The following is a 60,910-nucleotide window of genomic DNA, read 5'->3' on the forward strand; positions in this document are numbered from 1 at the left end:
GCTTCCACTGCAGGGGGCACTGGTTCAATCCCTGGTCAGGAAACTAAGATCCCACATGCCATGTGGTGGGCCAAAAATAAATAAATAAATAAATAAATAAAATTTTAAAAAATCCCCATGCATACAAAGATATGTACACATTTATATAATCCCATGTGCTACTTCCAGATCCTTACCTGGCACTACAGAACTAACTGCTGCTGACTCTTCAAGATTGCTTTTGGGACTTCCCTGGTGGCCCAGTGGTAAAGAATCCACCTTCCAATGCAGGGGACGCGGGTTCGATCCCTGGTCGGGGAACTAAGATCCCACAGGCCGTGGGGCAACTAAGCCTGCGTGTGGGTTCACTACAGAACCCACAGACTACTGAGCCTGCGCACCTCAACTAGAGAGAAGCCTGAGTGCCGCAACTAAGATCTGACACAGCCATAAATAAAATATATATATAAATAAATAAATTTAATTTTTAAAAAAAGATTGCTTTCACTTGTACTTTCCTTTGAAAATAAAATCCTCTAAAAAACAAAACAAAACAAAAACAGTTGTTTCAAATTAGACTTTTTGCCTTATAATTTCCCAATGTTTCAAGGGGAACCATTCTTTCTAGGATTCACTGTCTAGTGCCATAATTTCCCTGGATCTTAATTATGGGATTTCATCATTTATCCATTCAAAAAACACCAGAATGGCAGGTAACAGTCTTTGTTTACTGAAATGGCAGGCAACATTCTTTGTCCACATACATCTCAAGCAGTGATGATAATGTGATGTCTGCAGCATCTTGCTATTTGGGGTAATGCCTTTTGGTTTTGAAAACAAAAAGGAACTCCCAGAAGAGAAAGCAGCTAAGTGGTGACAAATTGAGGGTACTGCTTAAAGCTCTCAGGTACATTTGTAGTCAGCACAAAGTTTTTCAGTCCTAAATATAAGCCTCACTGATGATCTAGCAGTCCCCAAATCTAGCTACAACCTGAAATCATTTAGGGAGCTTATTTCCAAGTGCAAAAGAGATTGAACACTTTTGTACACATCCTACAGGTAATTATTGAATTATATACTCTTGGACTTCCAGGCACCAGTTTATAACAGGCTGCTGCCAAACTACAACTGAAAAGGCCAAAGGAACTTAAAAACAAGGAAAAAAGCTGCATCAATAAGTAGATAGGATCCAAATGCTCCAAACTTAAAAAAAAAAATTCTGGGTGTTGAACAAGACCAGATTGAAGAAAAACACGCCAGAGATGACATTCAACTTCTCTTCCAAAAACAAAAAACAAAAACAAAAACAAAAACAAAAGGATGGTGGTATGGTAAGTAAATAAAGGAGATCTTGGTAGAATCCAACTATCAACCTCTAATTCAGTGGAATAAAGAGTGGCAGAAAGGGAGTTCCCTGGTGGTCCAGTATTTAGGACTTGGCACTTTCACTGCCATGGCCCCGGGTTCAATCCCTGGTCGTCGGTGAACTGGGATCCTGCAAGCCAAGTGACGTGGCCAAAGAGGGGGGGGAGTGGCAGAAAGAATAAGGTCACAAGACTTTAGGGGAGCAGTCCAACTGAAGGCCACATTTAAAAGGCCTTTGAAAGCCACAGCAGTTGGAAGTCCTCAGGGTAAGCACGCCCACACCAAACATAAGCCCGCAGGTGATGTGGTATTTCCCCACATAGGAAGAAATTGCAATAGGAAAGACACAGAATACAGTCACACAATCTATGTGGAATGGGAGCTGGACCAAATAAAAAGTTAGGAAGCTGACCCTTGTACAGATATTTCACCAAACACAAAAAAGAAACTCTCAGGATGTTGGATTATGGACCTAGTCATGCACATTTACAACAAGGAGCTCTCCCACTTAAAGACTGGAGAGGACATATTCAACCACACAACAGTGTGTAATGTGGCGATCCAAGGAGGAGCTCCTTCTTTTGTTTTTAAGCAAACGTTAGACTTAAATAGACCTCTTTTCTTTCAAGAATGAAAAAATACTGAAAAAACTCAAAATGGAACCTATGCGACAATTCTGCAATGTAAATAAGAGAACTTACTAGCAAGGTGGAGTCTATTTTTTATTCTTTAATTCACCAAATATTCATTGAATGCCTATTGTGTGCCAAGCACTGTTCTAGGTACTTGGGATATGTTGATGAATCTTAACCACATGGAGATTACACTGGGGGAGAGGGAAGAAACAGACACTAAACATAGATTTTTAGAAGTTAGTACATGCATTAGAAAAGGATAAGAAATTTGGAAAAGAGAAAAAGACCAAGATAAGGAGGGTCTGGATTGCTGAGGGATACGTATGAGAGATGAGGTCATGACGGCAGTATTTGAATAGGACTGTTAAGGAAGTCCTCATCGAGTAGGCGACGTTTGAACCAAAACTTGAATACAGGAGAGTTAGCTGTGGGTTTATTTGGGAAAAGAGCATTGCAGGCAAAGTGAACAACTGTACAGAGACCCCTAAGGTAGGAATGTGACTGATGTGTTAACAGAACAGGTAGAAACTAGTGTGGCTGGAATGGAATGATGGGTAGCCTTTGCAGAGGTTTAATCTGTGGCATGATCTTACTTATGGTTTAAGGACTATTCTAGCTGCTCTGTTAAAAGAGACTGAAAAGGGTGGGGCAAAGAGAAAAGCAAGAAGACCAATTAGGAACCTACTGTAGTAACCCAGGTAAGAGGTGATAGCGATTCAGGCCAGAGTAGTAGGAATGGAGGTATTGGGACATGGTCATATTCTGGACATATTTTGAAAATAGACCAACAGATTTCCTCATGGATTGGGTGGGTGTATAGTGAGAGAAAAGGAGTTAAGGATGACTCCAAGATATTTGGCCTGAGCTACTACAGAGCTGGAGTTGCTATTAACTTAGCTGGAGAAATTTGTGTGGAAGAGATTTTGAGGGGAAAGATCAGGAGTTTGGTTTTGGACATGTTAAGTTTGGGATGCCTAACGGACATCCAAGTGGAGATGTAGACCTGGCAGTCAGATAAATGAGGCTGCAGTTCTAATGAAGTGTTTACAGTAGAGATATGATTTGGGGAGCCTTCAAATGATTTTTTAAAACACGAGGTTGGCTGAAGGAGTGAATGATTGATAGAGAAGAGGACAAAGACTGAGCTCTGGGACACCTGAACATTATTAGTAGCACGGAGAAGAGGAGGAATCAGAGGAAGGGAGATGGAGGAATAACAACCAGCGAGACAGGGGAAATACTCAGTGTCATGGGCTGGAAACCAAGTATCAGCTTTATAAATTGTGTACCAGATCTTTTCTAGAAAACAGGTTTCAATTCCTTTCTGTTTTTGGTGGCCTCCTCCTCATTTCCCCAACCACTTGGCCACTGAAAACAGGAGTGAATATGAGATGGATACCTTTCCTAAAACACAAATAGTCCACTACAGCAATTTTGGGGAGGGTGAGTCTTGGTTAAGATATGAGCGTGAAGTTTGATTTAGCCAAAATTTGAGGTGAAAATTTAAAAATTACACTTTCCATGTTTTAATAGTGAAAAAAATGGCACAAATTGCTACCTTAATAACAAAGTTTTTTCAAAAACTCCAGAAGATTTTTATTCATCATTTTTTTACACTTCTAGATTTACATTTCTAGTTTCCACTGCTAGAGAAAATGGTAGTGCTGGTTGTTTGTTTGGGGGTGATTTAGTGTGTGTGTGTGTGTGTGTGTGTGTGTGTGTGTGTGTGTGTGTGTGCAGGATTGCACCAGAACAGTTCTGTCTCCTGCCTCTTAACTGGCTTAGACAAGTTAGACCAAGCGAAGTTTTCCCATATGCTAAACATAATATTGACTTGACACACTTGTTTGAGAAATAATCAATAAAAATGATTTTAAAGCACTCTGTTAAGAAAAAAAAACTGTGCAAAAATTACCTAGTTGCACGCTGTTTTATAGTAGTTTTATAGAACAGAAAGAAAGAAAGAGGCTGCAGGCTGTGCAGCAGTGCACTAGATTCATCCAGAAAGGGATGGATGAAACTTCCTTTCATGTCATAAACTGATTGTGACACTTCTAGATATGAAAGAGATTTTTAATGTTTTTTTAACTAGAGGCTCCTAAACATTAAATTTGGGGAATTCCCTGGTGGTCCAGTGGTTAGGACTCCACGCTTTCACTGCTGAGGGCGTGGGTTCAATACCTGGTCGAGGAACTAAGATCCTGCAAGCCCCATGGCGTGGCCAAAACAAAAACAAACAAACAACAACAAAACTAAATTTTTAAAAGCATGAAGCTGATATTTTTAAAAGCTCTGTATTTTAATGAGAATAATCATTACTATATAAGACATCTACTATGTGCCCAACACGACAGATACTGAAAGAAATCTGAGAGGTTAAGATATTCTCCCTGCCCTGAACAGTTTTCCAACTTTGCTAGGCAATCAAGACGTGTGTGCTGAAATAATTAGGTAGTATCAGTACGATGGGGCCATAAAACAGTAATGTATTTGATAAATGTCATGGGTCTGTAGAGAAGGAATATATCAGTGTAATCTGGAAAAAATCTGTCCAGCAAAGAAGGTGGGATTTGAATTAGGCCTCCAAGATACATAGAATGCAGACAAGTAAAAGAGAGCATTCACCAGGTAAGATAGACAAAGATAGCACAGGCTGGTAAAAATTCTTTGAAATGTTATATAAATCATCAAAATAGTCACTGAGGTCACCTGCCTTTTTCAAAAGACCCAATATTAGTGTTTGTCAAGATTTGTTTTCAGAAATAAGATGAGCTTTTTTTTACCCAGGTAGTGGGGATGGACTTGTATGTTCATTCAGTTACACAGCATGGGGTAGACTAAAGTTAATTGGTCTACTGAGTACCTGAAACCCATCCTAAATTGTATCTTATCTCTGAGATACAGTAATCAACTGAGAAATGACAAAGGAAATTCCTTGAACAGAGGTGCGGTTGGGTTTTACTACCACCAGGGGGAGAGAGCGCATAAAAAAAGGACAATACTGGCAACCGTTTCTAAATCTTAGGAGCAGCAATGGCCCACGTCTAACCCACTAAACTGGGGTCCCTAGGGTCGCAATTTCTTGGTATGTGTTCTTTGAAATAACCACATGTTTGTATTCTTCTTAGCATTTTGAAGCAACTACGTGTAGGAGCTTCCTCCAATAAGCTAAGTAATGAACTCCCATTTAAAAACCATTCTGAGGCTTCCCTGGTGGCACAGTGGTTAAGAATCCGCCTGCCAATGCAGGGGACACGGGTTCGAGCCCTGGTCCAGGAAGATCCCACATGCCATGGAGCAACTAAGCTCATGCGCCACAGCTACTCAGCCTGTGCTCCAGAGCCTGCACGCCACAGTTACTGAGCCCTTGCACCACAACTATAGAAGCCCACACACCTAGAGCCTGTGCTCCACAACAAGAGAAGCCACCGCAATGAGAAGCCTGCACACCATAACAAAGAGTAACCCCCGCTCACGACAACTAGAGAAAGCCAACGTGCAGCAATTAAGACCCAATGCAGCCAAAAGTAAAAAAAACAAAAAACAAAAAACCATTCGGTTTATAACCTGATCACACAGGCATCCTCCTTCTAAGAAGACATTTATTGTAGGTACCAAAGGTTTAACATGATTGCAAAATCCCCAAATTTGGAAAAAAAGGGGGGGGCGGGGTTTAAGTATCTGGCAATTGAATTATCGGTCTCTTACACCACTCATCTTTTCAGAGGTACCCCAGCGCTGGATCCCTGGATTCCCTGTTTTCAACTTCCCCTTAACAGCCCCTTCCCTTCTTTCTTAACTCTGTCCCTACCCACCTGACCCAGAGTTACTTTGGAGGAGGCACCGATTTCCTTGGCAGCCAGCCCCAAGGCCAGCCAGCTGCCCTCCTGACTGTGACCTCTAGACATTGCTCTCCTGAAACAGATAAAGATTTGTTCTTTACAGGTGGGGATGCGTGAAAACCTCGAGGCACTTATCACCATGACATAATTTTAAGCACTTATGTTCCAGACTCAACAACTAAAATACATGAATTGGTTCGTGTAATCTTCATTAAAAAAATTCCGCGAAGCGGATACTAATACTGCCCTCGCGTCACAGGTGAGAACACAGAAGGCCAAGACAGTTAAACAGCTGGCCGAGCCCCAGAACTAATCCAGGGCGAGACGCGGCACCCTACTGGTCTGAGCCTGCCGCGCGCATACCTCTGCCTGCACGTGGGCTGTGCTGACGGCGGGGGCGGGATGCGGGCCGCGTGCGGCCGGCGCGGACTCGCAGGGCGCAGCACCCCGAAATACTTCCCACCTGGCTGCCTCGAGGGCGGGATCCGCACCTTTTCCTCGCCCGCGGGGCCTCAGGTTACAGTCGGCCCCGGCCTGCACGTGACCGGCGGCGTGCGGCGCGCAGCGCGCAACGGCAGATCACCGGGCGGGGGCGGGGCCTGGCGGGAGCTCCGCCCCATCCCGGGCCAGTTAACTGGCGGCCGCGGTGCTGGCGCCCACTTCGCAGTGCGGCGGTCTGGGGCGGCGGTGTCCGCGCGGCTGCGGCCATGGCCACGGTGCGGGAGAAGGCGGCGGCGCTCAACCTGTCGGCTCTCCAGAGTCCCGCGCAGAGGCCTCCCGGTAGGTGCCGAGGACCCGGTCCGGGGACGGTGGGGGTCACGGGGTGGGCGGGGGGCGCAGGCTGAGGTTCTCGCGCGGGCGGGGGATCCCGCCAGGTACAGCCAGGTCCGCGGCCGCCTCCGCGAGCTCCGCACAGCTGTGGCCGCTCGGGCCGGCGCCCCCGCCGGTGAGCTGCTGTGCCGGACCCTGGTGCCCTCGCAGCCAGCTTTCTCCTAAGTTACCCAGACTTTAACTTCACCGCGCGCTAGTCTGTGCGCCAGTTGCGTGCCGGGCGCTTGCAGTAGGTCTCCAGACGTGCTCCACATCATTACTGGTTACTGTCTCAGCCACAAACCTTGACTCCACAATATGACCAGGGGCCCAGTGCCTCTGTTGCCCAGTTTGTTGCCCAGACTCTTCCTGGGAGTGGTGAGAGGTTTCTGTTATATTAAGTTCTACCGGCAGGAACTTGGCATAAAAGGTATTTATTAGTTACACTTTCTGGATAAGCAGTATTTCAGTGAATAGAAGTTTTTGCTTTTCCTTTTCAATGGTTGCATGAGATAAGGAGAGACACTGGTGAATTTTGCCAGCTAAATCATGTCCTGGGGGGCAGGTTACTTAGGATGTTAGTATGCTAACATCTTGGTTTCTTTAAATGTCCAAACAATTGAACAGAATCGGATGATCGGTTCTAAAATTCCGATTTTAGCATACCCTACGTCTCAGTTAATAGAGTTAAGGGGTACAGATAATACTTGGCTTTTTTGTTTTCCTTTTAGAGAAGTTACAACTTTCCCCCCTTTCTGTAGCTACAATGTGGGTTGCTGTAGGAATTAGTTCCCTTATTATTAAGCCTTTCATTTGTAAAAGCAAACCAGTGAAACTGTGACTCCTTCCTTAAGGCGACAGTGGTCAGTGGATTGACGTAGGACAAATTGGGTGCATCTCAGTGGCCTCAGTTTTCTGTTTAACTTACAATTAGTAATGCTTTTAATCTTCAAAATGCTGATGATAAATTGTGATAGAGAACCACTTTTCATTTGTACTTTTCTAAGAACGATCTTAACATTAATCTTACTCTCCAATTAACAGGATTCAAATAAGCACATGATGGCTACATTCAGAATTTCTCCAGTGTTTACAGTGTGAAGAGAAGGGAAATACTTCATCATTTAGGAATATAAAATCAAATAATATTGGAAACAGTCTTGAGAAGTCTTTAGGCTTACTTTCTGAGTGAAAGAAATTGCCAAATTTTATGTGATTAAAAGTCCTGTCTTCTCTAACAGCTGAAATACCTGTTCTGAGCTTTGGTCATTAGTGAACAGGTTCTTCATATAAGGGAATATGTATTCAAAATTAGGCAGATGACTCTCAGAGGGAAGAGTTGAAGTGCTGGTCATCGAATTTGAACCCAAGGAAAGGACCACTGTCTTCTGCACACCAGGTGCAGTGGGCAGAGAAGGGCCCACTGCATTTTCTCATCTGTTTTGGTTGCTACAGTTGGAACCCTACCTGTTATCCTATGTTCATCCCCCTTCCCACTCTTTAGTTGCCTTGTCACAGTCCTAGCGAGCATGGTAATGGGAGCCTGTGTTCTTGGTTCCCTGCCATTCTCTTTCTGTGTGCTCTGGCAAGCAGCTTTGTATTTTTGTTTCTCTACCTATTAGTAATTCTTCCATAGTTTAAAGGGGCTGTAACAACCAGGGACCTGATTTATGTAGAAGAAATAAAGTCTGTATGCTAACCTTTAGTAAGTAGTTTGAAGAAATTTGTCTTTTAATATAGACAAGCAAGAAAGTGGTATGTTATCCTGTTATCCCTTTATACTGTAACCTAATTCTTTGAATTCACCTGGTATCACTTTTCCAGGGAGCTCAAAGTACTTCCCATATGCTATCTCATTAATCTGTATGAATTAAAGCAGGGGTCAGTGCCTACTTTTGTTAATAGTTCCCTAAACATATTCTAAAATTGTTCTTTATTTATTTTACATAGTTTACCTGCAACCTTCTTTTCAGAGGCAGTGTCAGTCTTCAGCATGACACCTCTAATGCTGTGTAAGAGGAAAACAAACTTTGGATTACCAAAACCAATATGCAGTAAAAGTGTTGCAGTATTGATATTGGCATATAGGAAGTTTTCCGCACTCAGTCACATCTGCCTAGTTTTAACACTCAAAGCACAGCTCTCTACATTTATCTATTTTCATGAAATTTTGGTTAATGTCCAATAAATGTAGTCCTTTTCCTTTGTCTTAACAATTCTGTAATGTTTTAAAACCTCTTTTGAAAAAAAATAATTCTTAAGTAAAATTCTCTCAAATCCTAAATGATTTAGGATTTTATATACTTGTTATCTTCTGATGAGGAGTTAAATCTTCTGGTATGTGTCACATTTGTCATCTCACCTGCTAGTGGTCTTTATTTGACTGACTACTGTTCAGAGCTTGACATCATCATCCAAGTGGTATGAATAGGTAAAAGGTAAACTCTTTGAGGGTGGGGACTGTGTCTTCTTAGTTCAAAGAAAGGAAGAGAAAGAAAGAGGCCTTCCTTTTTTTTTTTTTTTTTTTTTTTTTACTTTTTAAATAAACATTTTTAGGATAGATTTAGATTTACAAAAAGTCACTAAGTTAGTGCTTAGAGTTCCCATATGCCCTTCACTCAGTTTCCCTTATGATTAACATCTTACATTAGTGTAATACATTTGTCACAATTAGTGAACCGATATTGATAGTCCATGGTTTTACTCAGATTTCCTTAGTTTTTGCCTAATATCCTTTTTCTGTTCCAGGGTCCCATCCAGGATATTACATTACAGTGAATCCACATGTCCTTCGGCTCTTCTAGATTGAGACAATTTCCCCTTTCGTTTTTATACATCTGTTAATTGCTGGGTACGTGCCAGCCACTTTACATATATATCGCAGATGACCTTCACAATAACTGAGGGAAGTGGAATTAACTCTGTTTTGCACCAGAAAAGTTAGGCAGTTTGCCCAAGATTGCATTATTAGTAATGATGGAGCCAAGAATAGAGAACCAAGTTCTCTGGGACTCCAGAACCCACACTCTTGTGTTTTTCTATTCACAGAACCTAGCACTGTGCCTGCTGCATTACCACAAGTTTCCATGTCTAAACAGTATTCAATTAACCTAGGGTTTCTGAACCTTGGCTCTGCTGACGTTTTCTTTGCTGTTGCGGGAGCTGGCCTGTCACTGTGGAATGTTAAGCAGTGTCCCTGGCCCCTCTACCCACTAAACATCAGTAGCATTTCTCCCTCCTCAGCTTATAACAACCAAAAATGGCTCCAGACATTGCCAAATGTCCGGGGGGAGTAAAATCACCTACTAAGAACCACTGTGTTAACCCTTCTTTAAAATATTTTAATAGTTGGCAATAATCTACAACTAACAAGTATTGAATAATTTGAACCTCTGTGAAGTATAAGGAAATTTGAATGAAATAAGGCAGTAGCTCACAATTTCTTTAAGTTTTGTGCAAAACTGCCTAACATGAGCTATCTGAATTCTTTTCTTTTGTGTGTGTTGGGGGTGGGGGCAGTGTAATATCCAAAAATGAAAATAAAATTGTTACATATTCATTTAGAAGTAGCATGTTTTAGTAACTCTGTGTGTATGTTTACCTTACATTGGGATCCAGTTTTATAATGTGTCTATTGATCTAAGGAGTTAATATAATCTCACTGATTGGCATGATTATAGAATTGTTTTCACCCTTAAATTGGTTTTCACAGCAGGGCCATAGTTGATGCTGACTGCACAGATCATGGTTGATGCTGATTATCCCCTTGTGACTTAATGAGTAAATGTAATTTCTTGACCTATCTGCCTTATGACTTGATTTTTAAGGAATTATTATTATAATGACTTGATTATTTAGTGTGCCTTTTTAGAAGTAAAGATGATTATTAGTAGTGTTACAAATACACATAAGTTCAATATTAGAAGTTTAACTTTTTTATGGCTGGTAAACTTTTTTGGGTAGATTTCAAATACATGCAGAGGATGGGTCTTTGCTTTGGAAAAATAGCTATTGTTTTCACACAGATAAAGATAAGCCTGCTTGAAAACTGAATGTTAACTAGCCTAGGTTTATATAGGGCTCATGAGCATGTGTAGTATGTTATAGATCTAGTTTAAAACAGTTTCTGAGCCTCTTGATAGCTTCTCAAAGCTTTTTATCCGACAGGTCAAATTTGTTCCTATGCTTCATTTCTTACATATTTTGTTTGGTGTTCAATGACCATGTCTAAATGGAGAGAGATATAATTTTAGTCTCTAAAGTCCTACAAATCAGCAGTTTAGACCTGAAACATACCTTAAACATAGTGTTTAATTCTTGTATCAGTAAATGAAGAAAACAAATTATAAAAGTTAAGTCTCTTATTCAGGGTTATCGCAGCTGGTCTCTAGACTTTGATCGTTAGGTCATGATGCTTTTGGAACATGCTTAACCAAATGTAAACAAAGAAGCATCAAGATGTAGATAGTGATGAATTTTAAAGAATTGTCCAGCTCATATGCAAGTGAAGTTTGAGGACAAGCTGAAGCTTAAATTCTGATTGCTAGACTTACAAAACATTCATTGTATACTTCGGGTCTCTCGAATCCTGTTTAGAAGTCACAATAATTCATCTTACTGGGCCATGGTCAGCGATACCAATGTTCATTTCAGCTCTTAGATGATGATAAATAAGAAGTTTCAAACCAGCATGTGGGGGATCTGTGTTCAACTGGTGAAGTCAGCGTTAAAAAAACAGGTTATCCTGGTGTGAGTTTTGGCACATTTAGTCGTCAAGTCCAGGGTAGATTATGTATTAAAATATCTGTATGAACATGAGTTTGGGTCTGTGGGTGGTGATGCTTAAGGGGAAATACTCCAGGATATTTGCAACCAGGATGCAATGGTTGGGAATTAATGGTCAGTGAGAACAGAGGGGACCTGAAAGGGCTGAATTGTATTATGCCTGGAGAACTCTGGAAACATTGTATGGCTCACAGGTGCCTACTATCCTGCTCTAACCTGTTCTTTAATCTTTTATACTGTGTTATCCAACCTGCAAGACTTCCTGATTTTCCATATTTAAACAGCAAGTTAATATGGAGAAATATATTCTTTATTTCTTAATTCCCCTGTGAAGATTAGCCTTTTTCACGTCATTGAGGCTCTCACCCCCATCAGTTGTCTTACTGATCTCAAATTAATAAGTGAGTCAGCCTTATCTTTTAGAGTTTTTATGCTTACTTACTTGTAGCTCAACTGTTATGATTTATGTGTTTCATCTTTAGTATTATTACTAGCCCAGAAGTCTGTTTTGTTGGTACTTAATAGGCAATCTGAGCTCTACAAGTTTGAACCTTGCTTATTTTCCTTTCCTGTGTACTATGGATAGTATATATCATAGAATTTATGATACCTATCTTATTTGAGGAGTAATGACTACTAAGTGTTTTTAAATAGCTTGGTTAAGGATTCACAAATCTTAAAGTTGTTTTTTTGTTTGTTTCTTTAATCTCATTGGCTCACTTAAAGCTCTTTCAGTTAATCCAAGTCTTCAATGAAAGGTTAATGCTAAAACTATCTGCTAACTTTTTTTTTTTTTACAAAGCTTCTTTTTTTAAAAAATTTATTTATCTAATTTATTTATTTTGGGCTGCACTGTGTGTTCTTGGCTTCGCGTGGACTTTTTCTAGTTGCGGCGAGCGGGGGCTACTCTTCGTTGCAGTGCACGGGCTTTCTCATTGCGGTGGCTTCTCTTGTTGTGGAGCACGGGCTCTAGGCACAAGGGCTTCAGTAGTTGTGGTGCATGGGCTTAGTTGCTCCGCGGCATGTGGGATCTTCCCAGACCAGGGCTCGAACCCATGTCCTCTGCATTGGCAGGGGGATTCTTAACTACTGCACCACCAGGGAAGCCCTGCTGACTTACTTTTAATATATTTATATTTAAGTACTAAGAAAAGCTAGTATATATTTACTACCTGTAAAACTGAGGGTAAGTTTGTTTAATTCCCTGAGCCTCAATTTCTTCAAACTAGGATTATTAATAACTATTTTAGAGAAGTTTATCAGGATTAAATGAGAGAAGGCAGAGCTTGTCATATTGTAAGTCCTCAAATGTTAGCTACTATTAATAATATAATGAAGATTTGAAAAAAGACTAAAGAACAGACATTAAGTTCATTTAAATCTCAACTATAATCTCTGGTATGTTAGGAAGTTAAGAATATTAAGTGCTGGGCTTCCCTGGTGGCGCAGTGGTTGAGAATCTGCCTGCCAATGCAGGGGACACGGGTTCGAGCCCTGGTCTGGGAAGATGCCACATGCCGTGGAGCGGCTGGGCCCGTGAGCCACAATTGCTGAGCCTGCGCGTCTGGAGCCTGTGCTCCGCAACAAGAGAGGCCGCGATAGTGAGAGGCCCGTGCACCGCGATGAAGAGTGGCCCCCGCTTGCCGCAACTGGAGAAAGCCCTCGCACAGAAACGAAGACCCAACGCAGCCAAAAATATGTAAATAAATTAATTTAAAAAAAAAATACTTGACCCTTAAAGACTGCATTTATCTGAGTGATTTCAGTATAAGGAAAGATAAATTATAAAAAATAGAATATTAAGTGCTAATCCTCCTTTGCTGGAACCAGTACAGCTACTCCTAGTTCTGGATACCAGGGGAACGACCTGGACATATTTTGAGATTCCATCCAGTGCATGATTCTGGCTCTACTCAGTAGAGACTAAATACAGTACCAGTAGTAAGTCTAGTTTCAGCTTGATTTATCTAGTTGAGTCTCCATAATTCAGTTCTTAAAACTGCTCACATATTTGGAAAACTAGCATCAATTACTTCTTTGTTTAGTAATGGATTATGAAGTATCTGGAATTTTAAAATATAATTTTGATAATTAAAAACAATCTTGCTGGGACTTCCCTGGTAGCGCAGTGGTTAAGAATCCGCCTGCCGATGCAGGGGACACGGGTTCGAGCCCTGGTCCGGGAAGATCCCACATGCCACGGAGCAACTAAGCCCGTGTGCCACAACTACTGAGGCTGTGCTCTAGAGCTCGCGAGCCACAACTGCTGAGCCCATGTGTCACAACTGCTGAAGTCCACCCGCATATAGCCCGTGCCCTGCAACAAGAGAAGCCACCGCAGTAAGCCCGCACACCGCAACGAAGAGTAGCCCCTGCTCGCCACAACTAGAGAAAGCCTGCGCACAGTGATGAAGACCCACTGCAGCCAAAAATAAAAATTAATTAATTAATTAATTTAAAAAACCCATAATCTTGCTGATTATTTTAAACTAAGATCATAATAATGGATAGATAGTAAAATTACCCATCTACTTTTGGTATTGGAAATACACAAACAATAAAGGGTTTTCTGTGTGTGTGTATGTTAGTAATTTTTATGGTAGCTACAAAATTACACTATAGGTGAATACACTGTGGTTCACTACACTCCCTATATTTATTGCAGCACAAAAGATGAATTTCAAATGACCCACTTAAAATTTATGACTCTAGTGCATTGAGTGGAGTTTTTTTTTTTTCTCTCAGCCGCGCCGCGTGGCTTGCAGGGTCTGAGTTCCCCAACCAGGGATGGAAACCGGGCCCCTGGCAGTGGAAGCACAAGTGCTAACCACTGGACCACCAGGGAATTCCCAAGTGGAGTTTTAATGTGCTTCAGAAACTTTGCTTTCATCTTACATATTCTATTTTATCTAAAAGAGCAGGAAGGTAATTTCAAGTAGGAGTTTCTTTAATTATAATGCCCCTTATTCGTTATTGTTGTACCGTTGCATATTGTTTTCCTTCTTAGACTACCTTAAGGGATGTAATCAGTTTTCAATTTCTCTGCCAAAATATCTTGGAAATAAAGGAGTTATATACTTAACAAAAATGGGGGCTTAAAAATTAGAACAACTGAATATTCAGAGGGTCATTAAAAGGTATAACACATAAAAAGGCATACTATGTGTTTACATAAACAGAGAGCAAGCCAGCTAGCCACCAGGCTGACGATTAGCTAGACTTAGTTCCATCAGCTTACTAAAACTTAAGGTCCATTTTTTTTTTTTTTAAGATGTTAGCTATGAGTTTCTCTTTTAATTAATTAATTAATTTATTTTTGGCTGTGTTGGGTCTTCGTTTCTGTGCGAGGGCTTTCTCTAGTTGTGGCAAGCGGGGGCCACTCTTCATCGCGGTGCGCGGGCCTCTCACTATCGTGGCCTCTCCCGTTGCGGAGCACAGGCTCCAGACGCGCAGGCTCAGTAGTTGTGGCTCACGGGCCTAGTTGCTCCGCGGCATGTGGGATCTTCCCAGACCAGGGCTCGAACCCGTGTCCCCTGCATTAGCAGGCAGATTCTCAACCACTGCGCCACCAGGGAAGCCCCCATTTTCTTTTAATTGTTTCTCCTTTTCTTCTTTGTAGTTATGCCAAATATCAACTTAATAAAATGAGGAAAAATATGATGGATCTTTGAAAGCACGTTTTCTAAAACCTTACTTTATTTCTGTGCTTTTCCTATCTTTGCAATAGGCTATAAGCTCCTATTGAACAGGAACCAAACTGTTAGTTTATCCTGTATAACAAAGTACTTAACTCATGAGTCTGCATAATAAGAAGCTTTAAAAAAAATTAGTTTATTCCAACAAGCATTGTGTGTGTATGTATATCTATAACTATACATGTGTCTATCTGTATGTCTGTCTTATCTGACTGATAAATGCTTTGAAATCGTATAGACCGTGAACCAAATCCCAGTACCACCTCTTACAATATAATGTCTGGAGGTTACACTTAACCTCTGTGAATCTGTTTTCCATCTCTCAAATAGAGGTGATGTCTGCTTCATAGGGTTGCTGTTGAAGATTAGAGCATTTATATAGGCATTTAATAGAGCTCTTGTACATAATTGGTAACTGCCACAAGGTCCTGCTTGATGTGCATCCCCCGACTCCAAACCCCATTGTCACTCCTCTCTGATCTCACTTCCTACTGTTCTTTCCCTTGGTCACCTACTCAGGTCATGGCGGCCTCCTTCCTGTTCTCATAGTGGAGTACACCCCCTCCTCAGGGCCTTTGCTCTTTCTGTTCTCTCTGTTCTTTCCCCAGATAACTGCACAGCTTGCCCCCAGGTTTTACGTAGGCTTCTGATCAGAGATCACCATGTCAAACAGGTCTTTTCTGACCTCCCATCTAAAACAGCATTCTCTTTCTTACCTGGCTTTATTTTTCTTCTTGGCACTGATCTAACATATACATAATGTCTGTATCTTCCCACAAAGAATAAGTCTATAAGAACAGGGACTTTATTTTGCCCACTCTTGTATCCTAGCACATCAAACAGTGTTTAGCATATAGTAGGCACTACATTTTTTAATGAGTTGCTACTAATAATTTCATATTTCAATAACAAGCTGCCCTCATAATTGTTTCTTATTAATAACTTTGGAGATTTGCTTAAGGATTGCTTAGACCTTACTACAAAGGAGTGAGGTGACTCTGTGATTTTTCGCATTCCAGGTTTCAGTGTAGCCCAGAAGCCGTTTGGAGCCACATATGTATGGAGCAGCATTATAAACACTCTTCAAACACAAGTGGAGGTGAAAAAACGAAGGCATCATTTAAAAAGACACAATGACTGTTTTGTTGGTTCGGAAGCTGTGGATGTCATTTTTTCTCACCTAATTCAGAATAAATACTTTGGTGATGTAGATATTCCTCGGGCCAAAGTGGTGAGAGTATGTCAAGCACTTATGGACTACAAAGTATTTGAAGCAGTTCCGACCAAAGTCTTTGGAAAAGACAAAAAACCTACATTTGAAGATAGTAGTTGCAGTCTTTATAGATTCACAACGATACCTAACCAAGACAGTCAATTAGGCAAAGAGAACAAACTGTTTTCACCTTCCAGGTTAGTCTATGTTAGATTTTCATTTACTATTGGCAGGGGGAGGGGCCTCTTTAGTGCAGTAGGTAGCGCGTCCGTCTCATAATATTGGCAGGGGGGATATTGGCAGGATTTTGTCTACTTTTTAATGAGATGCTGACTGTCTTTGTTATTTTTGGAACAGTAAATTAGGCTAAAATCTGGGTCTGTGGGTAAATTTGATAAAGTAGAGCAAACTTTTGTTTATTTGGTATCTCCTAGAATTCTTGTTTGTTCATATATTTAGCAGAAACCATCAACAAACTTTGATTTTTCTGCTTCAAGTTACAATTACTGTATAAAAAATGTTAGAGAGTTTATACACAAAGTGGTATGAGAACAGGAGAGGTGAAGACAAGCAGGTGGGTTGTCACTAGAATCCAGAAAATAGCAGATGTGAAATATGAAAGGAGCCAGTATGCAGAAAGTTTCATAGGACATTGTAAGGAGTTTGCACGTGATCACACAGATGTTGGGGAGGCCACAGAAAGACGTTAAGCATGATGAGATTGTATTTTAGGCAGCTATATGGACAGCCTAATGGGGAGAGGAATCTTGCAATATTGTGGTCTACAGATGAGGGGGGAAGTAGGCAGCAGTGGTGGAGGAGCAGGAATCATTTAAAGGGAGCCTGGGGGACAGAATTGTAGAACCCAGTGATTGAAATGGATGTAGGTGATAAGTGCATAGCTAACTTAGTTATTTGTCATGAGATAAAACTTTTCCCTTTTATTCCCCTCAGCTAAGCTGTGAAGAGGTGACCATGTAATTGAAGCTCTTACAATTCAGATCTGACCCAAACTCAGAGTTTTAGTGTATTGACTTTCAAATGTTTTTTTTTAACTCTGTATTTAAAACATGATAAAATTTACCTCTCTCTGTATAGGAAGGAAGTAGGAGGATAAGGTAGGGCACAGTCAGTACTTTCCAAATGTAGGTCCACATGCTTTATCTGAAACCTTTGGGAACAGATGCGTTTAGGAATTTGGAACTTTGGAGATTTTAGAAAGGTCATTATGTACATATATCATTTACTAGATAACACTCTGAGAGGGATCTGGGACAGCATCTGGTAATCAAACACATTAGTATTTCTGCAGTGAAAATATTCATACTAACTGGGATAGATAAAGGCTGTGATAGTCTCAGAACAGGTTTTGTCACTATATGAATTCTGAATAAACTTTAAATTTTTCAAAGCTTTTTGGGTTTCAGAATTATGAATAAGAGATTATAGTTATGTATTTGAGCGCTATCTACCAGAGAATGCCCCGGAAAGAGAGATAACTAATAAAAACAGTAAACATAATGAAGTTTGACTGTGTTTGATTATGTTTTAAAATTGGCAACTAACATTTTAGTCATTGAATTACTTAAATCTAAATGCTCAAAGGAGAATTTATGTAGAGTGTATATATTCAGGCTTGAGAAAGAAGGTGGGATGTTTTTGTATTTCATTCTACTCTTAGAATTTGTATTTGTTATGTTTTTGCTCTGAAATACATAAACTTTCTAGAAACTCTTAGCTGTCAAATTCAAAAATATTTCTGTAGGCTTACTAATAAACAGGAATTTGTGAAATAAATTTATTTTAGGTATGCAGATGCATTATTTAAGTCCTCCGATATCAAATCTGCAAATTTAGAGGATCTGTGGGAAAATCTGAGTTTAAAGCCTGCTGACTCCCCTCACGTAAATATCTCTGCAAACTTGTCTCCACAAGGTAAGCTAAAGATGATACAGGAAGAAATAGAAGACTAACTTCAAATAAAGTTATTTAAATTTTTTCAATCTTAACCTTTATTAGAATTTAGATATTCAGAGCATAAAGAAAGAGCACACTGTGTATTAAAGCTGTTTATATTAAGTTTTAACAGAGGTCTATTATCTTTAACAAATAGATCAGTGTTGCAATTCTGGAACACTGACTTTTGTCCTATCAGCTGGCAGAGAGTCAAATCTGAAATGTTTTACATGCAGATTTTAAAAAATTTATTTAAAATCTGCTCTCAGATATATCTTTCCCTAAGATTTTATTAGGTTAAATAAAAATTTGACAATTATATTAAAACATTAACAGGGTTATATGTTCTTCCTTGTCTGTGGCAATGGAATGTGGTTTTAATGACTGATTTCCACCTTCCCTCCCCCATCCCAGTTGTGGAAACCCTGGGCAGAATAATCTGCAGCCAATGGTTTCAAACCAGTTTTCAGATTGAATGAATCATTCTTTCTTCCAAGGTCCTTATTAACATGTTATATGACTTGATCTCTTATCAAGCCATATTGCTTTTTACAGTACAAAAATGAAAAGAATTCCTGTTGTCCAATGTCTGTTCTCCTACACTTTAAACAAATCTTGAATTGTTTTACTTTGTTATAAGAAACTACTTCATAAAATTGACTCTCTCTCTTTCTTCTTCTTCCTTTTTTTTTTTTTCTTTTGCCACAAGTTTATTAGCTTAGACCTGCCTAGGCAGATATTGTGGTGAGTGTGTACTAACTATTAATCGTTACTTTTCCCCTTGTTATTTACCCTGTGCAGTTATTAATGAAGTATGGCAAGAAGAAACAGTTGGGCGTCTGCTACAACTTATAGACCTTCCACTCCTTGACTCCCTCCTCAAACGGCAAGAGGTGGTACCTAAAGTTACTCAACCAAAGAGGCAGCCTGACTTGGTCAACAACAGGAACTATCTGGATCGAGGGATTCTCAAGGCTTACGGTGAATCTCAGTATGTGGAAATACATATAATAATTTGAGTGTGTTTATAGGAAGATATTAGTTTTAAGATAATCTTTTGACTTCTGTCCATACGATCAGATATGCTTTGTCAGTTGATATTATCAGTATTGGGAAAAATGAACAAAATTACCTTGGTCAAAATTAACAAGATTTAAATGTCATTATTTTTCATATTCATTTTTGTTTCACATATATCTCACTTGCACATCAAGTGAAGAAAATGATTATGTTCCATCTTCTTTGTTAAAATGTGGGGCTGTCTGCTCTCTTAGAGCTGTCTGGTCTTCAGAGGGACCTGGAACAAAATGAACAGATTTGTCAAATTCTTAGACTCCTTTGACTATATATGCTTTTATAGTCTTCTAGAATGTGTATTAAATATGTGTTTTTCGAAATTGAGTTATTTGTAGTGAGGTGGATGGACCTAGAGTCTGTCATACAGAGTGAAGTAAGTCAGAAAGAGAAAAACAAATACCATATGCTAACACATATGTATGGAACCTAAAAAAAAAAAAAAAAGGTTCTGATGAACCTAGGGGCAGGACAGGAATAAAGACGCAGATGTAGAGAATGGACTTGAGGACACGGGGAGGGAGAAGGGTAAGCTGGGACAATGTGAGAGTGGTGTGGACATATATACACTACCTAATGTAAAATAGATAGCTAGTGGGAAGCAGCTGCATCGCACAGGGAGATCAGCTTGGTGCTTTGTGACCACCTAGAGGCGTGGGATAAGGAGGGTGGGAGGGAGATGCAAGAGGGAGGGGATATGGGGATGTATGTATACATATAGCTGATTCACTTTGTTATACCGCAGAAACTAACACAACATTGTAAAGCAATTATACTCCAATGAAGATGTTAAAAAAAAAAAAGAATATATACTTATCCCATATGTATTATAAGTTAAGCATATTTATTTATTTATTTATTTATTTATTTATTTATTTATTTATTTATTTTACTGCATCACCAACTTCCGGGTTGTTGTGATAAAAATCCATTATTTTATATTGAGTTTACTATACTTTTCATACATGAGTTCTCTTTTAAGAATTAGTTCTGTCATTATATTTAGTTTTACAACCATATTAAAAATAACAATTTAAAAAAAATAAGTGTATTTTTAAATTAACTGGTTTTATTAAAGAAACATAATGAAAATAACTCTTGCTCTCACCTCTGACTACACTCTCCTGATTAAAAATTTGAAGGCTTAACTCCAGGTGCTAAGGGAATTATGATTTTATTTTTCCTTAAGGAGGAGTTCTATATTCCTTATAACCCTGAAACTCTTCCCCTAAGTAAAATTATTAAATGTTAAAATCTTGTATTTTCTAGTTTATTTAATTTTTAGTGATTTTTGCCTTAGCAGATAGTGTTCCAGTGGTTAGGAATATGCAAATGTTTGAAAGGAATACAACTTATATTTTTAGTACTTCACCATTTCTACATTCTAATGAATTATTAATAAACAGTTGAATGTCAAAAGGTAGCTTAAACCCTTATGTGAAAAAATTAATCCCGACATACTACTTATTGAACTCTCTATATAAAGAGGAAGCTTATTATTCTACAAGAATTTAAATTACATTTCTACAATCTAAAGTAACATGTAAAAAAAATTTATGATTACCTTAAATTTTAAGTACAGAATCAGAAATTGACCTTAAAGTTCATCTATCTACATCTTATGATGAAGCTGATGACCAGAGGAGATGACATGACCTGGGTGGTGGCAGAATTAATTGTCCTGAGTCCACAGCAGTGGAGGACATGATTTTTTTTTAAACTATATATATTAACAAATTGAATATTAAAAGTTAGTCATTCTGCAGATGAATGGATAAAGAAGATGTGGCACATATATACAATGGAATATTAGCCATAAAAAGAAACAAAATTGAGTTATATAAGTAGCAAGGTGGATGGACCTAGAGACTGTCATACAGAGTGAAGTAAGTCAGAAAGAGAAAAACAAATATCGTATACTAACATATATATGGAATCTTAAAAAAAAAAAAAAAAAAGGTTCTGAAGAACCTAAGGGCAGGACAGGAATAAAGACGCAGACATAGAGAATGGACTTGAGGACACGGGGAGGGGGAAGGGTAAGCTGGGACGAAGTGAGAGAGTGGCATGGACATATATACACTACCAAATGTAAAACAGATAGCTAGTGGGAAGCAGCTGCATAGCGCAGGGAGATCAGCTTGGTGCTTTGTGACCACCTAGAGGGGTGGGATAGGGAGAGTGGGAGGGAGATGCAAGAGGGAGGAGATATGGGAATGTATGTATATGTATAGCTGATTCACTTTGTTATAAAGCAGAAACTAACACACCATTGTAAAGCAATTATACTCCAATAAAGATGTTAAAAAAACAAACAAACAACTTAGTCATTCTGTTTCTTGAAATGTAGCAATTTTCTTAAGTTACCCAACTGGCATTTTATTAGAAATGGTAATTAATATTTAATTATTTTGAAACTGTACCTTATCTTCCTGTATTCTCTTCTAGCCAAAGTCAGAGATGATAGATCATACACAGAGCTTTGAAGTAAGCAATACTATATTAGAAAAATGCTGGTCTAGGAGTCAGATCTGGGATCTAGTCCTACCTGGGACCCTGAGCAAGCAACTTAGAGTTTCTGGACCTCCAGAGTAAATTTAAGGAGCAGAGTTTGAATTTTGATGTCTTTCTCAGGCCTATATTGTAGTGGATGGATTCTGTTTTCACTTAAAAAAAAAAAAAGACATATTAAACCCAACTTTTTATCTGTGATTCATGATCTAGCTATATATTAAAAAGAATTACACATCTCTTTATCTAGGTGTATAGAGATTTATTCTGGTAGGAAACTTGAAATAGCTAGTAAATTAGGTACTGAGTGTACGTTCGTTATCCTTTGCTTTTTAAAATAATAATTCTTTTCTCCCATAGGGAAGATGAGTGGCTTTCTTCAGCAATTGACTGCTTGGAATACCTTCCAGACCAGATGGTTGTAGACATAAGCAGAAACTTTCCTGAGCAACCAGATAGAATAGACTTAGTGAAAGAACTTCTGTTTAATGCCATTAGCAAATATTACAGTAGTAGGGAACCTCTGTTAAATCACCTATCTGATGTTCATAATGGAATTGCAGAACTCCTAGGTAAGTAAGATGTTACTGGATACAAGAATTTCTCTTTTGGAGGGAACAGGAAAATGTTACTTGTCCTCAAAATTAACCAAAATGGTACTACTTCAAGCTGGGAGTGGATCTGGATTAATCCATGGAAAGTGTGTTTTTTCCAAAACTTCTAGACCTCATTTGGAAAGAGGCTTTAATAAGCTCTGAAGTTATTCAGGGACTTCTGGTTGCCACAGGAGAATGCTGCTCTCATTCACTGGAAGCTTAATAAGCATAGAGTAGCAATTCTCTTTTTCAGAAAGTGTTATCAGCACTATCACCATTCCCCCTTCATTCTCTTCACAATGGCAGACACTCTGCTTTGTCTCTGTACCAGTGAGCCAGACTGTTCCATATGGTTTGTTGAAAACAAGTGGCAGGTTTCAGAGAATCCTTTATTTTTCTCAGGTAGAGTTGGATACATCAGTACTGTATACATAGTGTACCCTCGAAATGGAGTGAATTATTGGAAAACATAGGCTGAGAATTTATTTACAAAGCCAAGTTAGATTTAACATCTTAAGATTTGTGTATGACAAGGACTTAGGACTGGCCAATTCGAGTATAGGCTTTCTTTTTTTTTTTTTAATTAATTTATTATTTATTTTTGGCTGTGTTGGGTCTTCGTTGCTGCGTGCGGGCTTTCTCTAGTTGCGGCGAGCGGGGGCTACTCTTCCTTGAGGTGCATGGGCTTCACATTGCGGTGGCTTCTCTTGTTGCAGAGCATGGGCTCTAGGCACGCGGGCTTCAGTAGTTGTGGCATGTGGGCTCAGTAGTTGTGGTGCACAGGTTTAGTTGCTCTGCGGCACGCGAGATCTTCCCGGACCAGGGATCGAACCTGTGTTCCCTGCATTGGCAGGTGGATTCTTAACCACTGCGCCACCAGTGAAGTCCCAAGTATAGGCTTTCTTGATGGTATTGGTCATTCATTGTAATTCCTAGTCTTTTTGTTTTGCTTTTGAACATCGTTTTGGATAAGTTTAGTGATTAGCGTAAGCTCTAACTTGAATTTTGTTCCCTTTGATATAGTCGTGTCTGGTCAAAATTAAAAGCATTTTTCTTCTTTTGGCTGAAGTGAATGGGAAGACTGAAATAGCACTAGAAGCTACTCAGCTCTTTCTAAAGCTTTTGGATTCCCAAAATAGAGAAGAATTTAGAAGACTACTGTATTTCATGGCTGTTGCAGCACATCCTTCTGAATTTAAATTACAGAAAGAAGTAAGTCTTCTGTCTAAAGGTTAATTGTATTCAGTATCTGTAATATTTATAGGATGTATTATTCCATCATCAGCATCAATTATGCTGAAATGGATAGTAGCTATTAATATTTAACATTCCCTTTTATATTACAATTCTTAAAAATATATACTGTTGGGTATGTGTTTTATTTTTATAGAGTGACAACCGAATGGTTGTGAAAAGGATATTCTCAAAAGCTATTGTTGACAATAAAAATTTATCCAAAGGCAAAACTGATCTTCTGGTACTCTTTTTAATGGATCATCAAAAAGATGTTTTTAAGGTAAAACTCTGAAAGTAGTTAAGTTGAACTTATGTAATAGATCACTAGGTTAAAATGCATTTGAATAATGTTCCATGTTCCTTCTTTTTTTTTTTTTTTTTTTAAGATTCCTGGAACTCTACATAAAATTGTCAGTGTTAAGCTCATGGACATTCAGAAGGGAAGAGATCCAAACAGAGATGCAGGTAATCTGAGAAATACTACTTCCATGTCTCACAAGGATAAATTCCTGGTGTTTATTTGAAAGCCTTTTGCTGTAAGTAGTTGCACTTTAATTTCAGCTAGACTCTAATCAATCTCCTCAGAGCTATCCAGACTTAGCTGAGAGCCTCCTTATGTCAAAAAGCAACTTGACAGGGTTAGAAAGTCAGCAGTGCTTAGCATCTTTACATGCATTTTACAAAATGGGGGAAAATATATAAGTATAAAAGTGTTGCTTGATTTTTCTAGTTAAATCTGAGGAATAGATTCATTAACTGAACTTTTTACTTTTAAACTTTAAGGATATATTTATTGCCAGAGAATTGATCAAAGTGATTATTCTGACCATACAAGGAAGACAACCAAGGATGAGCTAATGAATTTACTAAAAAATATTGATGAGGATTCAAAACTTTCTGCCAAAGAGAAGAAAAAATTGCTAGCTCAGTTCTATAAGTGTCACCCAGACATCTTTATTGAGTATTTTGGGGACTGAGTGTTCCAGTGTCTGTATATAACTTGTGTATTTTAAGAATAAATTATGTATCCTAAAGATCCAATCACATTGTAATATTGGATGTTCTTCTAAATATGAAACTGTACTTAATAAAACTTTTTTGTATAACTTTTTGTGTCTGAAACTGAGTATTAGATGGTGTATTGCTGTTAAGTATTGACCTCTTTTAGGTGGGTTGATTTATAATTATTGTGCACAATACTTTATAGAACATCCTAGGAATTTAAATGATATGACATTGCAGTGTTTATATAAGAAAGTATTAAACAGTAAGGAAGTCTGTAATTACAAGTTAATAGGAGTATGGTTCGTACCTTGAAAGGTATACTTCTTAAAGATACAAGATAGAAACTTAGGCTATGCTAAAGTGAATTTGTCAGTTACCATAAACTGTAGACAAGTCAAAAATTGAACTGTCCTAATGCTTTTGAAAACTTCAACATCTTTTAAAGCTTATTGTGGAAAATTTCAAACATATATAAATATGGGGAGAACAGAATAATGAACTCTTTTTTTTTTTTGGCTGTGTTGGGTCTTTGTTTCTGTGCGAGGGCTTTCTCTAGTTTCGGTGAGCGGGGGCCACTCTTCATCGCGGTGCGCAGGCTTCTCACTGTCACGGCCTCTCTTGTTGCGGAGCACAGGCTCCAGATGCGCAGGCTCAGTAGTTGTGGCTCACGGGCCCAGTTGCTCCGTGGCATGTGGGATCTTCCCAGACCAGGGCTCGAACCCGTGTCCCCTGCATTGGCAGGCAGATTCTCAACCACTGCGCCACCAGGGAAGCCCCAATAATGAACTCTTATGTACTCATCATCCAGTTTCAACAGTTGTCAACCCATGGCCAATCTTGTTTAATCTATTCTGTGCTCCCACCTCAGCAAATTTCATATATCTTATCACTTCATCTATTAAATTTCAGTATGTATAGCTAAAAGATAAGGCCATTAAAAACATAACCACAGGGACTTCCCTGGTGGCTCAGTGGTTAAGAATTCGCCTGCTAATGCAGGGGACATGGGTTCGAGCCCTGGTCCGGGAAGATCCCACATGCTGCAGAGCAACTAAGCCCATGCGCCACAACTACTGAGCCTGCGTTCTAAAGCCCGTGAGCCACAACTACTGAGCCTGTGCTCTAAAGCCCACGAACCACAACTACTGAGCCCATGTGCCACAACTACTGAATCTCACACGCATAGAGCCCATGCTCTGCAACAAGAGAAGCCACCACAATGAGAAACCTGCGCACCGCAATGAAGAGTAGCCCCTGCTTGCTGCAACTAGAGAAAGCCTGTGCACAGCAATGAAGACCCAATGCAGACAAAAATAAATAAATAAAATTAAATTAAAAAGAAACATAACCACAGTGTCATTATTACACACAAAGCCACAATTCCTTAATATCATCAAAATGCAGTCAGTGTTCACATTTTCTGATCTCAAATGATTTTGACAGTTTATTCAAATAGGGATCCAAACAAAGTTCATAAAGTGCAATTGGTTAATGTGCTTCTTAAATCTTTTACTCCAGAGGTTTTTCTCTTTATCCCTCCTTCCTTCTCCTTTTCTCTCTTTCTGTCATTGAATAAACCTGGTCATCTGTTCTTGAGTTTCCCACGATCTGGATTTAGCTGATTGCAAGCCTGTACTATCCTTTATCATGTTCCTCTGTGTCCTTCATTTCTTGTAAATTAGAGCTAAAGTCTTCAACTTTTTATCCAAGTTAATGATTACTTTGGAACTACTGCACTGTCAAGATATACTTGGCAAATAGATGTGCAATATAATACTTTTATAATACAATTTTAAATTGTGCATCTTCACAAAAATAAAACCAAAAGATTAAAATGAGGCTGAGGGCTTCCCTGGTGGCGCAGTGGTTAAGAGTCTGCCTGCCAATGCAGGGGACATGGGTTCGAGCCCTGGTCTGGGAAGATCCCACATGCCGCGGAGCAAAGAAGCCCGTGCACCACAACTATTGAGCCTGGGCTCTAGAGCCCGTGAGCCACAACTACTGAGCCCACGTGCCACAGCTACTGAAGCCCGCGCGCCTAGAGCCCATGCTCCACAAGAGAAGCCACTACAATGAGAAGCCTGCGCACTGCAACAAAGAGTAGCCCCCGCTCGCTGCAACTGGAGAAAGCCCACGCGCAACAACGAAGACCCGACGCAGCCAAAAATAAATAAAATTTTAAAAATTAAAAAAAAAAAGGAATTATGACCGTTCAAAGAAAAAATAATAAAATGAGGCTGAATTTTAAATTTAGACTTTTAATGAGAGGTAGGGAAAACTAAAATGATGTACCAATATGCTAGCATGTCCATCTTCTGTAAGATATAACTGATACTGACTAGTCTTTAAATGGGAAAAAGTTGAGGACATATCTGTAGTATAAAATACCAATTCTCCTAATAAAGCAGGGAATAACTATGTCAGGTGGGTTTTTTGTGGTGTGTATTTTGCTTTGTTGCATAGGCAAGAAAGGAAGGCAGCTCTCTACAATGAAGTGAAAGAGAAGATACTTCATAATTTAGGGGTGAGGAAGTTTTTAGAAACAAACTACTGAAAGTGTGGTGAGACCATAGTTGACAGCAACTGTGTGTGTACTACCTGATTTGCAACCTTCATTTTGCACTTCATGGAATAACATGATTATTTGGCAACAAAACTAACACCTCTCCTTCAGGGGAAGGCAGAACTGCCTAGTTATATTCATGGTCCTAGAAGAAGTGGCCTTCTAATAGAATGTTAATTTCATGGAAAATCTAGTAAAACCACAGTTTACCTCAAACTTCATCAGCACAAAGTTTTAAGAAAAATTGGTCATGTTTATGGCAAGCATTGTCAAAGTTTTAAACTACAGGTCTGGTGCTACCCGGAATGCCTTGGACAACCCTCTTGTATCACTAGGATTGTCAATCGTCATTTGCTGCTTGCCCTCATTCACTAATCCATGATGTCCTCTTGGAAAGCCATCCCCACTTAAACAACTGATGCCTAGGTGACTAAGAGCTTCCCCACCACTCTAGCTGAGTAGCCCAGGGCTAAGCACTGATCCAAGGACAGCCTACCTGGAGGCTAATGAGACTGTGCACAAAAATCAGCTTGGCCAATCAAATTCTGTATAGAAAGATCTAAATTTTGAAGGAGGAACGACTAAAAAATAAAGAAGCTAGTCTGTAGTGTAGAGAGGAGTGAAGCCAACTGCAGCAAGAAGTAGAGGTGTGATGAAAGAGATCCTGCGTGTCCTGGGAAGTTGATAGAGTAGTAATAATCTAGAGCAGCAGCCAGCTTGCTTCTTCCAAACCCTAGGTAGCCTGTCAGTAAAATCCCTTTACCTTGAGGTAATTTGAATTTCCAGTTCTTGTAGCCAAAAAGCAAACGGGAACATGTGTCAATGTTTTTAATATTTAAAGGAAACAATTCAAAATATATCAAAAGATTACAAGTGAGCCATCCAAGTCAAATCAGTGGTTTTGGTGGTGTTGCAGCATCTTCTCCACATTTGAAAATTGTTTATACTCATCCTTCAAGGAAGGTAGAGGGACTGTCACTAGGAGCGTGGAGGTGGGGGTAGATCTCTCTAGGAAGGTGGTTTTAGCCTGGCTGCCTCTTAGAATCACCTGGGAAGCTTAAAAATTCTTGCCTGGCATCACCACCCACCCCACCTCCCTGAGCGTCAGATGATAGCTTTAGAACCACTGCTCCCCAGGAGATTCTGAGGTGGAGTCAGGGTTGAGAACCTCTAATCTAGAGACTATGGTATATTAGTCTGGACTCAGAAGTGAGAACTGAATGTTTTCTGCCTAAATCTTAGTTCCAGTTAACTGAGTGTCTTAACGTTTTTCCCCCCTCTAAAGTGAATCCTCATCTGAGAACTGTGTGTGTTTAAGGGAAAAAATCTTACTTTAATGTGCTAGTTAGTGAATGGTTTGAGGTTGCTGTATTGCAATCAGTCTTCAATACTTTAGGAGTAACTTTCCACGTGTGATCAATTTAGATGTAGTGTTTCTTAAAAATAAATTTATTAATTTATTTTTGACTGCATTGGGTCTTTGTTTCTTCGCCCCTCGGAGGGGGGACTACTTTACATTGCGGTTGTGCGGGTTTCTCATTGCGTGCGGGTTTCTCATTGCGGTGGCTTCTCTTGCTGCGGAGCACGGGCTCTAGGCGCGCGAACTTCAGTAGTTGTGGCTCCCGGGCTCTAGAGCGCAGGGTCAGCAGTTGCGGCGCGCGGGCTTAGTTGCTCCGCCGCATGTGGGATCTTCCCCGACCAGGGCTTGAACCCGTGTGCCCTGCACTGGCAGGCGGATTCTTAACCACTGTGCCACCAGGGAAGCCCTAGGTACAGCGTTTGAAAGCACAAATTCCACTCCATCTTGTTTTGTTCTAGTTACTTAAATTTAGCAGGTTTTATAGGCTGCAGGTAGGAGACTTGATTGTTACCTTCATTTTAAGGCATATATGTTTGATGCTCAGTCTTAAAGCATTTTACTAACGAACAGTCAAGAGTCACGTAGCTTTTACTTTTTAAGATTAGGCCCCAAGGCTATGTCTATTCGTTTAGCTTGCTATCTTACTACTACAGGCTGAGAAAAGCATGGTTTTCTAGTTACCCAGCGCCGCGATAGCCACGGCCCGGGTACCTGGGACAAAAGGAAAGGAGGCTCCAGAACAAGCTTGTCTTAACATGGGATGTTTCCTTTCTACAACACAGACGGCACATAAAATGCTGAGTGCTCACTGTGTTTCTCAACTGTCTAAACCGAGCTGAACCCTCATGGGACGTGTTTGCCCCCTTGCCTTCCATCTTTTCAGGGCTAAAGTCTCGCTCTTCTTGTCGACAAAGTGTAGCAGCCACTTAGATAAAAGAGATGACCCAAACCAAACCGAATCTGTGCCATTAAAATGAGACTTGGCTATCAAGGTGGTGGGCATGCCTTTTTTTCTAACAGCCAAAATGAGGGGAGGGGAACGAACTATATGCTGCTACAAAACATGATGTAATATTTAAATTTGAAAGCCAGGGCGGGGAAGGCTTTGCAGCTAAACGGCCAACCCTTTTCCGTTACTTGACTGGCTCCACGACCCCTCTCCCGCCGCCCGCCTTTCCGTACGGAAACATGGCGCCGCCCTCTGTGGCGTGGGTGGGGGGGGGGTGCCTCCCGGCTCCGAGTCACTGCCCACTGGGCCCTCTCCGCCGGCATCCGGCCGCGCCTCCCACCTTTCTGTACGGAAACATGGCGTCGCCCTGCGTGGGACCGGCGCCTCCGGGCTAAGAGCTGTCTCCCGCTGTCAGACGCTGAGGAGCGGCCGCGCTGGCCGCTACCCAGCCGAGCCGGGCGAGGAGGACCGCTCGCAGCGCAGTGAGGGGTGCGGCCTTGGAGGGGCAGAGGCTGAACCGCCCTGCTCGCCGCGCATCCTCCCCGCCTCCGCCGCAGCGCCGGCCCCCGCCAGATTCCCGGCCGAGCAGCAGGAGGGAGGACGCCGACTCCGCTACAGGTGAGGGAAGCGGAAGCGGAGGCTGGCAGCCCTGCGGGGCCCGCACAGGAGGAACAAGGTCGAGATTACAGTCATTTCTTCTCCTTTTTCCGTCGGTCAGTTCCCCCCGATGTCGGGTGGAGGCGAGGAAGAGGCAGAGACGGCGGGAGGGTTGAGTCTTAGCGCAGCCTTTGTCCCACCCCTCGAGGCCGTTCTCCAGGCGCGCCCCGCTTCCCTCGCTTGCCCCCGGCCCGGCCACTCCCTCGCCGGCCCAAGCAGTTGTTTACAACGGAATCCGGACGCTGGGCGTGAGTGGCGCTGAGTGCTAGGGGAGGTGATTCTCGCCGGCGCTGGACAGAGCTCTTTTCTTTTGCTGAAAGACCCTTTCTCCTGGGGAGTCTCTTGTGAGCAGCTTGGGCTCGGCTTGCGGCTCAGATAGACGGTCTTCACGGCAAGTGCGAGGGTCTTCTACCCCTCGGTTCCCTTTTTAGGCATAGCAGGGGGCTTGTTGAGTGAATGAGCACGCTGTACGCAGTTAAATGGTTCCTCGCTGCATCCTGTAGTCCTCTAATTATAGTTACCATTTGTGGGAAGCCTATTGTGCACCAGCTGTCGTTATGTACGCTCTGTCGTTTACACGTCCTCCAAACCCAAGAGGTAGGTAGCTGCATTTTACAGATGAGGAAGTTGAAGTTAACACTGCTAGTAAAGAGCCAGAATTGGAACCCAGCTATGTCTGAGACCAACGCCCATGCGTCCCGTTTAAACTGACATTAAAGAGATGACACAGCTATCAACAAATACTTAGTGGGTATCTGTTTGGAGGATATACTTATATGTGTGGAGCATACGTGGGGAATGTGGTTGGTCTGGCCCTTAAGAAGTTAAAAATCTAGGTGAAGAGTTTTTTAAAAAATAAGAACTTGTAATTTCACCATCTGACCCCAACCCATCTCTCCTTCTTCATCACCTGCTGCTTGTTCTTCTGCTTATTTTCTTTTGCTTTCACTTGTGCCCTTTGAGTGAAATGCTGCCCTTTGAGTGAAAGCCCCCCCTTTTCACCTCCAGATAGTTTTTTGTTTTTGGCCACACAGCCTGGCTTGCCAGATCTTAGTTCCCCGACCAGGGATCGAACCCGTGTCCCCTGCAGTGGAAGTGCTGAGCCCTAACCACTGGACCGCCAGGGAATTCTCTCCAGATGGTTTTTAATTGGGTGAAATCCTACTCTTTTCAAAAAGACAAGCTCAAATGTCACCTTTTCTGGGAAGGTTATCTCAACCTCCTTCCAGGCAGAATTAGTTTCTCCCCCTGCTGTATTCCCCTAGTGATTTCATAATGCCATTAACGCTTAAGTTTCACTATATTTCCTTGTAAGAATGTCTCTCTCTCTCTCTAGACCATGCCTTTTCATCGTTCTATTCCTATTTAAATCAGGATATTTTGAATTGGATTTAAGGCAGTGATGAAAGCCAGATGTCTAATAACCATCCCTACAGGAGTTCAGAGAAAGGTGCAAACACTGGTGAGGTTGGGAAGTGACCTGGGAGGAGGTAGGCCATGAGCCGAATTTTACAAGGATGGGTTAGTTTACTAAACTTAGTATTAAAGACCTGGAAATCCTGATTTTCCTCCTTATTGCACAGAGTGCGTTACTTCATCCTTCTGAGCTAATTCCCAGCATGTGAAGAGGATAAAATTAGAAGTGTTTTTGTTGGTCCTTTCTCATAGAATATGCTGGTAATGTTATCTTTTGGGTCTTGGAGCATTTCCAGAGCCAGTTAGGATTTAGGACAGAGGAGATGGGTGTCTGGAGTGGGTTGCTAGAAGGTAGAAGGGAACTACAGTAAAGCAACCTTCATATTAATAATACAGGCCTGAAATGTCAATTCCAATAACTTCATTCTGTTTAATGGGGGTATCTGATGTTCAGATAATTATATCAAGTGATTCTTCTCTTCTAATGTACAGAAGAGAGTCTGCCAAACCTCCTGAAAATAGTCAACATTTCTTTTGATCCCTGGATTAACATCCAGGTGTGTAATAAAGTCTGTTAGTGCTTATGAAAATGTTTTGTGATCTCCAAGTGCTGATAGTACAAATGCTAATTATTTTCAGTATTATAAATGCAGAAAATGTTGTGTCTTTCTTTGCCCTTATTTGGAAACACATTAAGAATAGAGAACTCTAGGGGAGAAAAACTTGACAGAAACCATTTATAGTAATTAAGAGGTTACTATTCCAGGCCTTTATTAACCAGGCCCAAACCAGCGTGTTAAGTGTTACTCCTCTTCTAATCAGCAACTAAGACAATTAAAATCCCTCCCAACCACATACATTATGGTTGTCTGCAACTTCCTACTTTACTCACCATTTTTTCCTGCTGACTGGCAAGGAGTTAATAAAAATAATTTGCCCCACACGTTTTTCTTAAATGCTTCATGAGATTCTGTCTTCTGTTTGTCATCCCCAGGTGTCTTATCCACATAATAGGATCAGGGAACCAACTCCTCAGCCTAGTGTATATTTACTTCGAAGCCCGATGAAAAGCATTATTTCCAGAGTTTTCCTATCACTTCTCAGGACTGAAAGTAAAGAATTTAAGAATTGAATCACTCTTTGATTAAAATAGAAGCAGGCAATTTATAGTGTTACCTCCCAACAGTTTAAGGTCCTGTGTTCTCATGACATGGTACTCAGATTGGGACAGAAGTATTCGAACTTGTTACTCTCTGAGGTACAGGTCCATAAATTTGATAGTTACAAGTGTCATTTTACAGGTGATCTGTTTAATCATTGAAGTAGAATATTATAGCTGGATAAGATTTTAGCAAGCCCTTTGATTTTTACAGATGAGAAATCTGAAAGCCAAAGAAGTTAAATCATTTGCCCAGAGTCACACTGCTAGTTAGTGTCAGAGCAAGAACATTTTGTTTCATTTTCTTTTTCCCCCTAGGAAAGTGAATGAACTTAATTGAGAATGTCTGAAAACCTTGACAAGTCCAATATAAATGAAGAAGGAAAATCAAAATCAAATGATTCTGAGCAAGGCCTTGAAGATGCTGTGGAGGATTCTGATGAAGCTTTACAGAAAATAAAGTCGGGCTCTCCTAGCACCCAAAGAGTGCAAAGACCTCACTGTAAGCACATTTGACTTTGGTTAGAAGCAATATTTTCATTGTTTTCAGATGATATTTTTATTATGCTTCCTTGTACATGTGGCCTTGAACTAGGTTCTAATAATATGATAACATTGCCAATAATTAACATTTTAGCATTAGCAACTGACAGCCTAGTTACTTGTGGGTTTTCAATTGCATGAGAAATTAAAATTTTAGAATAATGTCCAGAATATTCCTGCTTTCCTCCAGCCTCAGTGACATTCCAGTTTGCCTGAAATGCTCTGAGAAATAGGAAGGTTGAGTGCAAATTGCAGCTTTAATTAAAAGAGTGTTTGAAAAGCCCAAGGCAGGTCCCAGCCAGGACTGTGCTTGTGCAGGTTGAAAAAAAAAGTTTTTGACTGTGAGTGAGTTCACCACACCCTAACTTCACTGCCTGGGGGCTTAGTTCCCACGAGGCTGAGGGGATTCACTTTGCTAACTGTGTGTGGTGAAGTCATTTCAGATCCCTGGCAGGGAGCAGGCTTCGTAGATGAAAGAGTGGCAGTTTCCGCATGCATTCCCAGCGGTTGCTCCAACTCATGTCTTTTATTAAGAACACTCAAGGTTTTTGAAGTGAGTGCAAAAATGAAAGTTTTAAGAGGGGGTGTCATAGTCTAAGAATGTTAGTGTTGATGTTATCTCTTTAAAGTATAGATGATCAGTAATCCTTCATATTTGGAAGAAGTACAAACATTTTGGGGTTTAAGGTGTGTTTCTTTTAAAATGATAAAAGCCCCTCCCAGGTAATTTATTAGTCAACAAAGTATTCTTACAGCAAACATTGGTGGACCCCATTTTATTGTGGTTTATTATCACATAGATTTTGATCAATATACTGCTAGGTCAAATTGTGTTCAGGGAAGGAAACATGCTGTTAATAACAGCCTATCATGCATGTGTTAGGCCTTGTCTCCAATATGTATAATTAGAAACCATCTGTTTTCTCGTTTTTAAAATGAGGAAAATACACGTTATCTCTTAGGGTCGTTGTAGAGTTTAAATGAATTCATGTAAAGCCCTTAGAACAGTGCTTGGCACATAATAAATGCTCAATAAACATTAGTTGTTAATACTACTGCTACTAACATGTCATCTGTTACATTTATTTACTTATTATAAAAAAAAATTTTTTTTTTTTTGGCCGCATCACACGCCTTGTGGGATTTTAGTTTCCCGACCAGGGATTGAACCCACACCCTGCGCAGTGAAAGCGCAGAGTCCTAACCACTGGACCGCCAGGGAATTCCCCCATCTGTTGCATTTAAAGATACCGAGGACTGATAGCTGTAATGTGGCTGTCTATGGCCAATATGGTAGTTTTATCACTTGCAGTTTCTGGTAAAGAAGTACCTTTGGTTTAGATCTTCAGTTGTTCTTTGATTTATGTCCTTGTCTTTGGCATCCTGTCAGTTTGATGGCATGATTCCAAATTAATGTCAGGCCAACACTAGACTATCTGAAATTGTATATGATTATGTCCTTAAGGCAACTTATCCTGGGACCCATGATCAAGAGTTGGGGAACCCAGGAGCAGTCAAAAAAGTGTATCAACATGTGTGTGTATGTGCATTTTTCTAGGAAGAAGGTCATGGAAGCTTTCATTAAATTCTCAGAGATCGATATCAAAATGAGGTTTAAAATCAATGACCTAAAATATTGTTTCTGGCTTTCTTGCTCTTTCTCCTTGTAGTAATAGGTAGGTATAGGGCTGTGGACTCCAGTGGTAAAACTAAGACCCCATAGTCTGGGGACCAGGTCAGGAGACATCACTGCCTGCATAGAGCATAAATAAGAATTTATAAAATATGAAATTAGCTGTTTGCAGACATTTCTCCCAAACTGAATTTATAAGTAACCATAAAATCACATCTGGGATTCTACAAATTAAAAGCAAAAAGATAGCCTTTAGCCTTGCAAATTATAATACAGAGTAATGTTTTAAGGGTAGAACTGCTATTGGTAACTGTGATACTGTGATTTATAATAGGAAATACATGTTTGGTTTTTGTCCTGTTCCTGGCACAGAGCTGCTAAACTATTGGAATTTCCTAAGTGATGAGAGCTAGAAAGATGGCTTTTGTTATGCTGACTTGGAAAGCACCTAGGTAACCTACCCAAAGGATGGCAGCTTGTTTGCCAGGGGACTCAACCTTGTGATTAGAGGGTTGGAACTTTCAGTCCCACCCACGCACCCCCACCTCTGGGGAGGAGGGTGGAGCTGGAGGTTGTATCAGTTGCCAATGGCCAATTATTTAATCAAGTTTGCCTATGTAATGAAGCCTGCATAAAAACCCAGAAGGATGGGGTTCAGGGAGCTCTGGGTTGGTGAAGACATGGAGGTGCTGGGAGAGTGGCACACTGCTTCCCCATACCTTGCCCTATGCACCTCTTCCATCTGGCTGTTTCTGAGTTACATCCTTTTATAATAAACCAGTAATCTAGTATGTAAAATGTTTCTGTGACTTCCATGAGCTGCTCTAGCGAATTAATTGAACACAAGGAGAGGTTATTGGAACTTCCCATCCATAGCCAGTCTGTCAGAAGCAGAGGTGACTTGCTACTTACTAGCCATGTCATTTTGGTTACTTAACCTCTCTATGCCTATTTCTTTATCTGAATGGGGACAATAGTAATTCACTGTTAGTTCAAAACTAGTTCATGTTACTAGGACTGTTAGAGGATTAAATGAGATACTATTTGTAAAGCATTTTAGAACGGTGCCTGGTTCATAGGAAGCAAAATAATGTGTTTGTTTAAAACAAATAGACTTATTTTGATAACATTTAACATCAGTTTATGGTAAAAACTCTCAGCAAATAAAGAAGAGAACATCCACAAAATATAAAAGGACATTTAGAGACTCTTACAGTTAACATCATACTCAATGGTGAAAGAATGAATGTTTCTCCCTGTAAGTTTGAGAACAAGACAAGGATATTTACTCTCATTACTTCTAATTAAAACTGAACTGGAGATCCCAGCCAGGCAATAAAAATAAATAAAAGGTATCCAGTTAGGGGAAAAAAAAAAAGTGACAATCTGGACTTGGGACTGTTGTCTGAAGTGGGGGTGGGGGCAGGGGGCACAGTCTTGTAGGACTGAGCCCTTAACCTGTGGAATCTGATGCTGTCTCCAGGTAGATAGTGTCAGAATTGAGTTGAACTGTACGACACCCGTCTGGTGTCAGAGAATTGCTTGGTGGTGTGGGGAAAAAACCTTCACCCCACTTCCCCTGCATGTAATGGAATTTGGGTTCAGAACTTTTAGTAACAGATACAGAATGTAGAAAAAGGTCAACATCATCATTCCTCTGGTTCTGACCAGTCTGGGGTCTCAGCATGCAGTTACCATCCTCCACCGGGGTGGGGGCCTTAGTTCCTGCAGAACTCAAAGATATGTATCACATTGTTATGCATATCTTACTAAATTACTGAGATCTGTTCAAGAGCAAGCACTGTGGCCAGGCTTACATCACAGAGTGGCTTAGGTCAAAAATGGCTTCTTGGGACTTCCCTGGTGGCGCAGTGGTTGAGAGTCTGCCTGCCAATGCAGGGCACACGGGTTCGAGTCCTGGTCCAGGAGGATCCCACGTGCCGCGGAGCACCTAAGCCCGTGCGCGCCTAGAACCCATGCTCCATAACGAGAGAGGCCACCGCAATGAGAGGCTCGCGCACCGCGATGAAGAGTGGCCCCCGCTTGCCGCAACTAGAGAAAGCCCTCGCACAGCAACGAAGACCCAACGCAGCCAAAATAAATAAACTTATAAAAAAAAAAAAAATGGCTTCTTATGTCAAGAGAGTCATGCCTGGTTCTTCTTCTCTGGAGACCACCTACCCTATCTGCTTACAGTACTTGGGGACTATGCAGACATCCTGTTTCTGCTTAAACTTCAACTCACTGATTTTAGCCTTTGCCAATGATCTTGCCTGCACCAATATTACCCTTTTATTCTAATGGTGATTTTTTAAAATTGAAGTATAGTTGATTTACAATATTGTGTTAGTTTCCGGTGTATAGCAAAGTGATTCAGTTATGTGTATATATATATATTTTTTTCAGATTATTTTCCTTTATACATTATCACAAGATATTGAATATAGTTCTCTGTGCTATACGGTAAATCCTTGTTGCTTATTTTATGTATAATAGTTTGTATCTGTTAATTCCATACTCCTAATTTATCCCTACCCCTCCCTTTCCCTTTTGGTAACCATAAGTTTGTTTTTCTGTGTCTCTGAGTCTGTTTCTGTTTTGTATACAGACTCATTTGTATCATTTTATTTTTTTGGAGTTTTTTTTATATACTTTTTTTAAAAAATTTATTTATTTATTTATTTTTGGCTGCATTGGCTCTTTGTTGCTGCGCTTGGGCTTTCTCTAGTTGCGGTGAGCGGGGGCTACTCTTCGTTGTGGTGCGTGGGCTTCTCATTGTGGTGGCCTCTCTTGTTGCGGAGCACGGGATCTAGGTGCGCGGGCTTCAGTAGTTGTGACTTGCAGGCTCTAGAGAGCAGGCTTAGTAGCTGTGACGCACGGGCCCAGTTGCTCCGCAGCATGTGGGATCTTCCCCGACCAGGGCTCGAACCCCTGTCCCCTGCATTGGCAGGCAATTCTTAACCACTGCACCACCAGGGAAGTCCCTTTAATATACTTTAATTCTCTGCTCACAATGCACCTTTTGCTCTAGCATTTAATCACGTAGTTCATCAGTGAAAGTTGCCATATTCAGATGAAAAACATCAATTGTTATTCCAGTTAATATTTCCCATTTAGCATTTTAGTTTATTAAATCAGATCCTTATGAAATTCATTAGATAAATGGGTGACACCGAGTTCTTACCTTTCTAAAGTGCAAGACCAGACTGAATTATGGTGTCCCTATATTTAGTTAATCAGTCAGTGTTGATTGAGTGCACACTGTGTAGCGGGAGTCCAGCAGTGAACCAGGCACACATGTTCTCCGTCCTCCTAGAGCTTGCAATCTAGTGAGGAAGATACTGTAACAAACCATTTCCACACAGTGTAATATGTTCAATAGATAAGCTTTACCCTTGCTTCACTGTACTCAGTCTATAGTAGCTCTTTGGGTGACATTTGCCATCTGCCCTCAATAAATGTCCATCCACTTGTGTGACTGGAAGCATCTCTTAGAGTGTGTAGACTTTTCCGGTCCCAGAACCCCTTAGTGAAGAAAGGTGAGAGTAAGCCATTCTGAATTAGACCTTCATTTTATTTTGGAATCTGTTTGCCAGGCTCCCAAAGGGCATGTTTAACTTAATGAGGTTTTCAGTTTCTGTAACAGAGCGTCAGTGCACAAATGCTGTAACAATTTAGCGACAGTTTTTTAAAATATTTATTTATTTTTGGCTGCGTTGGGTCTTTGTTGCTGCGCACGGGCTTTCTCTAGTTGCAGCGAGCGGGGGCTACTCTTCATTACAGTGCGCAGGCTTCTCATTGCGGTCACTTCTCTTGTTGCAGAACATGAGCTCTAGGCACGCAGGCTTCAGTAGTTGTGGCACGCGGGCTTCAATAGTTGTGGCTTGCGGGCTTAGTTGCTCCATGGCATGTGGGATCTTCCTGGACCAGGGCTCAAACCCGTGTCCCCTGCGTTGGCAGGCGGATTCTTAACCACTGCGCCACCAGGGAAGTCCCTACTGTACAGTCTTTTGTATCTGACTCTTTCACTAGGGATAATGCTTTTAGGATTCATCCATGGTTTTGCATGTGTCAGTAGTTTGTTCCTTTTTTATTGCTGAGTAGTATTACATGGTATAGTTATACTACAGTTGTTTATCCATTCTTTTACTGACATTTGGATTAGTTCCAGGTTTTGAATGTTATGAAGAAAGCTGCTATGAACATTTGAGTACAAGTCTTTACATGGCCATATGTTTTCAGTTTTCTTGGGTAAAGACCTAGGAATGGGGTTGCTGGGTCATGTGGTAAGTGTATGTATGTTTTACTTGATAAGAAACTGAGAGACTGTTTTCCGAAGTGACGCAGCATGCGGGATCTTTTTTTTTTTAGTTGTGGCATGTGGACTTCTTAGTTGTGGCATGCGGACTCTTAGTTGTGGCATACATGCGAGATCTAGTTCCCCAACCAGGGATTGAACCCGGGCCCCCTGCATTGGGAACAGAGTCTTGAACCTGCTGGACCACCAGGGAAGTCCCTCATTTTCTTAATAGAGTCTTCCACAGAGCAAAAGTTTTGACTTTTGGTAAAGTTTAATTTATCAGTTTTTTCTCTTACATTTTAAGCTTTTTGTATCCTATCTAAGAAATTCTGTGTAATCCAAGATCGCAAAGATTTTTGTCTGTGTTTTCTCTTAGAAGTCTTATAGTTTTAGCTTTTATATTTAGGTCTGCAGTTCATTTTGAGTTAGTTTTTATTTATCATGTGAGGTAAGGGTTGAGGGTCATTCTATTATTTATAGATTTCTAATTGTTCCAGCACTATTTGATAAAAAAACTAATCTTGCCTTATTGACCACAAATATACATATGTATGTGTGTGCACCAGTCTATTTTTGGATCCTCTGCTCTGTTCAGTTCGTCTATATGTCTGTCCTCATGCCAGACACACACTGTCTTGATTATTAGCATTATAGTAAGTCTTGAAATCACTTAGTATAAGTCCTCCAACTTTATTCTTCTTTTTCAAAATAGTTTTGGCTTTTCTAGGTCCTGTGCATTTCCATACAAATTTTAGAATCAGTCTGGCAATTTCAACAAAAACTTTGCTGGGATTTTGATTGGGATTGCATTTTATCAGTAGATCATTTGGTAGAAATTGACATCTAAATAATACTGAGAATTGAAAAGATCTGTTGGGCCTTGATTTTAGATATTTATTGCATTTTACCAATATCCACAAAGCTGATATTCTTTATTATTTTTATTAATATTCTCTGGAAATGCTGAAAAAAATTTTGTGAGTTTCCTCAACTTCCCCTTATGTGAGTAAATAAAGATTTTTACCAGACGGAATATGACCAGCTCTTAGATTTGATTCCTTTTTCTGGTGAGCAAAAGAAAAAAGTAAAAGAAGAGGGAAAATAACTTTTCACTAACCTAGGAAGATCTTTACAACTATTAAACCCTGTGTAAACCAGTGGCATTTTTATCTCATTTTAAGCCCAGATCTTATCGCCATTACATAAAATTAATATAATCATCTTCTAGGCCAGTGCTTTTCAAAGTGTGATTTCTGAAACCATCAGTATCAGTTGGAGTCTTATGAGAGATGCAGTTCTCCAGCCCCACCCAGACAGGCTAAATCAGAACCCTGAGAGGGGGCCCAGCAATCTGTCTTCATAAGCCTTCCCTGTGATTCTGATATAAGCTAAAGACCTGCTATCATGGACTTTTTTTAAAAAAGCAAACAAAATAACCCAGCTTTATTGAGATATAACGGATAAACCAAAAATGCAAGTATTTAATCATAGACTTTTTAAAAGTAGGAATTACCCTTTGTTCCTTGGCTTAGAACACCTGGGGAGATTGGTGAGAACTTTTTTTATGGAAGATAAATCTCAAACTTTATCAAAAGAAAGCGAAGAACAGAGACCAGTTATGAGGCTATTGCCACAGTTGACACAGAAGTAAAATCTGCAGGACCTGGATAACAGCGCAGTGGAAAGGGAGAAGTCAGAGATGACTCTGAGGTTTTTGATTCAGTGAGCCTGCATTCTACAAATTCTTGTGTCACACACTCTAATTTGTTCCTTTGTCAACTTTAGAATTCTTATATTGTCCTAGTATCCTGTACAGGGTAGTGGTTTTAGCACTGTTTAAACAGCACCTGTCTCAAGGCTATTTTAATTTGGGGAGACTCGTTCAAGGCACAGTGCTAATGATGGAGCAAAATGTAAACTGCTGATGGGAACAAAAGAGAAGATCCTAAATCTGGTGTCCTTTTTCCATTTAGGGTAGACAGGAGGCATAGGGATTAGAAAATAAACTCTCAGCTTTCTGGGAAGGTGATAATCAGTAACTTTAAAAAGTTTTTCTAAGTCTTAGTTTACTGTAATCATTTTCCATTGACCAGTTTTGGCAAAAAAAAAAAAAAAAAAAAAGATGTTTTGAGTATTGTAAATGATCTGTGCTTTTAGGATTCTAGGTTAAAAGAAAAAAAAGAATATGAAATAGGTAAAATTCTATTTGAAATTGCCAGAATATTTTCATAAGTAAAGGGATAACTGAAATTATTAGCTGGTACCAGAACCACTACCTTCTCCTTAATTTAATAGAAATCCTAATCTAGAGGAACAGACCTCTTACACTGGGTTTTTGTTATAGCTAGTCCTCCTCGATTCGTGACAGTAGAAGAACTTCTAGAGACAGCAAAAGGAGTCACTAACATGACCATAGCCCATGAAATTGTCATAAATGGAGACTTTCGGATTAAACCAGTTGAATTACCAGAAGACAGGTAAGGTGGTTACTGAGTTATCTTGTTTGGTAGAACAAAGCCATTTCCCAGTTCTGGAAATGTTTCCTTCACTTGATGTCAATATATTCTAATATATTTTTCCTTTCGTATGTTGGTAAAATATATTCCTTATCCTGGGAATTACTAGAGTTCGATAGTAGATCTCAGGACCACTGATCCTTGACAATGTAATGAAAGGTCTGGAAACCTCCTGTGGAAGTCTTGCGTGTCAGCTTCTTCCCACTCTATAGGGTTTAGCTGCCTCCTCTTGTGTGTTCATTGCACTGTCTCCCTCATTTCTTCTTTGTAACTATCACATTTTACTGTAGTTGTTGGTTTACTTGCATTCTTCACCAGATTGTAAACTCCTTAGAGACAAGGACTATGCTTTATTCTCTATCCCTACCTAGTGCCTGGCACATATCATATTGAATCTAAAATTCTGTTGATTGTAAGGTGCACCTTTTAAAGATGGATTGTCGCAAGAAGGAAAAAACATTGCCCGTTATAATTGTGAAAGTACCATGAAAAAAATCGGGATACTGTTGACAAAGGAGGAGCGATGGCTGCTGGGTCAGCAAGCTATAGTGTCTCCCACATGAGGCTTCTGAATATGACTTGACAAACATTTCTTATATGTTCTGCAAGGATAGTACTTTTTCACATTAATCATGAAGAATTAATTACTTGTTTTGCTCTCATGACATAAAGACTGGTTTTCCTGAAATGCTATATATAAGTTGTTATATCAGTAGTTTGGTACCTAATTAAACAGTTGTCCAATATGTCACATGGGAATAGGATAATTTTAGGAAACAAACTTAAAGTTTAAAGTCTTAAACTACTTAATCATAAACATCTTAGGAAACTTGCTGGTATCGGGGAACTTAAATTAACAGATCTGAACTTTCCAGTATTCTTTTTATCATATGGCACTGTTATGGGCTGTTATTTGGACTAATGTCACCTGTCAAATCAGTTAAAAGTTATTCTTTCCAATGAGGTACTCATTGAAATAAATCACTAACTAAAAATAAGTATGTGATTGGTTTAGGTATATCTGGGAAATCTTTCCCTCATCCAAATAACTTAAAAAAATTTTCTTACCCTAAACCTGTAGAATTTGTGCTTTTGAAAGTAGTTTGAGGCAATAATATTTTATTTGCTTTTGCTTTTTTTTCCATTTGCCTCCAGCTTGGAGAAGAAAGTAAAGGATATTGTACATAAAGCTTTTTGGGATTGCTTGAGTGTCCAGTTAAGTGAAGACCCCCCAACTTATGACCGGGCCATCAAGCTCGTTGGTGAGATTAAAGAGGTGAGGTGAAGAGCAAGTCGTGGTGCTTTCTTCGTGTGTTAGGAGTATTTATTCAACCTCTCTGTGTTACTGTGCCAGAAGGCTTTAATGATATTGAAGGATCAGGATTTTAAATTGGTTGCTGAAATGTGGATTTAGGGTATTTTTGGCTTACTGCCCTTTAAAAATTTTCAAAGAAGCTGTGATAACCTGAGGGCATTACTCTTCTAAATGAAAAGAAGGTTCATATTTTTGAAAACAGAATTATTTAAAGAAAACAAGTTATTTTATAAAATATAGATAATTTATAAAAATTTTAATAAACACCTTCAATAAATAATGACCAAAAAAGCGATTCAGTCTTTGGGATAGAGAAGGCATTAAGTGAAAGGTAGAACTGTTTTTGTAACACCTTTAGCAACAGTTTTCCAAAGAAGTAATGTGTCTGTGGAAATTGCCATCTGTCGTTAGCTCACAGGCACACACTAATTAATGTGGGTTTTTTTTTTTTTTTCACTTTTAACAGTTTTTTCTTACTGCGTCCAGTTGATTGCTACCTAGAGCTTAAATGGAAGCTTAAATAGCTAGTCTAAATGATTTGTAAACATGTTTTTCTGTCGATTTGTTGAATAAGAGGTTAAAATGTGTGCACCATTACAATAACAGTTGGTAAGCCCTTATTGGAATAATTGTAAATTCCTTTACATATAATCAAAAATGGCTTCTGACTAGGAAGCTTTGATTAAACTTGGCTGTGCTCTCTTGTAGACGCTCTTATCTTTCTTGCTGCCTGGTCACACCAGACTGAGAAACCAGATAACAGAAGTCTTGGATCTGGATCTGATAAAGCAGGAGGCAGAGAATGGGGCCCTGGACATTTCCAAGCTGGCAGAATTCATTATTGGCATGATGGGGACACTGTGCGCACCTGTTCGAGATGAGGAAGTGAAGAAACTAAAGGACCTTAAGGAAATAGTGCCCCTTTTCAGGTATGGGCACTGTGTCAATCACCTTCAGGGCACCTAAAATACAGAGCCTATTTTCAGAGTTAGACTTCCTCAAGTGTAGGTATTCATGAATTAAAAAAAAAAAAAAATTAAAAAGCAAATATTTTGCTGTGCTCACTTTGGCAGCACATATACTAAAATTGTAACCATGCAGAGATTAGCGTGGCCCCTGCGCAAGGATGACTCGCAAGTTCGTGAAGCGTTCTGTATTTTTTAAAAATAATGATTATGATAAGAAAAGGAGGGAGGGATGGAATGAAGGGAGGGAAGAGAAAGGGAAGGCTGAAAGGAAGGAAGGAAGGGGAAAAAGACAGTGAACTTGAGACTGGGTGAGGTTATAGTCTGTATACTCTTTAACTGGTTGAAGGCAGGTCAAGGTAAAGACTGATAATTAGCATATGTTTTAAAAATGTTAAAATTCAAATCCGTTTTTTACTAAAATCAATATAAATCCAATGAAACAAAAAAGCATGAAATATTTTTAAAAAAGCAAACATTTTGTAAACTGTAGAAAAGGAGAAAGAAGGAAAAAATTCACCCATAATTTTACCACACAAAGGCACAATCACTATTGTCATATTGATATATAAATTTTTTTAAGTTTTTTTTTGCCTCAGCATTTTATTTTGAAAAATTACAAACCTACAGAAAAGTTGCAAAAACAATACAATCAACACTCATATAACCCTTACATAGATCCACCAGTTTTCAACATTTAGTCAGTTTGCTTTATCTTTTTATATATACACTGAGTATGTGCACATTGAGTATGTACGTATGTATGTATATTTTTTCCCCTGAACCTTCTGATGGTTAATGTCAGATATTATGACATTTCACCCTTAACTATTTCAGCAACTACTTCCTAAGAATGTGGATATTCTCCCACATAATCAAAATACAACCAGGACATTCAAGAAATTTAACATTGATATAATCCCATTAACTAACGTTTAGTCCATGTTAACTTCCTTTAGTCTTTTGAATGTTTATTTTTAAATGTATACAATTGTGATCAAATTTATATAATTTATATGCTAATATCGGCAAAGGATTGACATGAGGCTGCCTGAGAATTTGACGTTTGGTTTAACTGCTTAACTGTCTTCCTGTAAACAGATGAAGGTGTTATGTATCAAAATACTACTAGGTAACGTTGCTTATGGGGAAAATGACCTCTAACTGGTAAATTGCATCTAGACAGAAAGAAATGACAATGAACTATAAGTACTCGATGGCACATCATACTTGATGCTTCCGTGAGTGGGGGAACTTCTATAACTGGGCATGCCCCCCATAGAGACCCTAGAAGGCATGCCGTGGAGATTATGAGCTTTTAAGTCAGGGTGCTCCCACATTTCTGAGCTGTCTGTTCATGACTGACATTGTAACTCTTCTTGAAGAGGAGTGCTTGGTGCCGCCCCGTTGGCAAGCTGTGTGAATAGATGGTGCCAAACCTGTGGCTTATTGTCGTCTTGTGAGTCTGACTGTTCAGCTGAACCAAAGAAGACCTCCCGGTGGGCACTGCAAGCCTGACTTTTTTTTGTTAACATTACACCCTAATTATTTCACTTATTTTTTCATTGAAAGTATCATTGAGATAATTATATATTCACATGGAGTTGTAAGAAATAATACAGTACACTTTATCCAGCTTCTCCAAGTGGTGACATCGCAAAACTTTCAGAACCAGGGTGTTGACACTGATACAGTCCACTGATCTCTTTTAGATTTCCTGTACACACATGTATATGTTTATGTATAGTAACTTTTATACAATTTTATCACCTAAGTTCGAATATCCACCACCACACTCAAGATACTGAACAGTTCCAACACCACAAGGATCTCTTGCATTGCCCTTTTATAACCAACTTACATTACGTTACTTTTTTAAACTCTCCATAAGCATTTTCAGTGGCTGCAAAATATTCATTCACATAGATATGATTAACTGTTTCTCTGTTAAGATGAACAATTAGATTATGTATAGTTATTTAGTATTTAACCCAGCAGTGCACATCTCTGCACAAAACTTTTTTCTTTATTTTAGGTTATTTCCTAAAGATAGGTTCTTAAAATGGGATTACTGTGTCAGAGGATGTGAACAGTTTTAAGATTCATTGCATGTTACCAAGTTGCTTTCCAAAAGTTTTATAAGTAAAAAAAGTTTAATCTCTAGCCTTCTTGATATCATTACGCTCTCAATATTCATTACATAGAAAAATGCCCTTCATTGTCAGGTTCCCTCAGGGTTTAGAGAGAGCATGTTGCAAAGACTGCCTAAGTATAGTTATTGATTTGTTCATTCATTCAACAAGCTCTTACCTCTTATGTGCTAGGCACGGTGCTAGACATTAGAAATAATATAGTCGGTAAGAGCTCAAAATCAGCCAAGTTAAATGAGGAATTCCTTGGAAGAGAGTCCTCTGGGGAAATAGCTGGTAGCAAACTCAACCTAACTCAGATTCCTACTGGAAAGAGAAGGAACTGGGGAAAGTGGTAACCTGGGAGTATACACCCTATCTGAAGGAGGCCACAGTGGCTGCTTAGTGCCAGCCGACTGTAGTCGTGATGGAGTTTGGGCCCGGGTTGCCAGATCTTTTGATTTTTCAAGAGAAGCTAGAAATCCTGGCTTTTAAAAACACTGTGAGCATAAAACATGATTGTGGGTTACTTCCAGTCAGTGGTCTGCCACTTGGCAGTCTCCAATAGTCTCTGGTTTCCTGTAGGTGGATTTAGGGGACTGTTGGGAATGCTCAAAGGAGAGGCAGAACACCCTCCAGAAAGTCGGCTGCCCCACGCGTTTGGGAGAGGGACAGAGTGGCAGGCTGAGGGGCCCTGAGTTGTTCCTCAGACTGTGTATCCTTTCCCATACATATCACCTTATGTGTGGGTGAATTTATTCTGTCATACGATGTTCAGTCAGTCCCAAAGGGCATCAGGGGACTGGGAGGACATTTGATCCTGTTCTTACCTCTGTGTAGGACCACACCTAAACCTGCACCTTGGGTTCTTATCCACCTTCTGCAAGTAGGTCACTTAGCAGCTCCCGACCTCTGGTAAGAGTGCTGCTGGTATGTGACAGGCATGGTATGGAAGGTATCCTCGGCATTGCGTCACGTCTGCCCATCGGTTACATTCAGAGTGTGAACTAGCAATTATGCCATGAGAGCTAGAGCATAAAACCTGCCGTGAACATGTTAACCTGTGTGAGCATGGAGACCAGGTGGTGAACTCTCTGCTCTTAACCTCCGGTCTGGGGCCGTCCTTCCTCTGTGGCCGCCAAGAGGGCTGACCCAGAGCCAAAGAATGAGCTCTGGGCCTGACAGGCAGTGGGGGAAGTGATGTTTGCCTAGGGGCAAGGGTGGGACAGAGAGCAGCTTAAAAATTTGCAGTCCTTTCTTCTAAATTTGTTTTTTTTAATCTGCGTTCTCATGGCTTCTCCAACTTTTCTTGCCACCCTTTCTGAGATTAAAAAACTGTCTCAAATCAGCTCACTTCATTTTTTTTAACAGCAGTGTTTACTTTTACAAGTGCCCAGTGATAAATCCTTTTATCTCTTTCAGGGCAATTTTTTCCGTGTTGGACCTAATGAAAGTGGACATGGCAAACTTTGCTGTCAGTAGCATTAGGCCACATCTCATGCAGCAGTCAGTTGAATATGAAAGGAAGCAGTTTCAAGAGTTTTTGGAGAAGCAGCCAAGTATGTTTAATGTTTTGTGGTGCCTGTTCGTTGTCTGTGTTTTTTCATTTTAGTGGCTGTAGCTTGCCGCATAATGATATTTTCAAAACAAAATGAGAATTTAGTATGAGAGTGAAACCATGCACCTCAGATTGGGACTTGAACCCACGTGCTGGGACTCAAACCCAGCCAAAACCCACGGTCTTCCAACTGAGATCACACACTTGGTTTCAGGACTTAATGAAGCTCAGGTTCTTGATATCTCATCACAGAAAGAATTCAGTGAGAGACAAAGTGATGGGTAAGAAGTGGATTTATTTAGAGAGAAACACTCTGCAGACAGAGTATGGGCCATCTCAGAAGGTGAGAAAGCACCAGGGTATGGGGTTGTCAGTTTTTATAGGGGTGGGTAATTTATAGGCTAATGAGTGGGAGGAGTATTCCAGCTATTTCAGGAAGGGGCGGTGATTTCCAGGAATTGGGCCACCACCTACTTTTTGATCCTTATGGTTGGCCTTGGAACTGTCATGGCACCTGTGGATGTGTCATTTAGCTTGCTGATGTGTATACTGAGGCACAAGGTCTAGTGGAAGTGTCCGCCATCTTGGGCCCATTTGGTTCTAGTCAGTTTATGTCATGTCCTCGGGCTATGTCATTGTTTCAAAGGTTGTGCCCTGCCCCCTTCCCTCCTGTTTCAGGAGTAGTCTAATTTGAAGACAGAAAAGCACAAGATGTTAGGCCCTGCAAACTTAGTTGACAAGCAAGAGAACTATAAGTAGGAGAGGAGAACAGAAATTTAAAAAAAGAAGTCCTAAATTAAATGGGTTTTTATGAAGACACCAGTTTGAGGTGAATTGTATACTTGGCCTTGGTTTTAAAAACATGACAAACTTCTTAGGACTATTTAGCTCACTTTTCTCCCCTCTATGAGGTACGTCAAGAAATTTCACTTTGCTTCTCTTCTATATGCATAAATCTTCTGGTTTCGTACCCAGAAAAAGTCTCATTTTTATGAACCTCTCAGATGACTGCAGGAAACAGATAAATTAGAATCCAAACTATGTTTCATTTCTAGGGTGCTTTTTTGGTCTCTGCACTGGCAGCTGATGTTCTAAGTGAATTGCAGTTTTCAGTTCCAATTTATTACGAGTTCCGTTTAGCCTCTAAGTTTGTGGGTCACAAGATGAAAATGGCAGTCTCTGGATAGATTGTGTTGCCTGACCAGAATCAGGTCAGCAGTTGCTCATCCAGCCCCAGGCAGAGAAGTTGGAACTGGTCCTGAGGGCCAGGAGGAGTCAAGAAAGGGCAGAGTTGAAGGAGCAGTACTAGAAGATTGGTTAGTGTTTACTGTGTACTAGGCTTGTGTCAAGGGTGTACCTGTGTTGCCATAGGTGACCTCATAGTAAGCCTATGAGGTAGGCACTATTTTTTAAACCAGTTTTACAGATGTGGTAAGAGATTTTGAGAGGTTTTTTTTTTTATTTTGGCTGTGCCAGGCGGCATGCAGGATCTTAGTTCCCTGACCAGGGATCAAACCTGTGCCCCCTGCATTGGGAGCTCAGAGTCTTAACCACTGGACCGCCAGGGAAGTCCCCAGATTTTGAGATTTTTGATCAGAATTGATGACCACACAGCTCCCTTTCTCAACCGGTATTTTACTGCCCCTCAGGAGAAACCAGGGTTGCAGTTTACAGGCTGAAGAGCTTTTGTAGGAAGGCCAGGTGCGGACAGCCGGGGCCCAGGCGCTGAGCTGGTCCGAGTCTAGTGCTTATCACTCACGGCATGAAAGCCGAGGTTTTCCAGAGCTGGCCGCCTACAGAATGCTGTCTGCAGAGGCTGAAGGGAGAACGAAGCTTGGAACCAAGAGCTCGGCGTGATCAGCATGTGGGCAGAACCAGAGGTGTGTCCTGTTGCAGCGGTGAAGAGTGGACTCCAGCCGTGCCCTCGGCTGCCCGTTTTGTTTTAAGGTGGCCGCCACTGGCAGGGCTGCCACCTATTCCAGGCCCTGTCAGAGGGGTGTTTGCTCAGACACTGTGGACAGAAACCTCATCTTCTCTCTCTCGTGTCCCTCAGAGTCCCTGGTGCGTTATTCAGCTTAGAAAAGTAGGGGAAGCATGCTGGCGGATGAAAGACAATTGAGGTTCCCCCCACCCCCTGCAGTGCTCCAAACACTGCACAGTATGCGTCAAACACGGGACAGAACTTACCCCTCCCCGCCACCGCAAGGCTGAAAGTAAACCAGATTGATACAAGACTAAGATCTAGACAAGGACAAGCCTCATCTTCAGTGTGGAGGATACTTTACACTGGGAAACTCTAGTCAGTGTCTCATCCCATCTGTCTCTGGGCAAGAATTTTTGCATCTCACTGAGCTGGAGCTATCAGAGCTTCCAGCCACGTATCATGCAGGAGTGGCCAGGGTAGGAGAGAAGAGAGTGGAGGTCTGTCGAACATCCGAGGTGGCATTTATATCCACTGTCGTGGTTAGTCCTCACAGCAGCCAGTGAGATGGTGGTGGAGGACATTTCTTTGTATTAAGAATCTTGATAGTCAGACTGACTGTGACGTATCTAAGAACACTCAGCTGGTAACTGGCAATCTTGTGACGTGAACCGAGGCCTATTTGATTCCAAAGTCCGTACTTTATACTTTACCACAGTTCCAGGATGATCTTCCCTAAAGTAATTCTGGGAAGCATCCGTCCAGAGCATTCCAGTAATGTTCGAAGCCTTGCTTTTCACAGATTCTCTGGACTTTGTCACCCAGTGGCTGCAAGAAGCCGCAGATGACCTTATGAATCAGAAGTGTAGAAATGCCCTGCCGGCTGTGGGAGAGGCCTCTGGCTCTGGGGACGGTCCCGGGCCAGATCCTGTTGCTGTCCAGAATTATGCATACCTGAAGCTTCTGAAGTGGGACCACCTCCACAGACCTTTCCCTGAAGTAGGTGCTCCAGAGCAGTCTGACTGCTCATTTCTTTTTTGTGCTGCTGAACTTTAAAAAAAATAATAGTTACAATTCACATACCAGAAAAATCTCCCTTGTAAGTTGTATAATTCACTGGTTTTTAGTACATTCACAGAGTTACGCTTCCATTACCACTGTTTAATTTCAGAACATTTCCGTCACCCAGAAAGAAGCCCTGTACCCATTAGCGGTCACAACCCTCCCCCCACCCCCTGGCAACCATTAATCTTCTTTATGTCTCTATGGATTTGGCCTATTCTGGACTTTTCGTTTAAACGGAATCATGCAATATTGGCCATTTGTGTCTGGCTTCTTAGCATGAAGTCCATCCATGTTGTAGCATAAATCAGTACTTCATTCTTTTTAAGTCTTTTTTATTGTGTTAAAATATACACAACATAAAATGTACCATTTTTAAGTGTACAGTTTAGTGGCACTAAGTACGTTCACATGACTCTGCGGCCATCACAGCCACCCATTCATGGAACAGATTGGAACCCAGTACCCTTTAAACACTAACTCCTCATTCTTCCCTCCCCCGGTTCCTCTGTGTTTCTGAACCTGACTACTTTAGCTGCCTCATATGAGTGAAATCACACAGTATTTGTCCTTTTGTGACTCGCTTATTTCACTTAGTATAATATCTTCAAGGTTCATCCACGATGTTGTTTGTGGCAGCATTTCTTTTCAAGGCTGAATAATATTCCATTGTATGGCTATACCCCATTTTGCTTTATTCATTCATCAGTTGATGGACAACCGATGGGCTACTTTTGGGCTGTTGTGAATTGTGCTGCTCTGAATATTTGTGTACAAGTTTTTGTGTGGCCATGTGTTCTCAGTTCTCTTGGGTATGTACCTAGGATTAGAATTGCTGGGTCACGTGGTGACTCTTAAGTTTAACATTCTAAGGAACTGCCAGACTATTTTCCGAAGTGCCTGCCTCATTTTACAGGCCCACCAGCAGTGTATGGGGCTTCTAATTTGTGCTGCCGAGCTTCTGTCCTGTTTTTACTCATCTTGATGAAAACCCTAACAGTGACGGTGCTTTTCAGTTTTATCTAAAGAAACTTCTTCCCCTTCCATGCAGAGCAATATATATATTTTTAAATTTATTTATTTATTTTATTTATTTAATTTTGGCTGCGTTGTGTCTTTGTTGCTGCGTGCGGGCTTTCTCTAGCTGTGGCTCGCGGGCTTTAGGCACGTGGGCTTCAGTAGTTGTGGTACACGGGCTTCGTTGCTCCGCGGCATGTGGGATCTTCCCGGACCAGGGCTTGAACCCGTGTCCCCTGCATTGGCAGGCGGATTCCTAACCACTGCGCCACCAGGGAAGCCCAGAGCAATATTTTTTTGCTTTGTATGTTTTTCGTAGTAAGTGCTTCTAACTGCAGGAGTCCTTTAAGGAGATGACTAACGGGGGATCCCCCCAGCAAATAGCTGGTTTGGCGTCTAGACTCCCCCTCTTTTTTAAGGGCACTCAGGCTTCTTATCTCTAGCCTCAGATCCTGCTACTTCTCTAAGTTTCTTTCTCAGTTCCTTATTTTTCTTTTTGAGATGTTGTGAGCCTAAGGTTTCACCTCTTGCCTCTGAGTTCCTTGTTTTGTGCCAGAGCAGGCTCTAAAGGGGGTATTGAAGTGGGGATGGGGAGCTTCCTTCCTGCAGAGTGACATGCTCTCTCCTCTCTCCTGCAGACATTTCTCTTAAAAAATAGACGTGGGGGACTTCCCTGGTGGCGCAGTGGTTGAGAATCTGCCTGCCAATGCAGGGGACATGGGTTCGAGCCCTGGTCTGGGAAGATCCCACATGCTGCGGAGCAGCTAGGCCCGTGAGCCACAATTACTGAGCCTGCGCGTCTGGAGCCTGTGCTCCGCAACAAGAGAGGCCGCGATAATGAGAGGCCCGTGCACCGCGATGAAGAGTGGCCCCCGCTTGCCGCAACTACAGAAAGCCCTTGCACAGAAACGAAGACCCAACACAGCCATAAATAAATAAATAAATAAATAAATAAACCCGAAGTTTAAAAAAAAAAAAAAGATGTAACACTCAAGATTTAAGCTTTAAAAAAAAAAAAAAAAAGCCTTGGGGAAAATGGTGTTTTCACTGGGGAGAGATGTCTACTCTCAGAATTGATCCTTGGAAATCCTTTGCGTCCTAAACCCAAGTACGGCATACTGCTAGGAGGCCACAAAGCAAGGATGCTGCCCTGTAACAAAATGAAGTCAAAAAAGAGACTGGTAAAGCCTCTCTGTTTAACAATAGAGGAGTCTCCCTTCAAAGGTGGTTTTTACTTCTTAGGGAGAATTCTGGGCTAAGGCTCCACATTGTTAATGTCTTGATTTGGTGTGTCAGTTTCGTACAGCAAGACCGGTCCTTAAAGTTTATTTGATTAATCTGTAAAAACTCAGATCAGAAGTCATGTCTCCTCAGCCTTTCCACTTCCCTTTACCTCACCCCACACAGGGGACTTTGGCCTGGCAGGGCCTGGGCCTGTCTGTAACACAGGGACGCCGTCATGGAAATTCACTCACTGACTACTTTCCAGGTGTTATCTGTCATTCCTACTTTTTCTACTTATCGTTCATTTTTCTCTTTCTTTATTCACGCCCCAGTTCTTGAGAGCCTCCTTTGTGCTGGATACTGAGGGGGATACTGAGGTGAATAAGTGTATTTCTCCCCTCCTTCCCTCCTGTGCCCTGGATGGGGTGGCTGGTTGTCTGGTTGGCCCAGGACTGGGAATGGGAGTGGGGAGCGGGTAGTGTTCACAGGCCTTGGGAGTTTCAGTTTTTAAACCAGGCCACGCCCGGAAAAACTGGGATGAGTTGGCCCCCTGTGTACCTCGTTACTCTTTCCCGTCTAATGATGTAATTCCTGTTTATTGAGTGCTGGCTCTGCCAGCCACTTTATTATTATCTTTCTTTTTTTAATACATTTATTTATTTATTTGTTTATGGCTGCGTTGGGTCTTCATTGCTGCACGCGGGCTTTCTCTAATTGTGGCGAGCAGAGGCTGCTCTTCATTGTGGTGCGCGGGCTTCTCACTGCGGTGGCTTCTCTTGTTGCGGAGCACGGGCTCTAGAGCACGCGGGCTTCAATTCAGTAGGTGCCGCGCGTGGGCTCAGTAGTTGTGGCTCCTGGGCTCTAGAGCGCAGACTCAGTAGTTGTGGCTCATGGGCTTAGTTGCTCCATGGCCTGTAGGATCTTCCTGGACCAGGGCTCGAACCCGTGTCCCCTGCATTAGCAGGCGAATTCTTAACCACTGCGCCACCAGGGAAGCCCCAGCCACTTTATATACATGGTCTTTTTTCATCTTTCTTTCTTTCTTTCTTTTTAATTTTTATTGGAATATAATTGATTTACAGTGTTGTGTTAACTTTCTGCTGTACAGCAAAGTGAATCAGTTATACATGTACATATATCTACTCTTTTTTAGATTCTTTTCCCATATAGGTCATTACAGAGTGTTGAGTAGCGTTCCCTGTGCTATGCAGTAGGTCCTTAATAGTTATCTATTTTATATAGAGTAGAGTGTATATTGTCAATCCCAGTCTCCCAACTTATCCCTCTCCCTTTTTTTCATCTTTAAAACAGCACTGTGAAGGAGGAATCCCCATTTTGCCTAGGGCTCAGAGAGTTGAAGAAACCTGCATGAGGTTGTGCTGCTATTAAATGATGAAGTCTGGGTTTACACCCAGTCTGGCTCATGTTGTACTGCAGCCTTCTTAAGGGAGAGGGGCGCTGTGGTGGAAGAATTCACACCTGACTCCCTTATGGCCGGCTCTGAAAGGACTAGAAAATCCTCAGGGGAACTTCAGAGGCCTCCGTATGGGCTGCGGCCCCACTGCCCTCTGCCGGTCACAGCCCGAACCTGCAGCTCAGGATGGTTTCTGTTTTATTCATTGCAGACAGTTTTGATGGACCTTTCTCGCTTCCAAGAGTTCCAGCTCCAGCTGGAGCAGCTGACCGTCCTGGGGGCCGTATTGCTGGTCACGTTCAGCATGGCAGCCCCAGGAATTTCCAGCCGGGCCGACTTCGCTGAGAAACTCAAGATGATCGTGAAGATTCTGCTCACAGATATGCATCTGCCGTAAGTGACGGAGAGCTGTGGCGACCAGGGCCTTCAACAGATGGTGGGAGGCAGCGGGGGGCAGGGAGCAGACTGAAGCAGGGGTCTGCGGTGTAAGGCAGAATCGGGGACACTCGCCAGAGACTGAGGAAACCTGGCAGTGCAGCGCAGGATTTACTCAGGGTCACACGGTCAAGGTTAGAGTCCGCTCCAGGGCTGATTAGCGAGGCTCTAGGACAGTGGCTTTCAAATGTTTGTGACCAGGACGCATAGTGAGAAATTCACCTTCTGTGGTTACGGTGCATACTTGGACACACATGTAACTGCAATAAAAACTTGACAAAGTGAAACTTACCCAACTGTCCTTAATACTTCCTGATATTTCTATTCTATTCTTGTTCCATTAAAAAGAAAAAAAATACTGGTTGCTACCCAGTGAATTGCTTTCATAATCAACTAATAGTTTGGTCAACACAGTCCTAGGGAAAGGTCAAATAAGAAACAAGCTGCATTCCTCCAGAGTGTGTGAATGTGATTAAAGTTTTCTGCCCTTTGCACACTCCTCATAGACATTTTGTACTGAGTGTAAATGGATTATTTATCAACCAGCACCAATCCACACTTGTGTGAGGGCAACTGCTTCTGCAGTGAAATCAGATTAGGTGATTTACGTGGTTTCCAGCATATAGAATATTTTTGAATGTTTCTAAGTAAACCTGTATCTGACAACGTCCACCTCAGAGGATTCTTCAAGTGGAATGTCCCCAAACCTTCTCCTCCTCCTTACAAAGTGGAGGAATTGGCTGCTGAGTTTGCACACAGCCTGCATGTGTTCAGTGCGATGAGGGGCGTGTCCACGAGCTGTGACCTGGGGCTCAACAGTCTTGACTCAGGCCTGCAGGGTGTTTGCTGAGGCGAGGCCTGGCCTGAGGCCCTTGCACAGGTGTAGCCCTGGGCTGTCACCTAGGTCCCCCTCCAGTAAAACTGCTCTGTCAAAGCTACTGAGGAGGAGGGCCTGTCCGGCGCTTCCTTGGGAGGCCAGCCCTGCCTTGTCCACCCTGGCCCCAGCAGCAAGTCCTGGGGCTCTCACATTTGCTCCCACTCATTCTACTGTACACAGCCTCTAGATCCAGGACAAAGGCAATTGCCTTCTCAGACAACGCCCACCAGCATAAGGGCTCTCCACAGAGACTCCAGGGGAGCCCAGGAGCCCCAGGAAATCGAGGTGTGAATTTTAACTTTTAGATTTCAATTTTATTTGTTCTTTGAAAGTCGTTAATACACTGTGTTTCAAAAGCCTAAAGGGACAAAGTAGTATCCAATGAGAAGTTTCTCTCCCACTCCGTCCCACGGCTACCACATTTCTGGTTTCTGGTGTGTTGCTCCAGAGGTGTCCAAGGTAGTCCTAAGTCAGTTCCAGGGTTATTTCGCCACTCAGATGCTAGCAAGAAGTTAGCTTTTAGATTGTTAGACCAGGCATAACCTGAGCCCTCCCCTTGCCACTGTTCTTTCTGGCAGAGAGAGACGGGTAGTGAGACAAAGTCCCCTGAGTTGGATGGACGCAGTCTGAGGGGTTCGGGGCAGGGAAGAGGCACAGTTTTCCCCTTGAACCCATCAGTCTGTGAATTGGTCGCTGTGACTCTCCCCAAACGGGGGCTGGGAGGGGAGGTGGATGTGCACTTTGTTGATGGGCCCTTTCTTCACTGGCTTCTCCTTCCCTTCTCTGCTCAAGCTCCTTCCATCTGGAGGATGCCCTGACTACCGTTGGGGAGAAAGTCTGCCTGGAGGTGAGCAGCTGCCTTTCCCTGTGCGGGTTCAGCCCCCTCACCACGGACAAGGAGGCCGTGCTCAAGGGCCAGATCCAGGCCGTGGCCAGTCCTGACAACCCCATCCGCAGGATCGTGGGTACGTTTGGGCGAAGGCGGGACCAGGGATATGCCTGTGATGGGCTGGCAGACAGGCCCCTCTGCGGACATCTAGAAGGGTTTGATGGATTACGAGTGCCAGTGAGTGAAGAGAGAGTGATTATTCACCATAGTGCAATTAGGGCGACCCGAAGCTTTGGCCAAGTGACTAGGCAGCCAGCACTGTCCTGAGGGCTCTGGCTTTGCAATCACCTGTCTTGGTTCAGAACCCTGCTCCGTCCAGCACTGTGAGGTGGCGGGAAACAATATATTGGTCTCTGCCCCTGGCTCCTGGCACAGAGCTCCTGAAACTCTGGTAGTTTCCTCAGTGGTAAGAGCGCTAGGGGCATCTTTTGTTCTGGTGTTTGGTCTTTGACCTTGGCTCCTGACCCGGAGCTCCTACATCCTTTGGAGTTTCCTGGGTGCTGGGAGTGTCTTGCGTTCTGAGTAGGTGACTCTTGATGGGCTCCTGGGTCGGGGCTGGTCACCCGAAAGACCAAGCCATGATTAGAAGCTTGGAACTTTCAGCCCCGCCCTCCATCCTCCAGAGAGAGGAGAGGGGCTAGAAATGCCTACATGATGAAACCTTCACAGAAGTCCCAAAAGTACAAGGTTTGGAGAGCTTCTGGTTTGCTGAACACATCCGTGTAGTGGACGGGTGGTGCGCCCCAGCTCCGCGAGAACAGAAGCTCTTGCCCTCGGGACTTTCGCCGACCTCACCCTATGTATGGCTTCTTCGGACTCTTCATTTGTATCCTTTATCAGATCCTTTATTATTTAATAAACTGGTAAACCTAAGTAAGCGTTTCCCTGAGTTCTGTGAGCTATTCTAGCAAATCATCAAAATCCAAGGGAGAGGACGTCATGGCAACCTCCGATTTGTAGTCAAGTCAGAAGTTGTGGATGACCTGGGGGCCTCCTCCTTGTGATTGGCTTCTGAAGTCAGGGGCAGTCTCGTGGACCTGAGCCCTTAACCTGTGGGATCTGAGGCTATCTCCACGTAGTGTCAGAACTGAGTAAAATTGTAGGACGCCCAGCTGGGGTCACAGAGAATTGCTTGGTGTGGGGACCCTTCTCCCCCGGATCTGGAGTCAGAAGCGTTTTGAATGTGGTAGTGGCGCGAGGGTAAGGGAGAAGCATAGCTGTAGTACAAGGCTAGGACGGGTTTTCTTTACAAGCACTTACTGTGTAGCTTGAGCAAGTGACGTGATATTTGAGTTTCATCATCTCTAAAAAGGGGGTAATACCAACACCTGCAGGGTTGCTGAGAGGACTGCAGGTGATAAGATATGTAAGGTGCTTAAGCAGAACCTGGCAGCACATAGGGAGGACTCACTAACGAGTTGCAGCTATTAAAAATATTACTCCAGACTTCCCTGGCGGTCCAGTGGTTAAGACTCTGCACTTCCAGTGCAGGGGGCATATATATATATATATATAACTCTGCTATATGAACTGTTACTTTCCATCATCACTGGTTGATTCTGTTCACTACATCTAATATTTAATTTTTACATCTAATACATCTAATATTTAATTTTTAAAATTATTGTCATTTAATTAATTGTAAAGTCCTTCCTTAACTTCTTTATGAACTCAGATAGATGTTCATCTTATAAATAATGAAAAGTTAGCAGGCTTCAGGCAAAAGCAGAATGATCTGTGGTTATCAGATTCTAGGTTGGAGTAGAGGCTGAACCAGTGACATGGGTGTGCTTCTAATTCCATGACTTTTTTTTATTTCATCCCAGGCCCGCGTTAGTCACAGTTTCATCTTCAGGTCCCTCAGGAGGACCCTCCTGATGCTGCAGGGCCCTCGGGCTGTCGAGCTCATTGTTGTCAACCGGGGTGGGGATGTGGGGAAGTGCTGCGAAGAGACCACTGGCTACTAAGCTGCTCCCTTAGTCCTGTCATCTAGGTTGTTTAGTCACAGCCAGTTAAGTGTGTTACTGGACTCCAAAGGATGTAAGTCACTTGCACCTGAGAAGGTTCCCTAGGGCATGAGGTGGGTGTGAAGTTTGAAAACGCTTATTTAATATAAATGCCGCTATTGCTTTTGTAATAAAATCTGCAAGGTGCGGCTTGCACACACACTTTTTTGGCAGCTGAGGGTACACAGGAAAGTGCAAAAATATCATAGCAGGGGGTGGGCTAAAGAACCATCAAACTAAATGATTCCTCAGAGTAGGACAAGTTGCCCACAACTCCATGGCCTTCATTGCAGGCTTTGGAGAAGGAGGCTTAGGCTTCTTTCATGTGGGCTTATGGGAAAATCTAGATCACAAGCCAATAGTGCTGGAGTCTTCTTTTTTTTTTTTTTAAGTGCTTAGTTAATTAATTAATTTATTTATTATTTATTTTTGGCTGTGTTGGGTCTTCGTTTCTGTGCAAGGGCTTTCTCTAGTTGTGGCAAGCGGGGGCCACTCTTCATCGCGGTGCGCGGGCCTCTCACTGTCGTGGCCTCTCTTGTTGCGGAGCACAGGCTCCAGACACACAGGCTCAGTAGTTGTGGCTCACGGGCCCAGTTGCTCCGCGGCATGTGGGATCTTCCCAGACCAGGGCTCGAACCCGTGTCCCCTGCATTGGCAGGCAGATTCTCAACCACTGCGCCACCAGGGAAGCCCAAGAGTCTTCTTTTTTTTAAATAAATTTATTTATTTATTTATTTTTGGCTGTATTGGGTCTTCGTTGTTGCGCACAGGCTTTCTCTAGTTGCGGCGAGGGGGGGCTACTCTTTGTTGTGGTGCGCGGGCTTCTCCTTGCGGTGGCATCTCTTGTTGGGGAGCACAGGCTCTAGGCGCGCGGGCTTCAGTATTTGTGGCTCGCGGGCTTAGTTGCTCCGCAGCATGTGGGATCTTCCCAGACCAGGGCTCGAACCCGTGTCCCCTGCATTGGCAGGCAGATTCTTAACCACTGTGCCACCAGGGTAGTCCCTTTCTCTTCTTTTTTGAACTTGCATTTCCTGCTTTATTTTTCCTCCCACTTTTTATATGATCTTAAACAATGGCTAATGTTGGTCTCAGTGTGCCTTGCTCTTCTGAGAGCAGAACCTGGCAGCACCCTAATCTCCCCTTAATCGTTCATACATTTATCCTTGCTTTCCAAGTGTATTTTGGGCTTTGCCTGGTGGCCAGGCCTCATGGCAGGCACTGTGCTGGGTGCTGGGGAGAGAATGATGAATAAGATGAGCATGGTCCCACCCCGTGGAGCGGACCAGCTTTGTGGCGGGGTGGGGGGGCTACAGTACAAATGGGATGAATGTTCAGAAGTGGGAGGTGCCTCAGGATGGTCAGGGAAGACTTTTCCGAAAAGGTGATGTTTCAGCTGAAAACTGAAGCATAAATAGAAGCTTGTAAAGTCACCCTGACCAAGAAGCAAACAACTGCATTCTTTTCTATCGCAGATTCCCGAGTCCTGACCTTCTTAGAAACCTACCTTGTCTCCAGTCATCAGAAGCCATTTCCCACAGCCCCAGGGGGATTAGGTCCCGTTCAAACAGAGCTGGAGGAAGTTGCCATTAAGTTCGTGCGCCTGGTCAACTATAACAAGATGGTCTTCAGTCCCTACTATGATGCGATCCTCAGTAAGATCCTTGTCAGACCCTAACGCCTGTGCTCCCTACAGCAGCAGTGTTACCCACTGGACCTGTTCTCAGCTGTAGTGTTGCTTTGGAAAATAGCTGCTTAGTACATTTCTGTTTAACAGCACTGATGCCAAAAGGAAGAATATTGTGTATCACTGTTGAAAAGACTTGTTGAAAAATGTACCTAATTCTGTTTTGAGGGTTTGTGTTTATGAGTGCAAGTTTACAAATCAGAGAAGCTTTTCGTTATCGTTAGTTTTGTAGGTAGCACTCAGCTTTTAACGGGTGGACTGCCGTGTGTCTCCACTCACACCCTATCATGATCGTAGCTGCCTCGTCTCTCCCAGGAGCCTGGGACCTCTTCGTGCCATCTGGCTCGTTTTTCTTTCAGACACCCAGGAGTATCTGACAGCCACCCCAGAGTGAACAGAACCAGGCCGTGATGCGTTTAGACCCTTGCCCCTCTCCTGCCCAGCCCAGCCCTCCTCCTTCCAGGTATTTTGTGTTGGAAGGACTTTATATAGTCTTACTGCCTCCACACACCTCCCGCACCCACTATTTATTGCTTTCTCCCTGCCTGGGCTACCCGGAGCCCCAGAACCCTTTTGTTCTAGAGGAGGGTTATTTGATTTTAAAAAGCTTACTTGT

The 60,910-nt window shown here is 41.7% G+C and overlaps 2 protein-coding genes and 1 non-coding gene across 9 annotated transcripts; all 3 read left to right on the plus strand.

The window, feature by feature from the left end:
* Positions 1 to 6,274: 6,274 nt before the first annotated feature.
* Positions 6,275 to 24,819, plus strand: DEPDC7 (DEP domain containing 7). Its single transcript, XM_036862261.1, has 9 exons — positions 6,275 to 6,601; positions 16,131 to 16,521; positions 18,132 to 18,259; positions 19,082 to 19,271; positions 22,226 to 22,437; positions 23,531 to 23,673; positions 23,852 to 23,977; positions 24,084 to 24,162; positions 24,481 to 24,819. The coding sequence occupies exons 1-9, from the start codon at positions 6,529 to 6,531 to the stop codon at positions 24,672 to 24,674; spliced, it is 1,536 nt and encodes a 511-aa protein (XP_036718156.1). The 5' UTR covers positions 6,275 to 6,528; the 3' UTR covers positions 24,675 to 24,819.
* Positions 24,820 to 30,055: 5,236 nt separating this feature from the next.
* Positions 30,056 to 60,454, plus strand: TCP11L1 (t-complex 11 like 1). Of its 7 annotated transcripts, none has more exons than XM_036862267.1 (11): positions 30,116 to 30,192; positions 31,568 to 31,693; positions 33,125 to 33,308; positions 41,627 to 41,759; positions 42,954 to 43,074; positions 43,822 to 44,042; positions 47,630 to 47,766; positions 50,489 to 50,685; positions 54,615 to 54,796; positions 56,508 to 56,680; positions 60,083 to 60,285. In XM_036862267.1, the coding sequence occupies exons 3-11, from the start codon at positions 33,149 to 33,151 to the stop codon at positions 60,283 to 60,285; spliced, it is 1,527 nt and encodes a 508-aa protein (XP_036718162.1). In that variant the 5' UTR covers positions 30,116 to 30,192; positions 31,568 to 31,693; positions 33,125 to 33,148. The 7 variants fall into 7 exon arrangements, with proteins under 7 accessions (XP_036718157.1, XP_036718158.1, XP_036718162.1 ...); XM_036862264.1 differs by having other exon boundaries at positions 30,176 to 30,250; XM_036862266.1 differs by having other exon boundaries at positions 30,176 to 30,250; positions 31,568 to 31,681.
* LOC118900337 lies at positions 44,171 to 44,274 on the plus strand. The gene has a single exon (XR_005021115.1). It is a non-coding gene; the product is annotated as a U6 spliceosomal RNA (small nuclear RNA).
* Positions 60,455 to 60,910: the final 456 nt, after the last annotated feature.

The sequence above is a fragment of the Balaenoptera musculus genome, chromosome 8, assembly GCF_009873245.2.
Source record: "Balaenoptera musculus isolate JJ_BM4_2016_0621 chromosome 8, mBalMus1.pri.v3, whole genome shotgun sequence".
NCBI classification, from domain to species: Eukaryota; Metazoa; Chordata; class Mammalia; order Artiodactyla; family Balaenopteridae; genus Balaenoptera; species Balaenoptera musculus.

Coding starts and splice junctions, on each gene's coding strand:
- DEPDC7 (XM_036862261.1), top strand. CDS start 6,529: ATGGCCACGGTGCGGGAGAAGGCGGCGGCGCTCAACCTGTCGGCTCTC. Junction 19,272..22,225: donor AAGGCTTACGGTGAATCTCA/GTATGTGGAAAT, acceptor TTTCTCCCATAG/GGAAGATGAGTGGCTTTCTT. Junction 23,978..24,083: donor ATCAAAAAGATGTTTTTAAG/GTAAAACTCTGA, acceptor TTTTTTTTTAAG/ATTCCTGGAACTCTACATAA.
- TCP11L1 (XM_036862262.1), top strand. CDS start 33,149: ATGTCTGAAAACCTTGACAAGTCCAATATAAATGAAGAAGGAAAATCA. Junction 33,309..41,626: donor AAGAGTGCAAAGACCTCACT/GTAAGCACATTT, acceptor TTTTTGTTATAG/CTAGTCCTCCTCGATTCGTG. Junction 56,681..60,082: donor CCCCATCCGCAGGATCGTGG/GTACGTTTGGGC, acceptor TTTCTATCGCAG/ATTCCCGAGTCCTGACCTTC.